Source organism: Nelumbo nucifera, chromosome 5, assembly GCF_055504915.1.
Source record: "Nelumbo nucifera cultivar China Antique chromosome 5, China Antique-T2T, whole genome shotgun sequence".
Classification (NCBI taxonomy): domain Eukaryota; kingdom Viridiplantae; phylum Streptophyta; class Magnoliopsida; order Proteales; family Nelumbonaceae; genus Nelumbo; species Nelumbo nucifera.
The window spans coordinates 54699748-54771836 of NC_142653.1; the positions used below are offsets into that span (position 1 = coordinate 54699748).

The following is a 72089-nucleotide window of genomic DNA, read 5'->3' on the forward strand; positions in this document are numbered from 1 at the left end:
ACTTCGAAAGCTCCCCTATCCTTTCTGTAATAGGCCCTGAAAGATTATTTCCGCTGAGATCAAGTAAAATAAGGTTTTTGTAAACCATGAGTTCTTCAGGGATTGGACCACTAAACACATTGATTGAGAGCTCCAGTTCTTCCAAAACCGTTGAGTTACCAAGGTTGGTAGGAACAAAACCAGCAAAATTGTTTCTGCTCAGGTTCAAGCTTCTAAGTCCAACCAACCTTTCTAGTTGAGAACTAATACTTCCGCGCAATGAATTATAGGACAAATCCAAGGACTGCAACCCAGCAAAACCAACAAAGGTAGGCAAAACATCAGACAACAAATTATGGCTGAAGTTCAAGGCCCTTAAGCCATTAAGCTTTCCACAATTTTTGAGAAACTCTTCAGGGATAGAGCTTAGAGAATTGCTGGAAACATCAAGAGACTGTAGTGAATCAATCTGACATGTACTATTCAGAATATCAGAAGTAGAGAGACCCAAACCAGAGAGCGAAATACTGATTACGGTGCTATTGTTCTTGTCGCAAGTGACTCGTTGCCATGAACAAGGATTTGGGTTTGCTTCCTTAAAAAGAGTGTTGTTGAGATTGGCCATGATTTTCATCTGGTTTTGAGGGAGTAGAGACAACACCACAGGCAAGTAAGAGAAAAAGAAAAGGAGAAGAGAAGACCCACGAACATACCTGCTCATCTTAGCAGGTCAATCACTTGCTCAGATGTGCTTGATTTTGTTTTCCAGATTCAAGTTTCGGAGTCCAAACGTAGTTTGCTGAGCTCTACCTCATCCTTTGTAGAGAAGAAGAGAATAGCAGAGCAGAGCAGGGGAGGAGGAAGGAGGGAAACCAGAGAGAAGGAATTTTGTGGCGTTTGTTGGATACTGTGAGCTTGTGGAAAACTGCAAAAAAACGGAGAATGGGTGTCGTTGACTGGACCCTAAAGAGTTGACTGACTGACTTACAAACGCTTCTTTTCCTTCTTTTTTTTTTTCCCTGCCAGAATGACTTCGACGGTCATTGCGGCCTTTTTTTTCCATTAGTCCTTGTGGGCCCCCACTGCCACCAGCCCAGTATATATTTCAAGGAAACTCTCGGTGTGGGTCCCCCATTTAAATGTATGTCCTCATTATTGTTGAGAAAACGCGGTTGAAGCTTCAAAGTCCAAACCACCAAGGTACCTTACCTTGATTCGTTGAACGCGGGGTACGCTAGAAATATCTGCTATGCCAATGGATGTAGCATTGGGCTAAAACCGTTAATCACGTCACTCGATGTATTGCTAGAGATGTAAATCTGGCCATGTCGCTTATGGCCCGGTATGAACTTAGACCGGTCTAGCACGATCTGGTACGATGGTCCATATACCATACTAGGCTCGGCTTAATCATACGAGTCATACTGGGCTTGGGGTTTTAGGTCCATAGGCCAATGTAACCTAGCCCGCACCTCGGCCTATGGCACAATCCGTATATATTATTTATATATTTATATAATAATTATATAATATATAATATATTAATAAAATAAATAATTTTTTTAATTTATTATATAATTCAACTTAGCCTAAGTCTTGGCCCAGGTCAACCCCCAAATATTTCATTGGAGAAGGCAACACGACCGTCTTTAATCGAATGAAATGACGTTACGTGCGCCATACAAAGCCGTAATATCATGGTTTTAGCGCAATCCTACGTCAAAGGAAGTAGCGGATTTCACGCGGTGCCCTGTTATTAAAAGTCTTGTATTTGTGATTGGTTTGGTAGGTATTCCGGTTTATCGGCTGAAGAATCCTTAAAAAATGTTTATCGGTGAAGAAACACTGTTTACTTCTTTGTTGGGTTGGAGAATTAACTCTGTCAGCAAGATTTATATTTTAGAATCAAAGTTTTAAGATCCGAGTAAGAACCCTTCGGGTCAATGGGTCAGCAGTTCAATTTTCCGGGTCAATCCATGATGTTATTAATATAGAAAGTTACTAAACAATATGATATAATAAGAAAAAAGTTGTCCATTGAATGGGTTAGATGGTCAATAATTTAAGCATCCGGGTTGATGAGTTAACGACTAAGTCAACATTTTTTTTTTTTTTTGATAATGTAGTGGATCAGACTTCAGTGGTTGACACGGATTGTGACTAGGTCACAATCTGAAAATATTGTTTAAAAGTAATTAATATTTATTTAAAAATTTTAAAAATTGAGTGATTTTCCATAAATTACACAATAAATATAATAACCCTACAACACTCATAATTCATTGGCTTTAAATTTTGACAATAAAAAATTGCTTTCTTGCTTTTTTTTTTCCATCAAATGAATGATAAAAATTCATGGGCTGATAAAAATGACTATGCAAGTGTTCTTTATAACGTTATTCAAAAGATACATCAGTTTTTCTCTTGCCTGATTTACTTTATCAAAAGCTACTTTATGGATGGGAAGTGGGGAACGAAAGTTACTTTTTTACTTTGATCATAGAGAATGACAGCATTGGCCCTTATGGGAGATATCCTTCACCGTTATCAAGAGAACTACCTCTATATTCTCCACGACCCGAATCTCCATATAAAGTGTCAATTGTTTTTACATTGGATACGTTGTTCTTTTTTTAATAGATTCTCTTGGAGTACTCATTCTTCAGTTGTGCCATAGACAAAGAAAACCCAAATTTCAAGTGGTAGAATAAAATGGTCTACATAACAAGGTTGTCTTAAAATGGAATTCATGTCAATATAAGGTAGGGTAAAGGATGAAACTAGATTCTAAGGCTATCTTTGGTTTGCTGCCATAGGTTTCATTTTTTCTATTCATATTCAAGTTGAAATCAGCCCCCCACAACGTCTCATAGCACATTTTTGCCATGTATTGGGAACATATCTCGATGATAATATCTGGAATGATGATGTTATCATTGGGAGATGTTCCTAATTACAGCGGAGATGTGCTGTGAAACATTGTGGGGGAAAGATTCGGTCTCTTCTTATTCATTTTGGCTAAGAATGAATTACATTAGGAAGTTTGGTTACAAATTTTTACCCTGGATCTCATTCATTTTAGAATAAAAAACTGAGTCTATGACACAAAAAATGAACTTGCAGCAATATGTAAAATAATTGTGCTCCACGTTATTCATTTTTCATTCTTCAAACAAACTCCATGTTGACCGTCATGAACCACTGACCTAGGTCTCAAAAATCGCCATTATAGATTTCCACTACCCCATCGTTGTTGTGAAAACTTATGCCAATAGACAATAACTGTCGGTCATCCATTGGTAAAAATCTATGCTAGCAATTTTCTATGAAATTATTAGACATCTTGTACTTCTTATTATTAATTTTATTTTTAATTTTACAATTTTTAAATTCCATTTCTATTTAGAAGTTCCAATCTCTTTTCTTCATTTGCACAACTAAGCAACATCCCTCCTAGAATCCAACATCCCTTGCCACAGTAGGGAATATGACTTTCTCTGCTCAATAGTCCAAAAGGAATTTTGAGTGCAATGTATTTATGGAAGGGCATTTATGCCCAAAATCTATCTTGTTCTGTTAGAAATGGTTACATCTTGACTGAATCCTCCATTTTCTTTACTCATTAAGAATTTGTCCGACCTCTGTAAATAGATATGATGAGCTCTAAGCAGAGAATCCCCACCAAAAGTTCCTAGCAACTGAGTTGATTTTTTAGCATGTGGATTTTAGGTTTATTTGGGTTGCCATGAAGTAAGAGGGTATGACTGTGATCATGGATTTTACCAAAATTTCTCTCCCTGCATGAGAGAGCCAGTGGGGCTTCCAAGATTTGAGTTTATTTTTACATTTTTGTACAACCAAATTCCAGATGGGGATGCCTTACCATGATTAAGGAGTAAAGGTGCACCCAAGTAGTTGTCCTTACCTTGCATGATCCATACCCCCATAAGGGTGGCAAGCTCCTTCCTTCTCCTGCGATGTGTATTAGGACTACAATGTATAGAAAACTTAGAAAGGTTTAGTTCCTGACTTGACCAGACTCCAAATTGCAGAATACTATTCCTTACAGTATTGGTTTCCTCTTCAGAGCTTCAATCAAAACTTCAGATGTCATCAACAAACAACAAGTTGTTTATTTTTCGGCAGTAACAAGCTAATTTAGCACCAAACAAGGAAGCCGGTTTCCAAGTGTTTGTGGAGGCAACGAGAGAGGAGATCCATATAGAGAATGAAGAGATATGGGGAGAGGGGGCAGCCCTGTCTTATTCCTCTCTCGGGTTTAAAATCAGTTTCTAGTTCTCCATTCAACAGAATTGAGTACAATGTTGTAGATATGCAAGCCTTAATAAGACCATGGAATTGAGTGGAGAAACCCCTACACTGAATGCTCCTTAATAGAAAATTCCATTCCACCCTGTTGTAAGCCTTGGATAAATCCACTTTGAGCATAAAATTGCCAACTTTGTTCCTTGCTTTCTTTGTTGAAGGCAAAACCTCTGAGGCTATCACTCTGTTGCCATGAATTTGTCTATCGGGTGAGAAGGCATTTTGGAATGGGGTAATGAGGGAATCCATGTACTGTTATAGCCAGAGGGATACAACCTTATAAGCCACATTTGTAAGGCCAATAGGTCTAAGATCATTCACCAATTCCACCCCATCCTTCTTGGGAATTAAGATTAAGGTAGAGTACACCATCACATTGAACTATTGTTGTGTGGGCAAATAATTTACTATTAAAACCCAATGTTGATGAACAATTCACACATCATTGCCATTGTGATTTGAGATTGGCACACAACTTGGTTATTTTCTTGGAAGGGGTCTTTATAAGGATGATAGCATCTAAGATCTAGTAGAATCTTTGATATATGGGGTTACGTGCACATATACAGTTTATGTCTGTATCTATACATCGAAGCCGCATTCATTTGGTATTACTTGGACACATTATTATTGGTATTTTCTTACTATTTTCAGTTTTCCTAGTTAAAATTTATAACTCATTTATCCATTATGCTTGCATGCCTGAATTTTTGTTAATAGATATTAGTTAAACAAGTAGAATAGTTGGGTAAGTAGTTAATAATGTGTTGGCACTGAGTTCATCACTAGGGCAATAGAAGCTAAAACACTATATTTTTTGAAATGTTGCTAATATCTCTCAATGTTTATTCCTATTTCCTCATATATAAAAATCTATTGTGGGAAGATTCAATTGTAGGAAGAAAAGGAATGGGAGAACTAGGAAGAGAGGAAGACTCAATTGCAATAATAGAAAGCTATAGAGGACTCAACACAAGGTTCAATAGCAGATGGTAAGGGAAGGGGTAAAGCAAATATCTTGAAGGAACACTCGTCCTCAAAAGAATGAATATAAAATATGGAATGGGCCCTGTAAAAGTGACATTCATAGAAACAAACTAAGTACTACTCATAGGATCAAAACAATAGTAACCATTTTGTATGGAGGTATAACCAAGGAAAATACACTTTTGAGCCTTGGGTTCAAATTTGGGTCTTTGAGAGATAAGAATGTGTACATAACAGGTGCAACCAAATACTCGTAGAGGAATACAAAAGATATCACGTTTGGAAAAAAGACACCAAAGGGAGACTTGAGCCCCAAGACCTAAGTATACAATTATTAAGATATGTGGTTGTCGTGACAGCATCATCCCAAAATCTCGCAAGGACATAGGTGGAAAAAAGGATGCTCCTAGAAACTTTCATTAGGGGTGCAAATGGATAAGATCATGATTCAATCTAATCCAAGATTCAATCCTATTTGGTCAAATTCAGATCACCCCTAGTCGGATCTTCGTATTGGATCGGATCCTATGATCCGATTAGAAATCGGATCAGATTTGGATCACCCCTATCCAATCCAATGTGTTCTATATTTATAAATATACATAAATATATATAATAAAAATATATGTTATTATTTATTTATAAATATATTATTTATATTGTATTTTTGTAAATTTGTTATATTATTTATTTTTTTATAAAAACATGTATTTATATGAAGAAATTAATTAAAAAATATTTGTATTTTTTGTTTTTTCTTTATTTAAATTGGTATATTTATTTTTTCTTTTAATAATTTATTATTTTGTAAAGAAAACAAGTCGGATCAAATCAGATTAGAAGATCCGATAGGACTAAAATTCAAATCGAGTCCTATCAAATCCGATCGGATCCGACATGAACAATGTCAAATCAAATTAGAATATACCCAGATTTGAATCCAATCCAATCCGTTTGCATCCCTAACTTCCATAATGTGTCGCTTTTTCCTAAAAGCTACCCCATTTGTTTTGTGGAATACAAATATAGGATCTTTGATGAAAAACCACAAACTTCTCAAAATAAGAGGTAAGATCTTTCTTAAAATATTCATTAGGCATTTTAGCACGAGAACACCTAAAATAAAGCTAGGTATACTATGAGAAATTTGAAGGAAGGGGAAATCCATCATATGGATGGTTGAACCATGCTAGATGACTGGATGGAATTTTAAAACTTTTCTTTCACCCTTCCGGAAATCATATTCCCAATTTTAGAAAAATTGTATTTTTCTAAAATCGTTCTTGCACCAAAATCGAACTAGATTTGAAACCAATACAAAGGGAGAAGTATACCTGATACGGATTCCACAAATGTAGCTCCCAAAGTGGTAGTTCACGCCCAAAGAGAGTACCAAAACCAGCTTCCACTAAAAATGGAGCAGCTTGAATTGAAGCTAGTTCAGCAACACAGTTTTCAACAAAACTGTGATCCAACACCTTGGATCGAACAAGGGAGGTGAGCACAAAATTGTTCTGATGTTTTCTTGCAAAAATCAGAAATCAAGACTAATCAAAATCAGCCACAAGGCGGAGAATGAACTAGGGTTTCTAGAGCAACAAGAACAGAGAGAGAGATCTGGGAGAAGAGTGATCTAAAGCAAATTTCGATCTCCTCTTTTCTTAGCCTTAAGGATCACCACTCCTAATTGAATTAGGAGGTTCCTAATCCAAATCTTTATTTGGATTTGGACTCTTTAAGTGTATAAGACTTATCCTCTTATCCTAATGGTTGATCCATACCCTTATCCAAACCCATATTCGCCTAAGTCACATGACCGCTTAAGTTGTCATGTGACCACTTAATTAATCCAATTAATCTTAGGCTTTAGGCCCCTTAAGCAAGTGGCTCACGTCCCTATGTAGTTGCTGGCCCATTTGGTTCACTTTGTATGGCATGGGACCCCAACAATGACCCTACATAAGCCAATATGGGATCGACCTAACATTTATGAAAAGGCCTGGCTGAGTTCATTGTCAAGCATAGTAAACCCCTAAGTCCATCAGTATGGGTTCTTAATGGGCCCAACATTTACATTCAATGATCCTTGAGTCCAGCCATCTTATGAAGGCTCAAGGATAATGGACTTAAGTAGGATATAGCCCATCAGGTAAATAGCCCTAAATGGTCTCTTACACTTAACCTCTCAGCCTTTAATGATCAAACACTGCCTGACAGGGAAGACCTCTCCCTTACCTCTCGGAAATTAAAACCATTTGCAAACATTTTATATATATATATATATATATATATATATATATATATATATATATTATCATATAAATATATTTTGCAAAACAAATCTCAAGCACAGTTGAAATCAATTGCCAACAGTTTTGGTTTCCATCAAAGAGCGCAGTCCCGATCATTCACTTTGTCTGACAAAGGGAATGATCCTGTCACTATGATCATCCACTCGAATGAATTCTTAGACTGTCCTAATATACTCAGGTTTTGACCCCTAAAGGATTTCATTGATTGGCATATCAAAGATAACCCAATCTGACACCCAATGCAGTACCATAATCGAGTCTAGGGGTTAGGTGTAACTTTTCAGTTTTGCCCACCAGTCTCAAGGTCTAGGGCATAACTGGAAAATGGTTCGAGTTCAGTGTTTCGAACAAACACACACTACATGTGCTTTGGGTCCAATCATGTCAGTTGAGACAAGCCGCCCCAACCTTCTTGGCAGCACATCAGTGTCAGCCTTGGAAGGATAAACTTCCCTAAGTCTATCCAATGGCTAAGAATGTTCTAAACTAACATGAGACTCACAAGTGTCTAGTTTAAGGGAAATTAAACAAATAAATCAATTATAGCATGAAATAATTATGCACTTTTATTCATTTACAATAAATGTATCAATACATCAATCTAATTGGAGCTAAGTGCATACACTGTCTAACAGCTCCCACTTGCACTTAGGTCCAATCTGGTACAAGCCTGAATCTCATACTGTCCATGTGTTTCTCAAACACTTTCTGTATAAGTGGCTTAGTCAATGGGTCTGCCACATTCTCCGCTGATGCTACCTTCTGAATCTGAACATCTCCTCTACCAATAATCTCTTGAAGTACATGATACTTCCTCTCGATGTGCTTTGATTTTGAGTGGGCTCTTGCTTCCTTGCCTGAGCAATGGCTCTAGTGTTGTCACACAACAGTGGAATGAGTGATGTGATAGATGGAACTACTCATAATTCATGAATGAATTTTTTCATCCACACAGCTTCTTTGGCAGTTTCACTTGCAGCAATGTATTCGACCTTGGTTGTAGAATTTGTTGTGGACCCTTGTTTGTTGCTTTTCCAGCTAACTGCATAGGACCCCATTATAAAGATGTAACCAAATGTAGACTTTCTATCATCTGGGTCTGACTAGAAGTCGACATCAGTATACACGATGATCTGTAATGAACTACCATCGAAGACAAGACAAAACTTTTTTATCCTTCGAAGGTATTTGAGTATGTTTTTCATAATAGTCCAATGCTCCTGTCCTGGGTTAAACGGATATCTACTTACTACACTCATAACCTGAGCAATGTCTAGCCAAGTGCACAACATGGCATACATGATACTCCCTACGGCAGAGGCATAGGGAACCCTCTCATGCCCTCAATCTCCTTGTGAGTTTTAGGAGACATACCCTTGGAGAAAGTGACTCCGTGTTTGAAAGGGATAAATCCTTTCTTAGAGTTCTCCATGTTGTATCTATTGACAATCTTGTCAATGTAAGTAGAATGGGATAATCTTATTATCATCTTCGATCTATCTCTATAGAGTCAAAGTCCCAAGATGTAGGAGACTTTTCCAGGGTCTTTCATGGAAAATTGCTGCGAAAGCCATATCTTCACCATAGTCAACATTCGTACATCATTCCTAATGAACAGAATGTCGTCTACGTACAGAACAAGGAACGTAACCTTATCTCCCACCGATTTCCTATAAACACAGGGTTCATCCAGTATTCTGCTCAAAGTTAAACTATTTGACCATAGAGTCAAATTGGATGTTCCAACTTCTAGAAGTTTGCTTTAATCCATAGATGGATCTGTTCAGTTTACACATCATGTGTTCTTGATCAACTACAATAAATCCTTGCAACTGTTGCATATAGATATATCTTCAGTAAGATCTTCATTCAGGAACACGGTTTTGACATCCATATTCAAAATCTCATAATCATAGTGTGTTGCTACAACTAGCAGGATTCGTATGGATTTAAGCATGGCCACAAGCGAAAAGGTTTCCTCATAATCGACTTCCTCTTTCTAAGTGTACCATTTCGCTGCAAGACAAGCTTTATAGGTCTCAACCTTTCCATCAGGGCCCTTCTTCCTCTTATAGATTCATTTGCAACCAATTGCTTTCACCCCAAAGAGTGGGTCTACGAGAGTCCAGACTCTGTTGGTTTTCATTGATTTCATCTCAACTTTCATGGCATCTACCCACTTCAAGGAATCTATGTCCAACATAACTTCCGCATAAGTCACAGGATCTTCCTCATTGTTCATGGCTTCCATCAATTAACTTTCTTGATCAAAGTCGTAACAAACTAGAGGCCTAGAAACCCGAGTAGATCTTCTAAGTTGGGCATTATCTAGAACTTATGGGACATCTCCGACTACTCCTAAGCTCTCCTTATCAAGAATAATTTCCTGACGATGATCATTCAAAATGTAATCTTCTTCTAAGAAGTAGGTATTTGGACTACAAAACATTTTTTGCTTTCTTGGGTCATAGAAAATGTATTTGGTTTGAACCCAGTTCAGCACATATATAGCTCATAGGTAGCCTTTGGAATGGATTTGGTTTGAACCCGGTTCAGCACGTATATAGCAGTCTCCAATGCGTGTCTCCAAAATGATATAGGTAGTTCTGAATGGACGAGAAGTGATTGGACCATATCTAATAGAGTCTGGTTTCTCCTCTCTAACACAACATTTAATTGTGGTGTAGTAGGAGGAGACAACTATGATATAATCCCATTGTCCTTAAGGTAGTCCCTGAATTTTTCAGAGAGATATTCACCTCCTCAATTTGATCGAAGGATTTTGATGTGTCTCCCCAACTATTTCTCGACTTTTTGTCTAAACTCCTTAAAATTTTCAAAGGATTCAGACTTATGTCTCATTAGGTACATGTAGTCATACTAAGAATAATCATCAGTGAAAGTTATGAAATAACAGTGTTGGTTGTATGTCCTAACATTCATGGAACCACATACATCAGTATGTATCAGGTCAAGTGTTCTTGTAGATCTTTCAGGCTTACCTATAAATGGTCGTTTCATCATCTTACCCTAAAGGCAAGGCTCACAAGTTGGAAGATCTTCTATAGTTAGAAAATCTAAAAGACTATCATTCACCAATCTTGTGATACAATCTATGTTAATATAACTAAGTCGATAATGCCATAGGCACATGGGATTAACCGTATCACGTGATCTTTTCTTGGGGATTATTTCCAACGTAGTTTTGGTTATGTTCATTTCTAGAGACAGACAGGGGACATAGAGACCATTCCCAAGTTCTCTATAAGTAAGGAATTTGTTTTTCAATTTAATAGTAATCTTATCACTAAATAAAACAAAATAACCATCCTTACACAATTTTGAAACTGAAATCAAATTTCTTCTTAGTAACGGTACATAAAGACAATCTTTAAGAGTTACAATTCCTTCTCTGAAAATTAGATCTATAGTTCCTATAGATGTAGCTGCAACTGTTGCAAAAGTCCCTAAGTAAAGAATCACCTTGTCGTCATTCAACCTTTTGCTTTCTCTAAACCCCCGCAATGTATTACATGCATGAATAGAAGCCCCAGAGTCAATACACCAAGATGCAAAAGTGACAAACAAATTGATCACTATGACAAGAGATTCAAATTACCTTCTTTGTTCTTGGGTTCCATATATTGAGGCCAGTTCCTCTTCTAGTGTCCAGTCTGCTTGCAGAAGTGACACTCATCAAATGATTTGTCTTTCTTCTGCCTTTTCGACTTGCCTGCTTTCTTCTGAGGCCTCTTCTTGCCCTTCCTCTTTCTTTTGCCCGATTTGCTACCTTCAACAAGCATGTCTACCGGCTTATCCTTATTGATCAATTTTTTAGCCATTTGCAACATATTGCTGAGTTCTTGAAAGTTAACTTTTATCTTGTTCATATTGTAATTCATGACAAACTGATTGAAAGAGGGAGACAGAGAGTTTAGGATGTGGCATCAGTTTTTGTGTCATCGTCGAGCTGGGACCCAAGTGCCTATAGTTCGTTAATGTACCCCATCATCTGCATGACGTGGTCATGAATTGGTTGACTCTCAGTCATCCTCATGGTCATCAACAGTTTGAGGACATTCTATTTGGCAAAACGATTATGCTCTTCATACATAGTCTTTAGACTATCCAGAATGTCTTTACAAACTTCAATATTATCGAATTGTCTCTGGATAGCATTATCTAAAGATGCTACAATGTAACAACGAGCCAAAGAATTCTTCTCTTCTCATTCCTGATATTCTCTCCTACGTGCTTCAGAAGCCCTGTCATCCGAACGTTCCGGAGTTGGGTTCTTGGCAACCTTGTCCAATTTCTCGAACGTAAGGACCAGATTAAGGTTACGGTACCCGTCAACATAATTAGGTTTCTTAAGTTTGTTATCGTCCAACAATTTAGCGAATTATCGATGTACCATTTCTGATAAAAGGCAACAGATATTAGTTTACGACCTAAAATTGTTTCATGTTATCTAAAATAAAATAGTATTTTATCTATGTTCCATCTTATATAAATGAGATTCATTGATTTAAACATTGGAGCAACCACAACGGATCAGCCACCCCAGATCCTCTGAGCATCTCTTCTTTTGCGGTTCAACCCGCCAATTAAGTGACCGACGTCCAAACTGCCCTGCAGGTAGGAGCATCTAAATTGCACATTATCATTAATAAATGGTCAAAATCGCTCACAAGTCATTGGCTTTGCAATTTTGACAACAAAAAATCGTTGACGTCTTGCTTTTTGCATCAAATGAATGATAATAATTCATGGGCCAGTACACCCAATTAGAAATAAACACGTAAGCAGTAGTCCATACATGACTATACATGTAAGTGTTCTTTGTGAAAATAGCATTACTCAAAGGATAAAAGTGGATGTATCATATTTATATTAAAGTTTAGTGATTATTTGCTAATTGGATAACTTTATTCACTAGGCTCTTGGCTGATTTACTTTATCAAAAGCTACTTTATGAATGGGAAATGGGAAAACTAAGTTACTTTTTTTTTTTTCTTGTTTATTTTTCTTACTGATAATCAGTTGAAAGTTACTAATACCAAATGCTCCCTAAAGGACAAGACTAACATCTATGAGTGAAGCTTTCCGAATTCCAAGAGAATGACAACACCGAACTAGCATTCGAAAGTTTCTAGGCTTCAAGCCTTCAACGTTCAAACTTCAAACAAAAATGAACAAGTCAATGGGATCGTTCGAAATTTTGGCCTTGTCGACTTTCGATTCATTCTATGAATGGATGATTCATGTTCGGACTGGTCCGCGTCCATATCAATTTGATCGTCCAATTCCGTCCATAACACTTTTGATTAGACGGAGTCCAATCCGAAACCAGTCCATTGACACTCCTACTTGCTACCATGCAACGTGCATTGACCATTGGTGTTTTCAGTGATCACGTTCAATCAAGTGTGATCAAGAGACACTATTCAAAGTTAACAGTCATTAACTGTTAATTACCTTTTAATAGACACAATGTCTGAAATTATAACTATTCAAAGAGTATTTTCTAAACTAGTACATTCTTCTTCTCCATGACTCTTTAGAAATTATTTAAGGAGCGTGAATCAAGCAATTACACACAAGCTTTTCGAAAATCACTCTTGCCTCTCTCTCTGTTCGATCTAATACCGTCTCACAAAAGGTTTCTTCAAAGTCTCTTTAACTTTGCTGGTTGCAGACTCTCACTCAAGATTCTGTTGTATACTAGAAATGGATTTGCCTATAATCCAACAACAATAAGAAATGATCAAAGAAGACTAATCCCGCATAACAAGTAAAGAAGAATGACAGAAATTTCAATAAGAGCAATAATAAGAAAGAATCCTACTATGTTTGTGGAAAGAAAGGGTACTATGCCCAAGTCTACTAACATCAGAAAGGTGGAATCAAATCTGCAAATATGGCGGAAGACAATCTAGTAGCCAAGATCACTGAATTAAATATGGTGGAGTCATCTTCTAGATGTTGATTTGATTTAGGTACCACAGTCCAATTCTGCAAGGACAAGCCTTTGTTCAAAATGAATGAATAAGTGATTGATGGCCAGAAGGTACAAATAGAAAACAAAGCATGTGGCAAAGTTGTTGGAAGAAACAACATGGAATTGAACTTCACCTCTGAAAAAACACTGATTCTCTTGAATGTTCTCCAAGTTCCTAACATTAGAAAGAATTTGGTCTCAACAAATCTTGTCTATAAGAGAGGATTCAAAGTTGTCTTTGAATCCGATAAACTCATTTTGTTTAAAAATGCGATGTTTGTTGGAAAGGAATTTGATTGTAATGGTATGTTCAAATTGAGTATTAATGAAGAAAGAGGTTCTACTTATATTGTTGATTCTTTCTCTTTATGGCAAGATATATTAGCACATTTGAATTTTATATATTCATAAAGAAATGAGTAAATTTGGTTTAATTACTTATAGTAATGAATTAAATGATAAATGTGAGATATGTGTAAAATCTAAAATGGCTAAGAAACATTTTCCAAGTGTTAAAAGAAATTCCCAACTTCTAAAACTAATTCATTTTAACATTTGTGAACACAATGGTGTATTAACTAGACGATGTTAAAAGATATTTCATAACTTTTATTTATGATTTTTCAAAATACACCTATGACTAATTTATGAGAACTAAGGATGAAGCCTTTGACATGTTTAAGCTATACAAAATTGAAGTTGAAAATCAATTAGAAAAAAAAATAAAATACTTAGAAGTGATAGGGGTGTTGAGTACTTTAAGAATGAGTTTAATTTCATCTAATGGACTATGGTAAACTGAAGATGCAAATGGAATAAAAAAGGCAACGGTTACCATGCGTGTACCATATGATCAAAAACAAACTGAGTATCTAATAATTGAGATGGTCAATCGGCATCCCTCGAAAAATAGAAATACAAAATCAAACCTGTGAAATTGTAGGTTGTTCTTGACCAATGGACCTCCCTAAGAGTTTCCTGCCTTGTTTAATCTGTATTAGTGGGGCCTCGTGCAATGCACGGGAAAACCCAACATTCAATATCTATACTACTTTAAAATGTACGAATGGCCTCAAGAATATTTCTGAAATTTTCTAAGGACAATATTTACCCTCTATATTTAAATTTAATCATAAAAAAATGAGGGCAAATAGGGTAATTGGTTCTTGATATTAAATGAGTTAAAAAGAGGTAATTTAAAGATACTCAATGCATTCAATCATCTCTCATTAAATCCAACATTTAAGTTATTAATTTACATTCATGTTTATTGAATCATATATTTAAGTCATTTTTATTTCTTCTCATCATTAAGTTCTATTAATTAAATTCATACATAATAAATTAATAATTCCAATAACATAAAAGCTTATACCTGTAAGATCTACCTAGCAAAAATAGTGTTTTCATCTAAGTAGTGGTAAGAAATTAAATCATTTCGGATCAAATGGGTTAATCCATGTTGCCATGATTAAATAATAAAATTAGATAAAATAAAAAAACTAGAAATTAAAGAAATTGGGAACATTTTTAACATACATATTAAACAATAATAAGTATGTTAAATAAGAAATGTTTTTATTAATGATGAAAATGGAATGTAAAATTTAAAACCAAATGGAAATAAAAATATTTTCATATTCTCTCTCATTAAATCCTATATTTAAAATATATTTTTCTCATCATTAAATTCTTGTAATTAAATCCACAACATTAATTTTAATAGTATAAAAATAAATATTTTGAAAAGTAATTTGAAAACAAAACCATTTTCTTCCCTCCCGGTGGTGGGCAAGCAATTTGACCATTTGGGGTCAAATGGATCAATAAATATTGTCATAATTAAATAATAAAAATTAAAATAAATAACTATGAAATGTAAGAAGTATTTTTATTAACCATGAAAATAGAAAGAAATTTTCAAAATCTACCTAAAAATTAAATGATGTCATAGTCAAATAAAAAAATTTTTAATAATAGAACATACAAAGAATCACAAAAATAAAATAAAAAAAAAAAGATAAGAGAAAATTTTTGGCACATAAGTAATGTTATATATTTATAAAAAGTAAAATATTTGGTACATCTCTAATATTGTATATTCATTATATTGAACATAAATAAGTTTTTATACATAAGAAATAATTTTATCAATGATGAAAATGTAATAAAAAATTTAATTTCAACCTAGAAATCAAACATTTTTTATTTTTAGATGGTGGGTTAGTGGTTTGAGTAGAATGATACCATAGACAAACAAAAATTAAGTGTGGTAAATAAAAAATATTTTATATAATGTAAATGAAATATATAATTTAAAGGAAAAATTATAGTCAAAGTTGATTATACATTTAAAATTAGGTTACAGGTTGGTCCAGAAACCAACCAAACTCTGAAAATCGGCTCTATATTTCAAATTATAAAAACCCCCGCCATGTCATCAAAGGCTTATGTGGCTATTGCCAACATGGGACTCTTATTCAATGTTGGACACAATAGAAAACCTATATCGGAAATAGGTTTCCAGTTTCTCTCTCACTCCCTCTGTCTCTCGATCTCCCTCCCTTCTCTCTCACTCTCATAGTCGTCTCTCGATCTCCCGCTCCCTCTATCTCTCCCACTCCCTCTACTTTGGTCTGTAGCCAAATCAAAACCTCAGTCTCTCTATTGTTCTCCCTCAATCTTTCTCATTCTTCTCCCTCACTATCCCTCTCGGTCAAAATCTCCTTCTCCCTCAATCTCTATTATTCTCCAATTGGTGTAAATTTTATAGCCAAGAGTTTATTGTGAATTTTATTAATTTGGTCGAATAAATTTTGAATCATACCAAGTTAGTCTCATGTTCTTTTATACGATTTGATTAATACTATATAAGTGTGTAAGAAAATAAAAAACGAGAGAGGGAGAGGGAGAGAAACTGAGGGAGAAGGAGAAATCGACCGAGAAAGAGAATGAGAGAGATTGAGGGATAATGAAAGGTAGAGAGAGAGAATGAGATAAATTGATATAAAGAACGTAAATACAGAAACCAAAAACCATTTTTATTTATTTTCAAAATCACATAATTGTTGAGTAGATAAAGATGACTGTGAGTGAAAGAGGGTGAGGGGGATTGAGAGAAGAGAGAAACTAAAAATTCTTTTTTTATTTTCTAATCACCCAACATTAAAGGGCAATTTCAGTATAAGCTTTTTATTGTGTCCAATATGGATTAAGAGTCCCATGTTGGCAATAGCCACATAACCCTCCGATGACATGGCGAGGGTTTTTATAACTTGAAATGTAAAGTCGTTTGTTAGAGTTTTGTTGGTTTATGGACCAACTTGTAACCAAATTTTAAATGTACAGCTGGCTCCGACTATAATTTTTCTTAATTTAAAACTAATCCAAAAGTAATGCTATTTCTTTTCTAGATGGTGGGTCAATGATCCATCTTTTCAAAAGAACGCATGATGTCATAATTGAATAATAAATATTTAAGCTTATTTTTAATCATATTGTTACTTTTTTTAATTTTCAATTTCTATCTTAACTATGATATATCTAAAATTCAAGTAATTGATATAACGAAAAAATCTCACATGCAACGCATGTGCTTAGTTACTAGTGATAACAAAGAGATTGAATTAATGGAAATGTAAACCCTTACGTCATTTGCTAAAGCCCAATTTGGGAAGAGTATAAATGCAAATGTATAGAATGCAAAAATATACAAAATAATATAAAATACAAGGTTTTGCACTCTACATATTTGTATTTGTACTCCTTCCAAACCTAGCCTTAGTCTTAATTTGGAAGGAGTACAAATACAAATATGTACTATGCAAATACATACAAAATATTGCATTCTACAAATTTGTATTTGTACTCCTTCCAAACTGAGCTTAAGGGAAAATAAAATTAGAGAGAGTTCAACCCATTATATATGAAAAATGAAAAATAAGGAAATTTTTCTTTAAATTGTAATGTATAAAAATAAACCAACTTAATTAATATATCTTTTTTTTGGTATTTTTTTATGATATGCCAAAATCCCCCATAGGGAGTAATGTAATTAATATATCAAAATTTAAAACAAATAACTGAATCATGTATGTTTATTTAAAACAAAGCCATGTAGTTTTAATTTTCCATGAGTCGTAAATTACTATCCATAATTAAATTAAAATTATCATTGATAGTGATTTTTAAATTATAATTATTGCTACTTTATTTTTTTTAATTAGAGTACTTTTATCCACTTAATTTTTGAAATTATAATAATTTAATTATCCATAATTAAATTTAAAAATTTATCATTGTTAATTTAAATTAGTGAATTTTAAATTACAGTAATTAAATTATAATTATTGTTACTTTATTTTAATTACAGAGATTTTTAAACTTAAATTATCAAATTACAATTTACAGTGATTATTAATAGTAATTTCTATTAACTATAATTAATAGTATTTTTGTTAACTATAAATAACAATAATTGTTAGATATTTTATAAATACCAATAATTTGGTTAATTGTTATTCATTTTCTCTTAGGTGATGTTTGGCATCGATGTTGATTCTTCTTTACTGATTTTTTAAAAATCGGTGATTTTTGAAATCAATGTTTTTTTTCTCAAAACCGGTAAATTTTGTTATTTGGTATCATTTCTACCATGTAAGCCAATTTTTGAGTCTGTTTGATACTAATTCTCAAGGACCAATTATTTTTGTATTAGAGTTATTATTCAATGCAATGTCGGATACTATTCATCCTCAAAAAATAAAAAAAATAAAAAATCAGCTAGAAATTAGGAAATCACCAAAAAAGGTGATCCCTCAAAAAGGGCTGATTTCAAGAATTGATTTTTGGTCGATTTTCTGAAAGTCACCAAAATTGGCCAATCAAAAAGAAATTTCAACACCGATTCCTCTAACTCTGGCATGGCTCCATGCGGTAATGATTTTCAAGAAATTATCATCAATGCCAAACATCACCTTAATTTTCTGTTTTTTTATTTTACTTCTCTATAACTTTTCTTTTAATAGGAAATTAAAACAATAGTCTTAATTAACTGAAAAATATAAATAGAACGTTGATAATTAACTATTAAATAACAACCAATGAAATGTTGATAATTATTAAATTCTTAAATATTAGCTAATGAAAGTTAATATTTCCGGCATATAAATTTTTCCTAATTAAATAGGAATCCATCTCACTTCAAATAGGTGGGCCCTACTTTGTTAAAATGCAGTTCATGGGCTGATAGTATATTCTCTCAAGCTGATCCTACTTCAATGGTCAAGTTTAATTGTCCCACTGTCTAGACTCTAGAGTATTGGGTCTGGTTTGTGTTCATATTAAACCTATTCAAGGTTTATCCTTGAACCCATGCATCCTACTTTAATGGGTATGCTTCCTACGGCTAAAACGGTTAAATTATTATCAATTTTAAACCCATCGAGACATGGACAGCAGGGCCAAAACATTTTTCATAATACCATATTTTAATGGGCTTAAGTTGTTGTTGAAACCTTTTCCCTGTTCAGTTGGTTTAATTTTGTAAATTAATATATAAATATTATAATTTACTAATAATAGAAATAAATTAATGTCTATGTTAATATATTATTTAAATTAACTTACCATTTGTTCCAATTTAATTACAAATTAATTCATTTTCACTAATTAGTTTAAGTAAATTAATCCAGTTATAATTGACTAATTAATTCATTTATATTATTAGACGCCGTTATTTTTTTGGTAAAAAAGACCTCGTTATCAATGCCCATTGATAATTGGCTTCCAAAAAAAAAAATGACCATTAATTAACATTAATTCATAATGAACATCATGAAGGCGTCATTTTCACCTCGTTAAACATTAATCACAGGTTCCATTAATGCATGGGTTGCAATATCGAATTTGGATGACCCTCGAACACAAATGATGAAATGAGTATTTCAACTCTTAACCCAGGGTAACCCGACCCGATTACCCATTTTCATCTCTTTGACCTGTGTAATACATCATTGTCGTTCGCTCAACAGAGCAACAATAGTAACACGGCTCAGGAAGGTTATTTTTCGGCTCAAAAGGGTCATTCTTCAACCCAAAATCGATTCAAATTTGTGGGTTTGGTTTGAGAATTCTTTTGTCATGCGGCCTATTGAGAGGCTTGGGAATGGAAAGGAAAGGAAAGAAAGAGAGTGAATGAGAAAATTGAGAAGGGGTAAGGAGAAAAGAGAATGAAGAATGGAAGAAGAAGAAGAAGAAGAAAATGGCTATTGATGTGGGACTTAATCGGTATATAATATAATATAGATAGATAGATTACTCAAAATATAAACACAAAATGCTCCATTTGCACCTAGGCTCTACTTCTATTTTAGCTCCTTAAATTTAGGATGCAAGCTTGTTAAAGCTTTCAATTGTATTCACACAATCGCTTTGAACCTCAACTCGAGAAAAATACTCAATAAGTTAATTTATTTTTCTTTTATTGGACCCTAAGAGTCCCCATGGCTCTTTACATAGCACTCCTTATACCAACCTCACAACACATCTCAGTTGCACGTCAAGAACATCCCCTTGCACTTGTAAATTGTTATTTATAAGGAGATATTCTCAATACATAGTGGAATGTGATATGAAGTTAGCGTGAAATGCACTTATAAAGAATAAATCCCAATTTGAACCCTAAACCAGGGAATCTGGCCACACATAGCGAATATCTCTTATACATTGATAGGTGCCCATTTTTGGAGATCGTATGTTCAGGAAATCCCATTTCTGCGGACTGGTCTTGTTAGGGTTCCTTACTGCTCAATTTATTACATCATGGTGGGGGCTGGACATAAACGTGTGGTTGGAATTTTCAACGGCGTGAAAGTTGGGGTTAGGACCTAGGATTCATGCCACTCGTTAGCATTTTTCAAAGAAGAAAATGACCAAACGACAATTACCATTTATATCAATTTGATTTGATATAAAATAGGTGGAAATTTTTCATCTTTTTACATATTTACCCTGTTAGAATACCCATAAACCCTGATCTTTTAGACTACTGCTGCCTCAATGATTTTAGGCCTCGAGGCGAGTGGCCTACGCCTCACAAAAACTGAGGCTACCACCCTACAACATCTTCAAGAGACTACCGAAGCTAGGCGTTTTTTTGCCACCTTGCCTTGAGGCATACGCCTCTCGCCTTGTCTCAGACGTCTTTTAAAACCATCATTCTAAACAGGCTAATGAATGAGCGAGTTTCAGGATACATTGCCCTGATTTTCTTTTCAAAAAAAAAATAAAAATAAAAATCAATTTTCTTCTTCATAGACCGTTAGGTGGGTGTTGAGGAGTAATGCATCCATCGAATTATGCACTTCAGTGGTCTGACATGGCCCGGTCACTGTAGCAAGCGGGCAATGCTAACACGGCATGACACTTAACAATTGAGCAAGCACGGAATGACCCACATGTATAATATAAATGTTTATTTTCAATTTTATTATACTTTTTTTTTTCAATTTTTTTCTATCTTATTAATTTATTTTAACTTTTTTTCATTTTTTCTAAAAAAACAGATTGTGCCACCAGTGATTCACTTGGCCTGGGCCTTAGGCCGGACTTGGGGATTCATGCCAAATAGGCATGACCTGCTACTACAGTGTGGGTGGCCCGCAAAGGACCCACATTACATCTACATCTCTACATCTCTAGACTCTAGATGCAGTGACATCTTTGTGGGGCCACTACAATGCATCAAAAGGCCATGATTCTCAATTTTTACCCTGTACTACGACACTATAGTAAAAGTGAACTCTCTAATTCTTTACCATCTACACTAGTAAGTAGTAACTAATAACGATGTTTGTGTCGTATTTAGTCCTAAAAACTCGCTTTCAGCTTTTTATTTTATTTTTTTTTTTTTTTTTTGTAAGGCTAGTCACAGATTCGGTGGCGTTCCTTCCACAATATTTTATTTTTTCTTAATTAAGATAGTTATGGCAGTTCAAGCTTCTTTCAGACTGGTTATTAATTAAATTAGAACAAATGTATAACTAATCAGAGTGGCGCAGCGGAAGCGTGGTGGGCCCATAACCCACAGGTCCCAGGATCGAAACCTGGCTCTGATACATATTGTATAAGGAGAAAGGCTTCTGGTTGTGTACCGTCACACACCCTTTTTTTTAACCCATTCGAATGGGCATTATGATCTATATTACAAAGAGCCTCGATAATATTTTTAAAATTTTTTATAAGAAAATATATCTTTCATATTTAAATTTATTGATAAAAAAGATGACAAATAGGGTAGTTGGTTATTGATATTAAATGACTTTAAAAGAGGCAATTTTAAGACATTCAATTCCTTTTCATTAAATCCAACATTTAAGGTATAAGTTTGCATTCGCCTTCATTGAATCATATTTTTAGGGCATTTTTATTTATGCTCATCATTAAACTCTATTAATTTAATCCAAATATAATTAACACAAAAAACTTATACTTTTAAAATATACCTTGAAAAAAGTGTTTTCATCTAGGTTGTGGTAAGAAATTAAATCATTTTGGGTCAAATGAAACAATCCATATTGTTACAATTAAATAATAAAATTCAAAAATGGATAAAATATAAAATAATATAGAAATTAAAAAAAAAAAACAAAAACATTTTTAACATCATATATGCAACATATTAAACAAGAATAAGTATGATAAATAAGAAATGATTTTATTAATGATAAAAATAGAATGTAAAATTCAAAACTAATTGGAAACAAAACTATTTTCCTATTTTTACTAATTAAATCTCATATCTAAGGTATATTCTCTTATTAAATCATATATTTAAGATATATTTTTCTCATAATTAAATTCTACTAATTAAATCGACAACATTAACTTTAATAGTATAAAAGTAAATATTTTAAAAAAAGGCATTTAAAAACAAAACCATTTTCTTCCTCCCGGTGGTGGGTAAGCGTCAAATGGGTTAATAAATAATGTCATAATTAAATTAAATATATAATACAAATAAAAATAAAAAGAATTGGACATATCTCTAATATTGTATATTCATTACATTAAATAAAAATAAGTATTAAATGTAAGAAGTATTCTTATTAATGTTAAAAATGAAATGCTAAACTCAAAATCAACCTAGAAATGAAATGATACCATAGACAAATAATAAAATTTTTAAAAATAAAAAGAATCGCGAAAATAAAAAAACAATAGAGAAACATTTTGGCACATATCTAAAGTTACATATTTATAAGAAGTAAAATATTGGATGCATATCTAATATTTTACATTCATTATATTGAACAAAAATAAGTATTACACATAAGAAATAATTTTATCAATGATGGAAATGTAATACAAAATTTAATGTTAACATAGAAATCAAACTATTTTTCTTTTTGGGCGATGGGTTAGTGCTTTTGGTCAAATGGATTAATCGATGATATGATAGCTAAATAGTAAGTCTTTAAAAATAAAAATAAAAAGTTAAATTAATAAATAAAATATATAAAAAATTATATATTAATTATGTCAAACAAAAATTAAGTATAATAAGTAAAAATTATTTATATAATGTAGATGAAATATATAACTTAAAACTAATACGAAGGCAAAGCTATTTTCCTATTTAGATTGTGGGTCAGTGATCCAACTTTTCAAAAAAAATCATGATGTCATAATTGAATAATAAACATTTAGAAAAAGATAGAACACAAAAAATGAAAAAGTGCAGAATTTGTCAAAAACATTTGGAGACATTTCTAACGTTCTATATTCATCATATTAAATAAACATAATTTTTAAAATAAAATTTATTTTTTTATGATAGAAATAATGCAAAAAGTTAATAATAATAATAATAATAATAATAATAATAATAATAATAATAATAATAATAATAATAAAATAAGTATTATTATAATTTAAAATTTCCATGTGCAATGCATGTGCACATTTATAACTAGCATTTAAGTTTAGTAAATATAAAATATGTTTTACAAAGAAAACATATGCTTAATTATTAGTAGATATAGATGTATATAAAATTCAAGTAATTAATACGAACAAAATTTCTCGAGTACAACGTATATGCTTAATTATTAGTAAATATAAAATATGTTTTTCACATTTTATACCATGAATTGAAGCTGCATATCATTGGACTCTCCTACACTATCCATATCTACTGACATTCCGATCATCCCAAGATTCTCAATTCGATGTCTCACATTATTATTTCCAACTTGGATGGTTAGTTTACATAATCCGGTTGAATTTAGATTTAACTCCATCCAATCTAATTCAAATTTGAGTCTAATTAAATTTTATAAGATAAATTCAATATTTTATATTTATATAAATTTGTTATTATTATATATAAGTTTAAAAGTAATTAAGAAATCGATATTTCATACTTTTTTCCCAATATTATTATATATTCAAGGCCCACAAAACTTTGGTCCATATCGCATTGTAAGCTCGCTGTACTAGTGATGTTGTTTGGTTTTTTGGTAATATCCACATATTGGGTTGGATTGGATTGAAATCCACCATGCAATTCGTAGCCAGCGAGATGGGGATTAGGCCAGAACTTGAACCAGGACAGAAACCGTGTCATTTTTCACTTCACAGTAATACAGTTTGGATTGGGCTACCCATCAATGATCCTAATCTGGTAAGGGTCTGGTTGCGGCGTTGGTCCTAATTAGGGGTGTCAATTAGACAGATTTGGTCTAATCCGATTTAGTCCAATATGAGTTTATTATAAATAAATCATGTCTAATCCAATTTAATGAATATTTTGGATTATTCCAATTCAATGTCTGAACCATCCAATTTGTTTAAATTTGTTTTAATTTAGATTGGTTTCAACCCAAATTGCTCCATTGACACCTATATTCTTAATTTTTTATCTTATATTAATGGACCAGATATTGGCTTAATCCAACCCAATTCAATATAAATTTATTACGGATGGACTAAGTCCAATCCAATCTAATAAATATTTTGGACGAATTGGTCCAATCCAATATGTCTTATTGGTCTCTCCAATTCATCCAAATTAATTTTGAACTGAACGGAATCCGATCCAAAACCGTTCCATTGACACCCTTACTCCCAATCTCCTCATTTGCATTTTTATCATTTGCACCTTATACTAAATCTAAAGCAGTAAAACTAATGAAATTGCACTCCAAACAAACAAAACAAAGGGACTAGTAGAATATATTATTATTCCTTGTTTAAAATTAAAAGATATCGAATTACATGTCCTGTAAAAAAAAAACGAAAAAAAAAAGAAGAAGAAAGCTCAGTATTGGATTCTTCAATCTCAATTCATTGAAGCATACCCTGTCCACATCATCCCTATATCCTACCATGAATTGGAGACTTTGAGCTTTGCTCCTAAAATACAAGCTATGGAAATTTGTTAGATGGATTTCAATATAGTTGTTATACCATTAGTTCTATATAAGGTTTAAAGTATAGAAATAGTGAGTATTGAAAAGACAATTTTAAAAGTTACATGATAATATAAATATTATACTTTTTTTGGTAAAAATATAAATAATATACTTTGATTATACATAGATACAATAGAAAATTAAGATGTGTATAAATACATTAGAAGACTTAAATAAATCCCAAGAAATTTATTAATAACAATAAATATAAGTTTTAGATGATTATAATTAAGTTATTTACACTAAAAAACCTTGCTTTTAATGGCCACTTCTTGTTTGGGTGTGCTGTTCCTTTTGAAGCCCAGTTAACTTTCATTGCCAAGACACAAGATGTTTGTAGAGGTGTTTTGATGTTTATCTAATGTTTTGTAAACTGATCTGGAATGGGAACCGCTTTGACAGGTCAGCGGTTCAATTCTCCTGTTCGAACTAATGACCTGTTTCAATTTTAAAAGTTAAAATAAAAATAGGCAAAACTATTGTTCAGGTTGAACAGATCAATGATTCAACCATCCGGGTCAATGAATACCAAATCAATGGTTTTTAGTCAATAAACGAGTTAAGGGTGAAATGAAACCAATTGTTTGAATGATTCTCAGGCCAAATGGTTTGACCATCGAGATCAACGACGATTTAAAAACAGTATTTATTTCAATTGGGCTTATTTGATGTAGTATCTATAGTAGAACTTCTATGGGAGGATCATTCCCAACCTCTTTTGGAGCGTGCTAACTCTCAAGGCTCATCTCTGATTGCGGAAGTATTTTCTCTCGCCTTCCGAATTGCTAGTTTACCCTCATGTACCTAGGCCTTGTAATCAGGCTGCTTGTGTGTGAGCCATTTTTCTACTCTCTACATCCACTAAGACCTGGTCAGCTCCCCCATTTCTTGAAAATATTTGAGGGGGATGTTTTAACCATTTAATTTAGCCTTTGGCTCATTGTTTTGAAAACAGGATCGGATCAGATGGTTGAACCATTTGACCTGGGAAATGGTCATATTTCCGGTTTTGATCAAGTAAATCGTTTTTTCCGAAAAAAAAATTAACTTATTGAATTAGTCAGAAAACCATTGGACTTAGGCAGCAGTTCATGGTTTAATAAAATATTTGTTATTCAATTTTTTTTATTTTTCAAAGAGAGCATGTATAGACAGGGGATCCAGAGATCTGTTATATCGATATGTATAGAGAGGAGATCTAAGATTTCAGATCTGAAATCACTGCTCTGAGAGAGAGAGAGAAAGAGGAATTCGGCTTCACTCAGTGTAAAGCCCGTTTGAACAGCCTTTATCACATTGCATTGGGAATATCTTCCCATGAAGTAAAGTACATAAGTATTTAGATATTTCCGGTGTAAGGCTAAAAAGGATGTTCAAATGGGCCTTGCATGGTTTTTAAAACCGAACCGGTCAGGGGTTCAGTTACCGGTTCGAACGGTCTGACCATTCGACCCGAACGGCCAGTCCATTCTGACAAAAATAAATTAAAAATTTTGAAAAATGGTCAAAAAACCATTCGAACGGTTTGGACAGTTCAAACAGTTAATCGGCCAGTTCAGCGATTTGCTGACCAAAATCTACGGTTTTGGGGAAAAAAGCGGGTTTGGGGAAAAACGAAACCGGTCAGATTCCCGATTTTTTCGGTCTGGTCTGGTTTTGAAAACCATGGGGCCTTGCACTGACTGAAGCCAATCAAAAGAGAGAGAGAGAGAGAGAGAGAGAGAGAGAGAGAGAGAGAGAGAGAGAAACTGAGACTAGGAGATCTGCAAGATCTGAGATCAGATCTGTGGTTGCCACTGCTCTGTTACCGTTGCCGGTGAACCGCCTCCTCCTCCTCCTCCTTTTTTTTCCTTCCTTTTCTTCCCTTTCCTTTCTTTCTTTTTTTCCATTTTCCAACCAACAGCAACTCCTCTCTTTTCTCATAAAATGAGCATTGAAACATATATATAGGTATCATACTCTTACCCTAATAGATCAAATAAATCAATCTACCCAAACTGTTTAACCGGACGGTCAAACCACTGGCCTGAAAATCAGTCAAAGCGATTTTATTTCTGTATCGGTTTTTAAAACCCTACTTTAGCTGTTAAAAAACTGACCACACTAGTTGAGGTTTAAAATATCATAAGGTATTAAGATATACCCAATATACAGAATAATATATCAATTCTCATAAAAGCTGACATGTGGTATATAAGTGCCGATTAGTATGAGAGATCTTATCTGCAAAACTGGTTCGACAATGGTATTGGAAACATATTATATAATGGTTTCATAATTGTGTTAATCAATTGGTGGAATTTATTAAAATTTACGAGTGGGTTTTGATTGATCAAAACTCTTCCGATACCACATCTTTCTGGCATCATAAATTTTTCCAATTGAAATCTTGCATTAAAATGGAAGAAAATTCATTGGAATGGAATTGAGTCTGGTTGTTCTAGACTGGTTATGGCCTATTTCTCTTTCATCCAAAGAAGAAGAAAAAAAAAAGGGTAAATAATTAATTGACCAAGTGTACCTTTGCTGTTTGAAAATTGGCTAGGCTACCCCTATTGTTTCTTACAATTGACTAAGTCTATCCTTACCTTAAATTTCCGTGACATACGATATCATGTGATTAATATATTGATCAAAAATTCCAAAAATACCATTTCCACCTCCATTCCTAAAAATACCCTTTGACCTTTGTCTTTGCCGGTTCACCCCAATAACCATCAACAGTCTTGGACGTGAGCGAGTTCTTGTCGACATCCATGTGGTTATCATTGATTTCATGGACATGATGTCAAGGTCTTTATAATGGTGGACACACGGGCAAGGACTTCATAGAGAGAAATGGTGTATTCCCCGGATGAACAATTATCTTTGATTTCAGAAACCTGGGCCAGAAAGCGAGGGATGGCATTTGAATCAAGGTCTTTCACGTACGACTTCAGTGCTTTCATTGCTGATCTTCGACTCTCTGAATCCTTGTCTAGGTTCTGTAGCTAGCTATTGTTGGAGTACTGAACTCAGGTTTCTGCCCACCTTTGCAGCTGAAACAATAGAGAAGCTTCTAATTTAATTGAAATTTCAAAGCATAGATGCAGTTTGTGGCATAAAGAACTGAAAGAATGAGATGGGTTTGTATAGAAATCAATTGTGGAGCTTTTGGAGAAAAAAAAATTGAGAAAATTAAGTGGATGGATTCTTTAAGAAATCCAATTACAGAATCTCCATTCATCTCACTAATTGTTTCTTTTCAAAGATTTTTCCCAGATGGTTTTGCCTCAATGATGAAAACACGAGATGAGTTTGTAGTTCTATCAATTGGAGAGATCCCACGACTTCTATTAAAAAAAGAAGATAATTGCTTTATTTAGATGGCAGAATGAAAGACGACTTTCACTCTGTAACTGATAATCATTTGTTCGTTGACGTGAGCGAGTTCTTATTGACGAAGCTGAGACTTTGAAAAGAGGTGGTGCAATTGATTCCGCCAGTGGGTGCGAAGATGCAGATGATGTCGTGGCCGAAGAGTTGGCTGTTGTTTGGAGCAACGGAGAAGATGAAGGATCGCAGACACGTTGGGGGCCCTCGTGGGTGTCCTAGAATTTTAAAGTGCTCGACCAAAGGTAAAGGCAGCAACTTGCAGCGGAAGGAGAAGTACCAAATCCACCGCTGCAAGTTGCAGCGGTGGTGACGGAACAGAGATAGTGAAAGAGGAGGGAAGAGAGAAAGAGAGGAGAGAGAAATAGAGAGAAGAGAGAGAGAATAAGAGATACGAAGATGAGAGGGAAAGAAAGGTGGCGAGAGAGAAAAGTACCAAATCTGCCGCTGCAACTTGCAGCGGCATTGGTGAAACAGAGGAAGTGATGAAAGAGGAGGAGAGACAGGAGAGAGAGAAATAGCGGGAAGAGAGAATGAGAGATAGGGAGACGAGAGAGAAAGAGAGGTGATGGAAGAGAGAAATACCAAATCCGCCACTGCAACTTGCAACGACGGTGGTGAAACAGAGGAAGTGAAACAAAGTAAGTGAGAGAACCCCCGACATGGCCTTCTGCATTAGCTCGTTCATCTCTGGCTTGTCTCAGTAGTATGAGGACACCGGCTCACCATTCGCCTTCATGAATGGCTCCTCTTTCGGATCCACCTCCGCCTAATGCAGATGGGCCACACCTTTGTCAGCACGTCCTAGTGGTGCTGCAAAACATACATGGAGTAGGATAGACCCTCGTCAGTCACCAAGGTTTTCCCAATCTCCATCAAGGAATATTTGTGCTCTGTGGAGCCGTCCGCAATTTGCTGGAGGTTTTTGGGATCACCAGTAGTTATGGCAGTTCCGGCGAAGTGAATGAGAGGGAGATGGAGAGATTCAAATAGGAGGGTATAGTAGTCTTTTTCATATCTATGTTGACACACGTTAATGACTAAGAAGGATTAATCAATTGTCAGAAACAGGGGTAGTGTTAGTCAATTTTTAAACAGTAAAGATATACTTAATCAATTTTAACTAAACTATAAAGTAGTTTAAGAAATTTACACCAAAAAAAAAAAAAATTCTCATGATATACTTGTTCCTATTAATTTTAATCTGCTCTATATTAACCCGATTAAAATACATCACCTGTCCCTACCCATGTTACAGAAAGATTTAGCCTTCCAACAACCCACTAAACCTTAACCTCCATTACATACTACTTTTTACAAACTAAATATCTATTTTTTTATGCATAAATATTTAAAAAATAAATAAATTTATATTTTTTCAGTTACCCACAAAATACTCCCTCTCTCTCTCTCACACACACTAAGGAGGAGTTTCCAGAAATGGCAAATTTCAGACCAAGTTATCTACCATCCTGCATCTTAAAACTTATAGGTGTTAAACATAACATAATCTGTTTTCAACTTCTTCACTTTTGGATTCTCAAGGTAAAAATTATCCATTGAAGATACAACTTCCAGTTGATTGAATTTGATATTCTTCCCAAGTTTCTAATAATGTTCTACAAGAAACTATTATAGATGCCTAACTGAACTCTCTGCAATATATAAATCCATTTGGCCCGGATTTTCTGAGGAATTTACTCCCTACTTCCATTTCTCAACCCAAAAACTGATAAATTTAATAACATAGCATGATAAACAATCAGAATGGTTCATCTTTGTTGATGATGCTAACTGCAATGTTCAAAATAAGCCCTGTGACATTCCAGTTTGAGGCTCCTCAAACCTATAACAGTGACAAAGTTCAATGTTCTTATTTCAAACAAAGATGAACAGGTTCCTTCTTGTGCTAATTAATATGCACCTTTCTGTTCAATTGAAAGTCTTTTAGGAATACCAATAATAAATTTCCTCTTTAACCAAGCAGTCTTCCCTTAATTGGCAAATAATAACTTCATTATTTGGTGAATATATATATAACTTGGCTAGAATTTGCATTTATGAAAACTTGTCTTTAATCAACAAGAGAGAAAGGGGAAGAAATGTTGTGGGTTAGGATTTATTTTAATGGAGGTTAAAGTTTGGTGAGTTGTTGGAAGGTTAAATCTCTGGCAAAATGGGTAGGGAGGGACTGGTGGTGTATTTTAATTGAGTTAGTAGAGAGGAGAGTTAATAGGAAATCCGAGTTCAATGTCATCATGCTAATACCTCAGAATGTGTCGATTTATGGAATAAGTAGGTTTATTATTGAATTACGAGTTTTCTTGTCTATTTTTGTTTGTTATTGGTTAGACCCAAACCAGTTCTGCATATTTACTTTTTGAGTGGGGTCCAGGTGTACCTTAACTCATACCGACAACACTTTTTCTAAGTTAAGATTATTTGTTTCTATAAATTATTAATTAATAATTTAATTCACAATAAATAATGATATATATATATATATATTATTTACAAAAATAAAAATATTATTTATAAAATCAAATTAATTTTTTTTTTTTTTAATTTTCATGTCAATCTTCTATACTTTGGGGGCTGGGGCTGTGTCAAGTCAGTCCCTGAACTTCAATGGCTATTAATCAATACAGTTACGAGACATCAGGTGCACATTAAATATTTTCAAAATAACAAAACTACCCTTTGTAATATTTTTCAAACCATTTTGCCCATTTCACTTATGGGTTAAAAGAAAGGGAGAAAAGGGGTTTTCGGCTCAACTGGACGAAGAAGGCTCCCTTGTTCAAACTCCCCTGTGCAACGAGCAACAACCGGACGAAGAAGGTGGACTCAAATGGATGTCTTCTCAGTTAACTACCAATCAACATGCTAGGTACCTTAAATACAGTCTAATGGTGGATTGTAAATGTGGTAAGAGGGTTGTGATTTGAGTTTCATAAACAAACTATAATCCGAATAGGATTTTCTACAGCTGCCTGATTAGTTAGGTAAGCAAATAAGTTTCCTAGTGTTGTATGATATTTAGTACACTGAAGGGATGCTGACCTCAATTGCATTGCATTTGAATGTATTCAAAGCAGCGTATTTCCACCATGCAATTTTTTTTGTGGGCAATTCCTACGAATTTTTCTAATGAAGACATCTCAGCAATGTTTTACCTGGAAAACCGTATCAGAGAACTTAAGGAATTAGTAGCTGATTTGGACCTTCGTATGAAGGCTATGGAATCCATCCAACATGCAGTTATTGAAGGATGGAAGACCATGAGAATCTTACTTATTGTGTTCATCGTTGCCTTTATTGGCATATACATTTACAAGAGATAGGATTATCTGTATCTTTGTTTTATTTTGATCATGTGAAGAATTTGGTTGTTAATGAACCTCCCTTGTTATATGAGAATGGTTACGTTGATGATGGAGACCTTATTGTGGGGTAATGAAGAGTTCACATTCTGGAAATTGAGCTTTCTTCTAATCAAGAGTTTACATTCAGGATCTTTTTCAGATGCAATCTGATAAGGCCCTAAAACCTTTTACTTCCAGTAAAAAAAAAAAAAGAAGACACTACCAATAAAACAAGTAGATAGCACTCCAAATTGATTAATGGACTAATCAAATTGAGATGCAAATTAACATTTGGTAGATGATTTCTACATGTGGTCAAGTGGTTCTATCATGTTCAATATTTAAAAGGGAAAAAATGTTAGAAGTAAAAGTAAAAACGTGTGTTCACCTTAATCTATTAACATCCCATCAGATTAATCTTAATGGAAGATGAGGAAAAGTCAATAATTCCTCAGTGTGATGAAACCTACTAGCATCCTCTCATATCACTAAATAACCTCCCTTATTGTTCACCCTAATTTGCATCTTAATGCATAGTGTGATCCAATGTAATTGGAATGATAAAAATCTTGGGTTGACAGTTTGGCTTTAAGTCTTAGAATGGTCATAGAATGTGCAGGAACTTAGATGTTGCCCACCTTTCCATCTTTGATACCAATCAAGAAACTCCAACCTGCAATCTCCCTAGATTCATTTAGAAATTGAGCCAACCTGCAAGAACCACTCATTAGACTCTCATTCCAACTCATTTTGTTCAGACTTCTACAGGAACACCTAGCACTGGTAAATTTTGACTGATAAAAATCCAATTAAAATTCTGGAATTCATCAGGAGTTTTGATTGCTAAAAAGAAAAAAAAATCCAATTAAAGATATGGATTTCACCAAGAGTCATGACTGCCACAAAACTCCAGTTAAAAAGTGGCATTCATCAAGAGTTTTGACTCTAAAAAATTCCAGTTAAAAACTGGTATCCATCATGAGTTTGCACTGTAAAAAAAAAAGAAATCTAGTTAAATCTGGATTTCATCAGGAGTTTTGACTGCAGCAAAAATCTAGTTAAACATTAGTATTCAACATGAGCTTTGACTTGAAAAATCTAGTGGCAACAGGATTTTATCCCAAGTCTCTATTACGAGTCAGAAATTTATTTATTTGATAATATATAAAATCGAAAATTTGTGTCTTGATTATAGATCCTCTACAATCTCATGGATCAAATATTTTTAAATTTAATTATATGATTTTATAATTATTAATTAATAATTTAACTCAAATAATGATATTTAGCTAGTGACTTCATATTAGTAATTTGAAAAGCTATATAGTATATATCTTGCACTCTTATATCGATATGACTACATTTGATACAACAATATCCAAGGGTTGTACATGGCATGGGTGGAATGGTCCAATATTAAAAGCATTCCTCTTATAGCCCATATTATTGTTAGTATTGGTTGGTATGGTACATACACAATACACAGGGTACCTATCTGTCCGCATGGGCTTGTATAGATATTAACCAATACAAACCATAGTATTTGAAATTCATATTAAATACTTATTAATTGTGCCATACAAACCATTAAATCCCACTTACTCATTAATTGTTCCTTTACTCACATTTTGTGCCCCATTAATTGTAGTCCTTTTAGATTTTAAATTTATAAATTTACATATGATATATATCTTACAAATTCTAATGGATTTAATATATTTTTATAAAATAAGGTTATATATCTTTATAAATTGTTAATTAATGTTTTAGTTTACAATAAATAGCATGTTTATTATATACAGAAAATAACAATATTATTTACAAAATATTTAAGAATTTAAGATTTAGTTAACTTATTTTTTGTTGATATATAAAACAATATTAAAATAGAAAAAAAAATGATTTTGTAATTAAAACATAGAAGCTGCATGTGATTCGTGTATTGGATCATCCATAATCTCATTATTCCAATATGTTTTTTAGATTATATAATTATTAATTAATAATTTAACTTAAATAGATAATAACATATTAATGGTTTTATGCTTGTAGTAACTTATAAAAATCAAGAAGTTATGTGTTTTGGACTCTTAGTTAACATCAACACATTGTCAATAAAGTTGTACGATATCTATATATCCCACAATATAGATTGTTATGTATTTCTATATAAACTATTAAAGCATGTGTTTCTTATATATTCATAGTTTTTATTTTAATTTTCCTTTCTTATAGATGAAGTAAAGTATCGACACGTATCAGCCAATACATATCATGCCAGTGGTTCAGAGGGGCCCGGCTATCCTCTGAACCAATTTCAAAAAAACTAAGTGAAACATAAAAAAAAGCACCGACACAGGCCGATACGCTCTACCAGCATATCGGCCCGTGTCGATATTTAGAACCTTCTTGCTATCAAAATGTAGGACTATAATAACTTGGGCCCCAACCTTAACTCAATCCAAAATTAAGTCAAATTCATACTTTTCAACCTTAACCCAAACTTTTAACTGGACCCCAGTTTTTCCGGTTGGTTTGAGATAACCCAACCCAAGTTGCAGCCTTAATTTCCAAGTTTATTGATACAATACCTGAAATGAATATTTTGAACATTGCCCCGACGCAAATTTCGTTCAACCAAAATTAAATATTATACCCTGGCATGTTGCTTGTGATATTTCTTCATATAATATAAATTATTAAAGCATGTGTTTTTTCTTTGACAAAAAAAAAAATACATGCTTTATATGTTTACCTTATTCACGATTAATTAACCTTGGATTCAATGTCAATAATGTACAATGTATTTATGAAATTTGTAAGAATTTACTTAATGAATCCAGATGTCTCCAGATTTTTTTCACTGTATCCATGTGTAGCATCTCGCATTGTCCATCCATTTCTTACCTTAACAATACATTTCGCTATACAATGATCTTGAAGCTTGCTCATTTCACAAGCTATGTATAGCACGGAGTTAACATGGAGTTACGTTTTTTTTATTTTTTGGTAGAAAACATGGAATTAAAGAATTTAAAACCAGGTGGATGATGAATTACAGAAAACATGCTAGAAATCTACCTAACAAAGAAAAATCCATGTGCCCATGAGAAGGAAAAAAAAAACTGAGTCCACCATAGAGGGGTTTGATCATTGAACAGATTGAACTAAATCAACTCTTCAATATTAGTCATTAAACATTTTCAGTTTCTTTAGAACCTAATCTGTTCTTTCAAAGCTAACCCTGGACCTCTATCCGATGTATAAATGACAAATGAACAGAAATGGAACAAAGCCACTGGTTAAAATGATAAGTCCTTTGGAAACCAAATGCCTGGAAATTTTGATTTACTCCTCAGTCTTTTGAAGTTACTACCAGCAATCCTAGGGCACCAATGAGTAGGTACTGCAAGAAACAACATCAAATGTCATAGTTCATATAGTGAGCGAGCAAGAAGTTTCTAAGGAAAGAGTACCATTTCAAAACAATTCTTGCTTGCAAGCTCTTTTAATGAGAAATTTGTTAATGATAACCAAGAGAATGGGCATCAAGTAACATCTTGAAACTTGAATATTGTAAAATTGTAGAATCAGAATCGTAACAGTATGCTATAAATACTGGTTTCCACCACTGGACATTGTTCTATTAACCAGTAATATCAGTTCCAAGAACATTCATGATAAACACCAAAGAGAAAGAAAATGGGGAAAAAAGACAACCGTGCTTTCCCACTGATGCAAGGAGCAGATCCAGGAAAAATCATAGAAGCGCACACAAAAGGAAAAATAAAAGAAAGAAAACCACTGGTTTCCCACTAGAGAAACAGTTAATTATAAATAAGAAACTAAAAAAGCAGTAATTAATTTATTAACCGCTATTAGCAGCAGTATCACCAAATATAAGATATTCAAATGCAACGAAAACAAACCTTAATAATGGGTTTTTCGGTCATGATAATAGTGACCCATCCAACATATGGTAAGAACCTGCAAAAAAAAGTGAACAAAGTGAGCAATACATATGGGAAATAAAGCAGGTCTAAAGCCTCCTTTTATCCTTAGACGGTTTTCTTTTTAATTTTAGTCATGTGCACTATGTTTTCATGTGAAATTTAGTTGGACACAATGTAATACATAAGCAAGAAAGAAGAAAATCATCTCATCAGGACAAATCAAACCATATAGAAAATTATATCAAGCAATGGCATGTAAAGGAGTGAATGGATCAAAAGAGTGAGAAAAAAGGCGTAAGGCAGTTACTGATAGATGGGGAAGAGAGGATGCCAATCCACTCCATAATACAGGCATATCTCACAGTACAAAAACAGATAACATTTGTTTGGATGATACGCCATACAACTACAAATGCTAATTGCAATTGACCATATGAAGAAAGTTGAAACTATAGCATTATGGTTATCTCTTAAAGTGCACATAACGTTTGCAAGTACAAGTTGGCCCCCAAATAACTAATAATCATGGTAGAAATAGATCCTACTAGTTACTAGGGGTTATTAGATGGTGTACAATACCATGCCGTTTTAAGCTGAAGATGATTATCTCCTGCATGCACAGTATGCACATAACAATTGCAAGTACAAGTTGGCCCCCTAATACCTAATATATAGTAATCATCATAGAAATAGATTCTACTAGTTACTAGAGATTATTAGATAGTGCATGGTACCATGGTATTTTAAGCTGAAACAATGCAGCTTGAACTGACATTTTCAAGCTACACCGAGAACCAAGACATTTTGGCATGAAACAGAGTACAATATTTTATTATTGTTAGAATTATGTAGGCACCATTAGCCACCATCATCATCATCATCCAAGCCTTACCCCAACTTCATGGGGTTGATTACATGAATCCTGTTTCACCATTCCATCTTGTTTATTGGGGTCCAGTTTTCTTGGAGGAGACTCGTTAATCTGGTTCCATGGTATTTTAAGCTGAAAAAATGCAGCTTGAACTGCAATTTTCAAACTACACCGAGAACCAAGACATTTTGACATGAAACAGAGTACAATATTTTATTATTGTTAGAATTATGTAGGCACCATTAGCCACCATCATCATCATCATCCAAGCCTTACCCCAACTCCATGGGGTTGATTACATGAATCCTGTTTCACCATTCCATCCTGTTTATTGGGGTCCAGTTTTCTTGAAGGGAGACTCATTAATCTGGTTCAAGGGTTTTCTGGATGTGGCTGTAAATGCAGTGAAAATTCCAGATTGGAGGAACATTCTTCAAATGGAAGGCAAGGAATATGGTGAAATAATGAAGAGGAATCACAAGTGATGATTCTTGACCTTAACAGAAAGGTATGAGAACAGAGGACACAAGAGGTTGTGTTTCCCAAAAGGTAAACAGAGGCACGTGTGGACTGTGACTACTGAGGCATTTCAGGAGTTTTAACTGAAAAGAAAAAAGCAAAAGGTGCAGAAAAAGGGGCGAGGAGAGTGTATTTGAATTGATGGAAGATGAAGAAGAAGAAATGAGTATTACCTTGCTTTTGGTTCAACCAACATTGGCCCCAAAGATGGTTTTAAATGGCAAAAAGAAAACTGAAAGAAAAAATTGGTTCTAACAGTAAAAGACGAGGTTTTTTTTTTATTGAAAACCAATTGTAGATGCGATTAGAATTACTTTTGACCTTGGTGCTTCAGTCTTCCTCATGCCTTTTGACAGTAGGTGATTGCTGACATGGGCAAAGAAATTGTTGATTTTTTTTTTTTTTGAGAGAAAAATTTGTTGATGCTCAGACAATTGAGACAAGCAAAGGGTCGGTTTAGATGGAAAAATGGTATCCAACTTGGCAATGATAAGAGTTTCAGAGAAAACTGTTACCACTTACTGATCTCTTGCTCCTTTGCTACAGCTTTATGGAATTGGATTCTTACGTTGTTTGAGTGTAGGTGGAACCTGCCATCTGATACTAGTTTGTTGTTTAGTCCGTCTATTTTTGAATGGAACACAAAGAGAGGGAGAATTATGTGGAAGTGCATAAGAGCAGCTTTGTGGACAGTTTGGGAAGAAAGGAACACCAAAATCTTTTGTGAAAAAGAAAGGAGCTTCTCGGAAGTTAAAGAATGTATTTTGATAAGGGCAATTCAGTGGCTGAAAACTTTAAAGATCTTTGATGCATACTCTTTTGATGACCTATAGAGAAGTTGGTTAGCAGTGGCTAACTTCTACCAGGAAGGACAGACATGGGATTGAATGGATGCCACCAGGGGAGGAGTTTATTAAGCTTAACTTTGATGGAAGTAGCCAAGGAAATCCAGGACCTTCAGGCATAGGAGAGTGCTGAGAAACAAAGATAGTAACGTGATATCTTTGTACTCAGGTCCTGCGGGTGTGGGAGACTCTTTAAAGGCAGAATTACTGGCTGCTGTACAAGGAATCCGGCTTGCAAATCAGCTAGGCATAGAGCATCTGATTATTGAAGAGGATGGATTCCCAGGTGATAGTGGGTTGGCTGAAGGATCCAGACACTGTTATTTGGGCTTTTAGAGATCTTCTCAAAAAGGTTAAATGATTAACAAGGAATATGACAATCAGAGTTCAGTGGGTAGGCAGATACTTTATTTTGGGCTTAAGTGTAATTTCTTTTGTACTTATAATTCTGTAATTAGTTTTAAAGGAAATGTCGCATCTCGTGCCTTTCCACGGGTTGCATGTAACTCTTATTTGCTGGTTTAATAAAATTTCACTCATTTATCAAAAAAAATGATAAGAGTTCCAGAGATGATATTTTCACTATCAAGCTATTGGGTCTTCTTTTAATCACTGGGTTGGAAAGTTTCTGAAATCATTGTGACAGCCATTGGAGGTGTGCTTGTCAAGTATGATAACCATGATCTCCATGCTGTAAAGATTGGCATAACTGGGGTGAAACCAGAAGCCAAACCCTTCTCTGGAGTTGCAGGTGGATAGTCTTTGGTGTAAGGTTTGGATTGCGTTGGAAGCTGAAGCAACATTATGGAGGAACAAGAGAGAGGTTGAAGACAATGCTGGCATTGAGGATGGAGTGCAACGTGGAAGATGTGGAGAGGGAGAGGGAGGTGGGCGGGAGAAAGGAAGAAGGAACGACCAAGAGATTGAAAGACTAGTGTTTTAAAAAGGCATGGGAGGCATATGGCACCCCAAAAACGCCCTGAGGCACATGCCAAAGGCTCTCCTTTGAATGAGGTTGGATCAAGTCAAACCTGCGAAGGTGGAAGCTGAAGGAACGGGGGGGAGCTGGTGGCAGATTTGTAATTTGTGGAGATTTGAAGGGTATGGAGGGAGGAGCTATTAATTTTGATCCAGCAAGTGTCATAAATTTGAGAGCAGATGGGTCAAGTGGGCCAAGATATTCAAGTTGTGGATTTGGGCTGATGTCCTTAGGTGATGAAGGTTTTACGAGCAATAAGACAGCTGAGTTGGAGATTGGGGATGGGAGAGGGACAAAACAATTGATTGAGGGGAGCGAGGAAAGAAGGTAGGATGAAAATGTGGTGAAAGTTACCAGCTACTAATCAAATCTTTCTAGGTATGGATACATTTGGTGCATCACCAGGTACTGGTACATCTACAATGACAAGGTTGCTGACTTAAACCAAAGCTCAAAATATTGGGGTTTAGGTAGGGCCAATACAACTGGAGAGAGATTTGAGGGGGAAGAGGTTTTTGCTCTTCCCAGTTTCATGTGTTTAAAGGCTATGGTGGAATTCTCAGAAATTAGGATTCTTAACAAGATACTTGTTCATAGTACAAAGAGGGTGTAGTTGCAAGGAGGGGGGATTTGCAGAGTTGAAGGAACATGTCAAGTGGAGGTTAGTAGGGAGGTAGACACCCCACCATGCAGGGAATATAATGAAAGAATCACTCATGAGGAGGATGTAAGAGAAAAGATAGAGGAGATGTTTACAGAGGAAAAAAGAGAGATTGCTTCTGGCCGTGCTTGGTCTGGTGGAAAGGAAGAAGGGATTGGAAGAGATGAAGATAATGGTAGGAACTGCGATGAGGAGGCTCAACGTGAGATGATGCGGAAAGATTCTGGAGAGAACGAGATGGTCATGACAATCAGAGAAGAGCTTTCTACAGCAGGGGTGGTCGAAGAGAGCAAGGAGGTAGGTAGTCTCAAGGTGTTTAATAGAAATCAAATGTACAGAACAAGACCTTTGAGTCAAAGGGAAGAAGATGAATCTGGAAATGAAGGGGAAGAAAATCAAGAAAATGAAATTATGATGATTCAACACATTTAGTGGAGATCAGTTGATTTGGACTTGGTGATGAACAAGGAAGTGGAAGTGAGTAAAACTTTAGGTTTATTCTTTCAAGGGGGAGAAGAATTTGCAAGGAAGATATTTAAAGAGATGAGGGAATGGGATAGACTGGAAAAGATGTCGGACTATGATGGGGATGGGTTCAATTTAGGGGTAAATCTGTAAAGGAGAGCATAGTTAAATCGGGATTTTGGGGCTTGATGGGGTGGTTCCGTGGTTGACAAGAAAGGAGGTGAGGGAGTGGAATTCTTAACTTTTGAAAAGAATGCTGAGCTGGATTGGAAAGAATTAACAAAAATGACAGTGCAGTTGAAAATTTTAAGAAGAAATGTAACACAGTAAAGCATCTCAGAAAATTAAAGTGTTGACGGATGTTTCCGGTTTCGAAAGCTTTTGCAAGATTGAGGGGAAAAATGTTTGGAGCGGGGCCTGTAGAAAAGGTGAATAAATTCAAAAGGTTTAACAAGAGAGGGAGTAAACTTGCTGCAGTCGATTTTAAAAATGTAAAGTAACTAATATCAAGATTGTTTTGGGGGTGGGACGTGGGAGTGGCTGAAAGTTGCAGGGGTAGTTCAGATTTTTGGAGTGTTTTTTTTTTTTTGGTTCTTTTTTCTTCTTGGCTTGGGTAGCCTTTTTTTGGTTTTTGGGATGGTGTTGTATTGAGGATTGGGTTCGAAGTTTTTCTTTTCTGATTGGAAAGGGTAACTTCGTTAATACAATATTAAGTACAACTGTCAACCCCTAAACAGGTATCGAGTCCCCAGTGATCTTTATTACAAACTACCCAGAACATACTCTCCCTCACAGTCCCTTGTTTAGCCAACGTATCAGCTAAGCCATTAGCTGATCTCCTTGTCCATTTGAAGCACACACCAATCTCCCTTGTCCATTTGAAGTTCGGTTCTCATTGTTTCCTTCTCTAGGTTTGGGGAGATTGGTGGTTCGTGTGTTCACCGAATGGGTTTGGTCTTTTAGAAGTTTTTGTTATGCTCTCCTCTCGGGTGACTTCTTGATGTCACCTTTTTTATTTTCTTTTTTCCTTAATAAATTTTATTTTATATTCAAAAAAATTCCATCCTGCTTAATGCCATATCCATTGTTAAATCGTTGGCATTTAAATCTTTTCTTACTACTTCTATCCAAGTCCTTTTTGGTCTACAACTAGCCCTTCTAGCCCCTCACTTGCAACAAACCACTTCTTACAGGTGCTGTTGATGGTCTTCTATGCACATGTCCAAATCATCTTAGACTGCATTTGGCATTCCTTATTTTAAGAACTTGTCTCCTTTTTGCAGTAAAAATACCCCTATGATCAATGAGATTTTAACTGCAAAAAGGAGACAAGTCCTTAAAATAAGGAATGCCAAATGCGGCTTTAGTCTACTTTCTCTCATTTTATCACCTATTGGAGATACTCCTAGGTTCCTTCTAATAACTTCAGTTTTTATCCTTTCCTTTCTAGTTTTTCCACTCATCCATCTCAGCATACACATTTCTGCCACGCTCTTCTTTTGGACATGTTGTTTCTTGACTGCCCAACACTCTATTCCATACAGCATTGGTAGAGCCTTACAACTGTTATATAGAATTTTCCTTTTAAGTGGTATTCACCAAATCACATAAAACTTTGGATGATCCTCCATTTTGCCCATCCTATTCTAATTCTATGGGTGGCATCCTCCTCAATCTCTTCTTTGTTATGAATTATCAAATCAAGGTGCAGGAAAAGATCACCTTGAGTTATCTCTTGGTCTCCAATCCTAAGTGTACCCTGATTTGCACTCCTATTATTATTAAAGTACATAAAATATATTCTGTTTTAGTCCTTATTTTAGAAAACCTCTTTCTTCTAAGGCATTTATCCAAAATCTTGACTTTGCATTTAAAGGCACCATTAGGCACCACATACAATAAATGAAGTAGGAATGCCCTCTAGATTCAAGAAACACCATTATTGATGTTTCTTTTAGTGTCCCCCTATGTAAGAAGCAAGCAAAATGCGGTGTTCCCAACTTCCCATTTCCAGTTGAATCTACTCTGCCAAATGTGTCTTTTGAACAATTAAAGTTGAACCACCTATTTTGTGCTGATGCAGCAGTGTTTCAACCTGAAACAGGAATGGTACCAAAATGCATTACAATCCATTTTGTAATGCAGCTTCTATTTGTAAGTATACATGTATTAGGTTAACCTTTAAAAAGTTTTGCTTTTTGCATGCTTTGTCATTCACAATTAAAATAAAAGTAGCTTGTTTTGTTTACCATAATACAAGTATTAATTTCAATATAGAAAATACAGCAAAGAAAAGCAAAATGGAAAAAAGAAAAATGTTAACTCAGGATTTGCCTATTAAATGTCACAATGAATTAAAACTTGTTAAAATAAAACTCTAAAAATATAAATTAATGGCAGAAACAAACCGAATTGATTGAAGACCAAAAGGTAGGGATAAGTAATAAGAAATGGTTTAATTAGTTGGCTTCAAAGTAGAAAAGACGGATTGTCCTTTCAACTTATTTTATTATTTTATAATATCAATATCCCAAAAAAGAAAGCCTTAAAGCATATAATAGCCAACATAATGTTTCTTAAGGAACTTATTTTTTTTAGACTGAGCCGCCAATATTGCACTCGTTCTAATATTTAAGAGTATATAGAAATGCCCTTAAAAATTATCTATTTGTAGACATTATAGTAATTATAAACCATGAATCAAGTTGGTTCCCCAAAATTTTATTAAATTATAGGAGTTATTTATTTATAAAATATTACTTATAAGGGGGCCTACTTTAGTACATAAGTAATGACTAAACTAGGGCTGCAAATAGTATCCATTTGTCTGAATTTGAATTAGAATTTGATATGGTTGAGGGTGATCTGAACTGAATTCGGTCCTCTTATAAATGGATCAAATATGGTTCCATTCCTATCTGGTCTGACATAATCTGATTCAGTTCAGTTTAAATATATATTCGTAAAATTTATACAGAACTCATTTTATGCTGTAGTTCTATTAAAGAGTCATACATTCATGTTTAATACAAGTCAATTTAAATGATTTTGTTCATGATTTACAATATCAGTCACTATCAGTTCATTTTATTAATAACATATAATTTTTTTTTATCAATAACACTATTAATAACATATAATATTTTGATCATTTTCAATTCAATTTATTAATTCTGTTCAATATCCAATTGCAATCTGAGTTCAATTTGAACCTGATAATAAATCTGATGGATAAGATTCAATTCAAATCTAATCATTAAGAAATCAAATTTGGATCTAGGCATGTCCAATTTGATCCAACCTATTTACAGCTCCAGATTAAACAAGAAAAGAATAATGAAGTAAACCAGAGATCAGGTCTACCAGATAAAGAAACAAAATGCTCAAGGTCTTTACCCTACGGCTCTCCCCATGATATGGTGCCGGTGAAGCCAGAGCTGACCATGAGCATACAAAAGTCTGTCATCACCAAAATTATTATCCCCTAAAAAGAAAAAAGAACAGAAGGATGATGGTAATCAGTTTACAATTAGAGCTATCATAAGGTAGAATTAAGGAATAAACAAATTAAAATCAGAAAAAATATATATTTTTTTAAAATCCATAAACTTCGTCGGATATGATATACAGGTACCTTTGGTGAGTACATCTACTTCTCCTGTATCTTGTCGTTCATGAACCTACCAAATACGACGTAACCAAAGATAAAATCATTAACATAAAAGAAAATAGTAAGACCATTTTGAAACATTAATAAAGAATCAGAACATGAAGTGCTTATCTGACATTGACATAACCTCATAAAGCAGCAAGCCACTAAGGAGTAAGGACATTTTGTTTCAGGATTTAACCTTCTTTTATTCTTTTATATATGATACACAAAATGGCTTCACATTTTACTGCACAGCCCTTTATTCATGGTTGGTGCAGACCATTGATTCCATATTAATAAACATATCTGTGTTAAGTACATGGTAGCATTTAGAATGAATGCTCAGAAAAGATAAAATGCAGCTCCATCTGAAAAATTTAAGACAGATAGAAAGCTCACCACAAGAAGTACCCATCCCACAGCTGACATGGCTAAGCCATCTACAGTCGAGTTTAATTTCCTAATCAAGCGGATTTGGACATGTAAACTAGAAAGGCTATCACTGATATCATTGGGATATTGTACAAACCTCAATGGCACACTATTAATCCTTCGATTCTTGATGGTATTTGTTGAATCTTCATGGATAGCCAAGGAAGTCTCTTGAGTAACCTAGTTAACTTAGCAGTGGAAGAGAGTATACAAGAGTTGTATACGAGGTAGTTAAATTCAGAAACCCTGAGAAGTTTAAGAAACGTAAAGCATTGACTACTTTATGAAGCTAGCAAGAAAAAGGTGAGTGAAACAAGGACGAGAGAGAGTTTAAATGTAAGAGAAGATTGAAAGACTGTCAAATTAAAAACGGATATGCCTCTGCATAGTCCTTGTAGATCCTCGAAACAAGTAACTCCTAGACTATGTGATCCCTCTCACTTGACTCTCCCTTATCAATTCTGGATTCATGAACTTTTCCAATGAACATAACCTCAAGAACTGGATATCCAACTCTCTAACTGCACCATTAGTAGGGTAAATGAAATTCAATACAGAATGTTTTAAATCATAAATGAAATATAACATAGTAACAACTTTTGTCTAATTATACATTTAATGCTAAAAATGAAACCAGTGAACTGACACACATTATAGAAACATAAGACACCAAGCTCATAATCTTTCCACTGCAAGATCATTGGGGAGCCCAATATGAGAGGCAATGTTACATTTCTCAAGACAGACAAAGTTGAGAAGATATATCAATATTAGATTGAAAGTTATTCAGTAGTTCCTAAATCAAAGGGATATACCAATGCAATACCCTGAATAAACTCAAAATAAAAATTAAAAAATAGAATGAGAAAAGAATTAGGTGCAAAGGTCTTTCAAAGACATCCATAAGGACTAAAATAATTCCCAAAAGATATTAAAAAAAGTAATGCCAGAAAAATTTATATCTTCACCATTTCTTGCATGACAGGCAAATAAATGGAAGGAAAATCAAATCTTCCACATAGTAGTTACCTTAATTACTCGATGGACAATTGGAATTTCACGACCCTGAAAACAAAAGTATGTGCAACTTATATATTAGCAAAGTATACAAATACAAGGTGCACCTAGATGTCTGGATGGAAGTCATATATACGATAGAAGGAAAGATAAGAGAATCGCCAAAAGAAAAATATAAGAAAGATAAGAAAACAATTCTATTCAACCACAAAGAATGATCAAACACTACTAAACATCCAGAGCACAAAGAAGATAAAATCATAATATACATACAAAATTAAGGTAAAGAGCACAATTTGCTGTAACCAAATAATACCAACAACAAAGAGGGACTTCTAAGAGTTCTCATCATCATCAACATCCAAGCCTTGTCGCAACGATATGGGGTCAGCTACACAAATCCTGTTTTGACTATTCACCAAAAAATGCCAAATTAAGCATGTCCCTTTAATCATACATTTCATATATTTTCTTTACAGGTTTTACACGGTTACATTTTTTGAGTTCTTAGTTCCCACCTACCAAGATCATTATGGAATAAGTTCTGGTTCTTCTACTATGCCCCCATGGAGCAGGTGCATGTTTTTCAATTCTCTTCTTTCATTCATAAAGTTCTAGCATTGGTTGGAGAAAAAGTGAATTCATTATGGCACTCTTTTGTTTATAATGTTCTCTCTGCTGGAACTAATATATAGGGATGTCATTGGGTCACTTTAGTGGTAAACTCACCTTTAACCCATCCTTTTCGGCCAGGTTCAGGTTGCTCGTAATTGGGCTTGATTTGAAGCTGGCCCACACCAAACCTGACAAGTTGGTATAGTAATATTAAAAAATGTAAATACAGCCTTCAATAAGAATAGGGGTACTGTTCGCAGGGTGGGTTGAGACAGGTTCCATAGTCCTATTCTTTTTTGTAGGTTGAAGTTTGGGTTGGACCGTTGGAGTTGCTTGGGGAATGGTTCAGGTTGAGCCAAAGCCAACACATTGATGTCCCATCAAATATAGAATGGTACCCAGTTTTTCATGGGCAGATGGTCATACAAGTCAAAATCTGATGTGCACCCAAAAATCTGACTTGGCAAGACAAGAAAAGCATGGACTGACATAAACATCTAGAGAAAGAGATATACTATTAAAATAGTTTGATTTCTAACATCTGCACACCTACCTATTAAAATAATGTCTATGATATTTTCTTCATTTGTAAACAATGTTTTATAGGAAAAAATTATCCTGTACATTAGATGCATAGTTGTCAAGGTGCTGCTAGGCAACTTTTAGAGGTCACCTTGCCCAATGCCAAGATGGTTTTCATATTACCCATACATATTACATCATTTTTTGAATGCCCATATATATTATATCATTTTATTGGTTGGTTTTATTTTATTAAAATACTGTTTTATTAAGATAATTCTTCTTTTATTAAAACTATGAGCATATTACAAGATTCTTTGGATTTGAGTTCTAAACCAAGACTGAGAAGAGAAGACAGAGGACTAAGAAGTTTACATTAATTCACTTGAAGTCGTCCAGGACCTCCAGAACGACTAAGAACTTTAAGTCGTTCTGTGCTCCTGTATTTTTAGAAACGAAACAGGGGCTCCGCCTCCTCTTCCTCCTTCAAATGGTCCTATTACTCTTTTATTTAATGAAACTGGGGCTCCACCCCTTAAACACAGTCCAAGTCATCCTCTTATTCATGTATCTTTATTCTTTTTTTTAAGTTTTTTTTTTTTGCAACGAAACAGAGCCCCCTTATTTTATGCTTTCAGATTCCATCGCCTAGGCGTCGCCAAGGCGCCTGGGTGCCCTGTGGTTGCCTAGGCGGCTTGACAACTATGATTAGATGTTAATTTGTGTCAATAAGCTAGGAAAAAAACACGTGTCCCTGAAGACCCAATGGAGTGTCAGAATCCAAAGTGTGTCCAACACAGACACTTCATCCATTTAACCCATACAACAGATGGTAGTACACTAGTACTCTTGCTTACAACAAAAGAAAGAATATTAATCAAGTCAAATTGCATTCATGAACCAGTGCCTAGTAGATAGATCCATCTTATCTATGACATATGACACGTCTTTCGCAATTCAAGTCCTTTTATTAAATTGGATAACAGATATATTTCTGCCAGAACATGAATTCTATATTTGATGAAGTCAAGGTTCAAGCTATCGAAACACCCCAATATGGTGGAAGGGGTGTACCATTACTTTGTACCGCATGCTTTAAAAAAAAAAATTGGCTTGAGGGGTACCTTTAAGCATGGATTAACATATAAAAAAGAGCTTGAGGATTAACCTTAAAAATGCCATATTGGCACCCTGCTAATACGATACAATACAATACACCTGATACAGGGCGTACCGTGTCAATACTTTGAACCTTAGATGAAGTCTAACCCTATCAAGTAGTAGTCCCTTTAGCCTTTCACAAAACCAAGAAGCCCCCATCTCTTCCTGCCTTTCTTCCCCTGTATCCCTTACCTGGAAGGCTGGAACATTAAGAAAGGTTAACTTTTCCCCAGTGCTGATCTCCTCCAGTCCTTAAGAAAGGTTTACTTTTCCCCTCTTCCCCTGACCAATGCATTTGGGAATTCCACCCTTCCTGCAAGTTCTCTACCAAGTCCTATTTTTAAGACTCTGGTTGCAGCCAAGAAAACCTCATACTTCCTGGCCAAGAAGGTTTGGAGTCCCAACATTCCAGCTAGGGATTGTTTCATTGTATGAGAAGCTGACTTGAAGAGAATTAACACCTGTGACATCAGCCAGAAGAAGAATAGGGGTAGGTTATGCATTTGCCCCTATGTTTTTTGGTTATGCCTTAAAGATAGGGAATCAGCTGAACATCTTCTTAAGTGACCAGAAAAATTGGTATAATTTCTTAAATCTTATTGGCTGCAGATGGGTTGCTTCTAAGAATATTATGGACTTTTTTGGCAATGCAAGGCAGAGGTCTCAGTAGGAAAGGTAAAATTTATTGGAATATAGTAGCCCATGCAGTAATGTGGGGGTGTGGGAAGAAAGACAAAATCAAATCTTCACCAATAAGGCTCAATCTGCTAAAATCTAATTTCTCACATTTCCTACTTCTGTAATGAGTGGGCCATAAACTCTGAGGCTTTCAAAGGAATCTCCCTGACTAACCTATAAAGAAATGTTTAGAACTTTCTTCACTCCTCTCCAATGAGCCCATGGTTTAAAATGTCCCTAATTTCCCTAATATTTCCACAACATATTTCCATTTCCATGGGTAGTGACACGAAATTTTACTGGAATCAACATATTGCCCAATGAACACTACCAACACTATGTGGAGTACAAGTTATAACTTCAACAACATATTTCCATCTCCACTTCCTTGGATAGCAACATGAAATTTTACTAGAATTGACATACTCCTCAGTGAACACTACCAGCATTACGTGGAGTACAAGAGATAGTATTATAACATAAGTTGGTGACAATATTGTATATATGTGGAGTAACAACGCCTGACTTACATGATTACCACTTGGAGCTAGCTCAATATTCATTTTAAACATGAAACATGAAGTGAAATATTAGTTTTTGTTCGAGTAATAGATTTTTTTTTTTTTGATAAATGTTTGAGTAATAGATTATTGATTGGTCTATTACAACCATTTACATTTTCTATGAGTTTAAAATTTTCTTTAACTCATTCTATCATGAAGATTTGAATCTTAAGGTTTACAGGACAACTTCAGAATGTATTCATTTTTCTATAACCTTAGTTTCTTAGGTTTGTTTAATGATTTGGAACAAGATAATAATTTAAAAAGGCATGCCTATGCTTCTTTTGTCATTTTATAAAATATCATTCTATATATTTGCATATTTTACAATGTTTACACCATGTCTATAATTTTTACAATATTTTCCCACGATATTTCCGACATGTTTCCTATATTTGGATGACTGAGATTTCCACCAACACTGGCATGTTAAACCTTGAATGAGCCTAACCCTCCTCTGAGGTATCAGAACAAGATTAGAGGGGATAATGAAATTAAAGTTTAAGGAAGTGCTTCAGCTAACTTGAATAGGAGGTGTAATCAGAGGAGATATGGTAATTTGTGCTGGGCTTTTATTGGAATTGCAGATTCTACAAAGGCTGAGGTCATGGCAGCTCTCCCCAGGATTTAAATAGATAGAGATCTTGGCATCCCAATCTTAGCCATTGAAGGTGATTCTGTAAATACAATCAAATGGTAAAGAGTAAAGGACAGTGGTCCATGGTAGCTGGCTCACTATCTAGCAGAGGCCAGAGATAACCTTTCTACCATGTCTGCTATCCTGTTTTGGATTCCTAGAGATCTAAACATAATATCAGATGATCAAGAAAAATTTGGTGTTCATTTGGATACTTTGTATAGTGATCAGATCATGCCTTTGTAATCTCCAGGGTGCTTGTTTTTTCTGCTGTACATCATCTCATGTACTCCTCTTTATTTTTCTAATAGAAGTTATCTTTTCTCAAAATAGTAGCTTGCTTGGTATAAGTGATGGGTTCAGTGGAGAGATAGAAAGAGAGAGGAGTTTTTTTATGAACAGATAGATAGATATGAATGTAACAACAAGCCTGTAATACATAAATCTCAATAACAAAAGCTATGACAAAAAGAAATCAATTGATTAGTATCATGAATAAGCACATACATCAACATTAAACACAACAATTTCCCCCACACGAATAGGATCCTTGCTCATGTGCAAAAACAAGATATCACCCTGCAAGGAAAAGTTACCACTGCTTAAGTTAAAAACTGAGCCATATGAAGTACAAATACTGAAATAGTTTCAGTACAAAAAAAAAAAAATCATAAATACATTTAGGCAAATATCAGCACGTGAAACATTGATCTTATCATGTTGGCATCACAAGAATTAGAGATCATCTACATAAGTGAATGCCTAAAAAAATAGTTGACATCGGATCAATGATTTACATTTGCATCAAGCATGGCAATGATAACCAGCATATAACAGTGCTTCTTCTTAGTATTTAAATAGCCATTTCCACTAAACTGCAAAACATAGTCGTAGAACAAGCTCCCATACCAAACTGATATAGCACAAACAAAGGCTATAAGAGTACATAGAACTAAATAGGAAGACTGACAAAATGTGGTCATAAATGGAAACTATGGAATGGCAGAGAACTCACAGAAGCAAAGAATAGAGTACTGAGTCACAAAACCTTGAACTGGAATGCTTGGCATCCCATCCTAGTATTCTGATGTAATATTGGATAAAACCAAATAATTGATAAAAGATCTCAGAATTTTGGAATTGGAACAGCTTTGAGAAAAGTATGATAGTTATGCCATCAAAGCACAAAGGGCTAAAGAGAGTACTATTTAGTTCACCAAATGCCTTCTTAAAAGAAACAAACAGATATGTATGTGTATGTGTATGTGTAGCGAAAGTTTTCTTGCTAGCAAAGAATATTTAAAACTTCCAAGAAAGGAAAATGATCATTAATAGCGAAAGTTTTCTCATGCATTTCTTCAGATTCCTAGACCATTATTTAAAATGCTTTAGTATTTCTTATTGGAAAACTGTACACATTTTCATGGATTTCCAATTCAAAGGATCATTGATAGCAGAGAATTGCCATGTAGCCACTGACATTTAAAGATATTCATGGTTACTAAACAGATTACATGATGTTTGAACGTGGGGCATGGGTATATAATACAAGTTAGAGCTTGAAATATGAACTTGATCTAAGTACAGATTGGGCTTTTGACTTTTGATATAGACCTGGCTATGTGCTTGAGGTTGGCCGTGGGTTTAATGGGCTAGGACTGGACTTTGAACCCATCTAGAGGACCAACAAAGGCCCACTCAGAGAATAGCTTGGAAGTCTGGAAGTAGCTGAAGTGCTTCTCTGCTCCACCATCATCGAAGCACTAGTGCCTATAAACTTCTTGAAAAATAACAAGAATCAACTTATCCATTACCTTTAAAATATATAAAAAGGAGAGATCCACTCCCTCTTTTAGCTGTCCAGAACATTCTTATCCTCACTATGTCTTTTTTTTTGTTAATTAAAAGTGACAGTATTACAATTTACAAGTAGTAAAGTATATGCAACCCTAAGGCCCCGTTTGGTTTGTGGGAAGATTTGGGTGGGATGGGATGGAATGGGATGGGAAAGTGTAAAAATTTAAGTTTCCATTGTTTGGTTTTATTGGGATGGGATGGGATGGGAAAGTGTAAAAGGGGACCGAAATGACACTGTTCACCTTCCTCCTTCGTTCGAGACGAACAGAGGCGACGGCTACCCCCTTCATCTCCCACTCTCTTTCTCCTCTCTTCTTCTCGTTTCAACCTCTCTGTTTCCTCGACCTACACATCGACAGCCTATGCTTAAACTCGGGGTCGAAAATTCTTCCACCTCATCTAACTTCAGTCTCGGTAATGGTGTCTGGCCTTCCCTCAAACCGTCAACGGCCAGCACCGGCGTGACCCGCGCATCCCCGTTGCCGGCCTTGGACACGATGCGCACCGCCCCAGTATTCGAAGCCCGGTTGGCAGCCCCGTTCACACTTATAAACAAGGCTCCATGTTTGCTGCTTTGATAACAGAATCGACTATTGCAAACAGACACAGATAGAAGAAGTTGCTTTCAGCGTCGACTTGCTAGAGAAGATGCATATGGGACTCTCAGCATCGACTTCTTCTATCCAAACGGGGAAGTTGCTTTGGATTTTGGCCGTTGCGAGGGATTTTTGCCATTGTGTCGATTCCCCTACGCTGGTGGTGGCATTGGTGTCGGACACCTACGCTAGTGCCGTTGAATAGCACTGTGTTGTCAGATTTCTATGTTAGTGCGCGTGGGACCTTTGGCATGGTCATTTTGGGATCTCGCATCCCACTTTTTTCTCATCCCATCCCACTCTTTCCCTCAAAACAAAGATGAGAAAAGGGAATATTTTTCGAATATTCCCTTTTTCTCATCCCCATCCCACAAAGCAAACAGAGCCTAAGAGAATTTCAAGATACGACCTCTCCCTTTATAAAGAGAAAAAAATTACAAATGCACCGAAAACAAATGAACCCTATTCACCCCTTGTTTTGTGAGAGTATCAGCAAAAGCATTGGCTGCCCTCACCCAATGTATTTCCATATTCATGTTTCTTGTTAGCTCTGTAACCCCAAACTATAGACTTCAGCTCCTTCAACCACCACATTAGAATCATTTTCAATTAACAAACTTTCCCTCTCATTTGAAATTTTAACACTCTGCAACACTGCAAGCAAGTTAGCTTTAGTAGAGTCCCCCCAGACACCAACTCCCACTTATTCTGAGAAAAAAGCAATAACATTTCCGTCCTTATTTCTCAGAACTCCCCCTACTCCAAATGGATCCAAATTACCTTGGTTGTTCCCATCAAAATTCAGTTTGACAAAACCTTCTAAAGGGGGCTTCCCTACTGATATTACTTTTTCTTTCCTGGAAGATTCCAAGTTGACAATCAATGCTGTAAAAACAATGTGTTTAATCAAAGAAAAATAAGAGAAAACAAATCTGAAACAGAAGGGACAAAGAAGAGAGGAAAAAAAGAAAAAGAAGAGAGAAGAAGAAAGAGAAAGTTTGGAAGAAGAGATCATAGCTGACTCCCAGTAGTAGGGCGGCTATCGGCTGCTAGAGTAAACCAATAAAAAAAATAAAAGGGGCCTTAAGCCCATAACAACTGAAGCCCAACAAAAATAAAAAATAAAATAAAAGAGGGGACAACTAAAGAGCTGTCCAACCCAATATCTCAACAGACATTTTTTACCCAACTAAAGAGTGTTATAATATATATATATATATAAAAGAAGGAAGTCTAGGAATTTTCTCCTTTTTTGATTTTTTTATTTTTTATTCCATGTCATTTTTTTAAAATAACCAATGAGATGCTCTCCTTCCCCATAAAAAAAATTATCTAAAATCTCTCTCTCACTCACCCACACATTCCCAACAATCTCCTCTCCTAAACCACCTCCCCCACTTTCTCCTAAATCATCTCCAATTCCTATTTATCTCTTAACTTATCTCTAATTAACTAGAGAGTTTCTCTCCAAATTATCTCTAATTCCAATTTATCCTCTTCCCCGCTTTTTATCTATCTATCTATCTGTATATATATATATATATATATATATATATATATTAAATATATAAAGAAAGTTTAAATTAAAAAACTTAAGAATTATTTAAATATATAAATATTTAAAGTTATTAAATATATAAATAACTAAATATTTGAATAAGTTTATTTTAAATAGATAAAATAACGAAATTAAGCAATAAAATAAAAAAAATCTTAAAAATAAAAAATAATCACAATTATGTATAGTAATAGTATAAATTATAATTTTATAGATTATTAAATTCAATAAATAATTAAAATTATAAAATTATTTAAATAACTAAATAATATTTTAAATATCCAATTTCACTTGTATCAATTAATAGTTCTAGATAAATAACTTTCAAAATAATAATATCCATTAATAATGATTTTAAACTCTTAATCAATATTTATTATATATTTATATATACTAAAATTAATATTTTTGTATTTTCAGCAATTATTTATAGTTTTTTGTGATAAATATATTTTCAATAATTATGTATAAATCTATATTTGTTTTGTTATTTAACAGAAAATTTTTAATAATTATTGGATATTAAACTACTGTTGTTTAACTTTCTAAATTTAAGTTATTGTACTTATTGTATTTATTATATTTTTGTTATAATTTATTCATTGATATTTATTAGAGATTAAACTATTATTTGAGATTAGAATATTTATTGACTAATTTAATATAATTTTTAGTATTTATTGTATTTTTGTAACTATTGTATTTTTATTAGTTAATTATTGTATTTTCATTATCAATATATTTTCAATAATTGTGTATTTTCTCTATAAATTTTTAATAATTATTGGAGATTAAACTACTTTTATTTATTAGAGATTGGACTATTAATTTAGCTGAAATTAGGTGTTGATCACGGTCCGGTATAGTTCGGTTGTAGGATATTTGGCCAACCAAATTGATATGGTCAAGTTGGGGAATTGGTTACCTGAAATCTACTGACCATTAGTGAAAACCAACTAAATCGGGTTGTATTGGTTTGGGTTGATTTTCGGTTTGGTCGGTTGGTTCAAAAGATTTAAACTTAAAAGATTAAATTTAAAACTTAATTTTAAATTTTAAAAATTACATTGGCATTATTAAAAAATAAATTTTAAAAAATTATATTTATAATATAAAATATTTGAGACTAAGATATATGGGAATTTCCCCACTTTTCTGTATTAAAAAAATTATATTTAAAATATAAAATATTAATATATATGTGATCGTGTCATTTGATTTTGGTCAATTTACAAATGGCCACATCAAAACTGATCCAAAGTCGATAGAAAATATTAGAAACTGACCAATTCGGGTCAAGTTGATTGGGTTGGTTGGTTTCATCAATTCGATGAACAAGCTTAGTTGAACTAAATTATTTGTTATTTTTGTATTGTAAAAAGTATTAAAAGTATTACAAAATTTAAATAATTATATTAATTATTTAAAAAGTTAGAAATATAAAACAATTGTATACTCTTATGTATTGTTTAGCTTTCCTTAACAAATCCCGTGCACCGCACGGGTCCCCACTAGTAATACTAATAAAATCCACCTTTCGAACCTCCTTGTTTATTTCCTATCCATTTTTTCTTATTTGTAACAATTGAGTTTTATTGAACCTATTAAACAGAATTTACTAATTTACAAAAGATGGTAGACTAGCATACATGTACGCTACTCTAAGAAATCTTACATTAGGTTCCCTTTGGAACCTCTCCCCAAGACAGATATCCGATTTCCCTTAGAATGTATATATGCATATCAATGTTCCCAATGTTTTTCTCCTTAGCCATCCCACTACCACCTTGGAATCCCCCCTACTATTTCCTATCCATGTTTAAAGTATCAAGGAAAGTAATAAAGCTTAAATAGAATTGAGAAAACAATATGAGGTTTTTCGTGGGAAACAGATCAAGAAAGAAAATATCATCCTAAAAGTAGGAAAAAGTGATCAAAGATAAGTAGGAAGGTTGTCTTGGAATTGAAAGATTGAAAGATAAAATACATAGAACTTTTGAGGAAATAGTTACGGAAATTCCCCAAGGAAGATAGGGCATTGTGGCACTTGGTGATAAAAGGTATAGTCTTCCCTTTTACCTTTTTCTAATGAGTTCTCCTTTTACCCTAGTTATACAATATGATATGGTTTAATTGGCACTACACCTAAAAATATTGCACCGCATATACAGAAACACCAATCCAAGCCACAAGGCAATCCCATAAAGCACCTACAGATTTGAAACACCTGCCCTTCTGGACCACTAGTGTCACATCCAGTAAATGAGAAAAGCCATTCCTTAACAAGTTTCTGGAGGAGAAAAACCCTGTCCAACCATTATTTTGGTATTATTGATTAAACATTTTGGAAAGGGATAAAAGAAAGGAGACAGTAGAACATAATTGACAAATGCAGAAATACTGCTTACAATGTTGTACCAGTGGTAATGATGATATTATTACTTCAAAAGGCAATAATGACTAGGTTGAAGTAATCATTTGATCTGGTTTAGTATATATCACATCATATCTTCAACTTTGCAACATGCATGACTAAACTTTTTTTATTGGTAACATACATGACAAAAACAATATGATAACATTGCAATAAAAAGAGTCCATTACCCAATGTTGCAAATTGCAATACAATTCATTAATATGCAAATGATATTAATAATTTAGCATACAAATTTCGCTTTTCAAAGAGGAATAATATTTTCAGGCTCTAAGCTCTCAATAAAGCATCAGCAGTAATTAGTTGATAATGATGTTGTTTAAGAAGACTCAAGTGGTGTAGTATCCAGAAATTAGTTGATAGAGAGGTTATGATTGGAAAAGGCTTGGGTCTGTTTTTTTTGGGGGTGGTGAGGAATTTGATAGGAGGGCTTTTGAGGAATTTGAAAGAAGAAAAAAGGAAGAGAAAGTGAAAAACAAAGCTCATCCACAAGGGAGCAAGGCATGGTACGAGGATTACTCAGCCCAAGAGGATATGCTCACAGATGAAGACTGATGTGGGCTTCAGGAGGGGGATCTTTGTTTTTGTTTAGTGTTGTGTTAGTGGTCCTTGTTTTAATGGGGATTTGCATTGGGTCTGTTCATCAATATTCATTTGGATTTGATTGGGTAATTTTCATGTTTGTAAGCTGTGGTTTTCTTGGGTCTTTTTGGGTTTCCTGAGATTGCACCCATGCTTTTGGCGATATCTTATCACCTTCTGCTGACTGCTGTACTTATTCCTTTTTTATTTATTTTTAATGAAAATTTTCTCTTTATCCTTCAAAAAAAAAAAAGACAGCATCAGCAGTAATCATAAAGAAGTTGTTTAATAATAATAATAATAATACACTAATTAGACTAACCCTCTTGAAGCCAGGTTCCATGCTTCCAGAGAGGACAACAACAACAGGTGATTCACTGCCAGTGATGCACATTAATCCCTTCCATATTATCAATGCTGATGTAACAATCATACCTGAAATAGATTATGGAATCGGACATTATTAGATTCATACATGCACAGACCCTTAAAGAAAACAAAAGACATCCATTATGCACATGTACCAAAAATTTCCTTCAAACTAAAGCACTTTTTCTAAAGGATTGTAAGCACTTCTAGTCTACATTTTGAGGGAATTTTCCAAATGGAATCACATATCAACATGGTTTAAATGAAAACTCCAGACCATGAATTACATTGCCAAGAAAATGGTACTCTATTCAAAAGGCACAAACTTGTGGACCTTATCTTTGCCTTATTTTAAGCTCAAAGCATGGTCATGTTTTTCGCTTTGCACACAGAGGTAAACAGAAACCACACCACCATAGCTTCTTGAAACAACCACCTAATTTTCAAAAGAATCCATTACTTCTTTCTTTTTTTTCTTTTTTTTGTCAGGGTGGGGTTATTTAAAGTCCACTTAGAGTGGAAATCCTCTATGCCTGTAATGGTTATACCTTTGCAGTTTCAAATTTATCCAAGGATTTCATACCAGATAATCTGAATCCTATTTAATTCTATTGATAAATAGAGCATAACCTAAACCATGGTTGCCTCTAATTAACATTAATGTTAGTATAATACACAACCTAAGAAAAAACTCCAAGACCAATACTGCTTCAAGATAGAATACTGTCAAATATGGGCATAAAACGTCTTATACCAAATTATTGATGGAAACGCGATTCACATTCCATGTCCAGATAATTTGATGCTAAGGGGAAAAAAAAGAAAGAAAATAAATGAAAAAAAAAAAACAAAACTCAATAATGTAAAGATGAAACAGAAATAGTTAAATACCAAAACCATACTGACAAGATCACTGCACACTGGAAGGACCTAAGGTCATGTTAAATTGACTCGTGGTAGCTTTCAACTTGTATGAATAAAAAATTCAAACAGCGCCATATATAACAATTTTTCCTTACAATGCTCTCGCAGGCGGTTCCATGCTCATGAAAACCACCAGATTAAGGTAGCCTCCACGACCATGAATTCTTTCATAGTAAAAAAAAAACATTAAAGCAATTAGGACCAATTTTTTGTTTCGGGTGAAGGCAATTAAAGGCATTGAAATATCGATCTTCTTCTACAAAAAGCAATAATCAGTAAGTAAACCATAAAACCCTACTCCGTATCAACAATTCAACAGATCAAAGACAACCAGTTCATTAAGAGAGAGAGGGGGTGAGAGAGAGAGTTTTACGAACCAAGACTGACGGCCTGAGAGAGAACATGTCTGATCTGAAGAGATTTGATGGAGTCGATGGTCTCTCCTATCCAGCCCATTTCCTTCTCCTTTTAGCTTCTGTTCTCTTTTTCTTCTCCCCTTCGTTTCCACCTGCTTTGTCGCTGTCGCAGTACAAAGGACCTTTTATACTGTCCGATGTACGCTGTTGAGTCGAATTAACTCGCAACCCGGACGAGTTGTCCACGTCCACTATGAGGTTTATTGTATCCGAGGCTAGCCTTGTCATTCATTGCGAGATGTTCTCAATCCACAGCGTTGATGTTAGGGAGCTCGCGTTGGACGAGTGAAACCCGCATATCACTTTCGTTCACGTCGACAGGAACGCGTAACGTTAACATTCAAAGTCCCGTTAAGACGGGTTCGGCGGTTCAACCGGCCATAAAATGACAAAATGAAAATCGAAAGGAATGAGAAAACCTTATTTTGCATTTCCTCGGGACTCGGGAGACCGAACCCTACCCACACACAGGCGACGTAGACGAAAGTGATTCGTGTCTCACTACCTCCACTCTCGACCACTGCAGCAAATCCCAACTCAATTCAATCGAAGATCATCTAACCGTTGAACTTAATCTGGATTTTCAATTATTTTCCCACCTTATGAAACCTCAATTCTCTTTCTTCCTGCCAGAGTTTTCTTTGATGCTATATACTGTTTTAATCTGAAATCAGAATCGCATTTTGGCTCTCAAATTTTAATCCGAAATCACCTGGTTTTCTTACTTTAGCTTTCACGGAAATAAAATTTCAGTATTTTTTCGGGGGTGGGGGGAAGGAGGGGGTTCTGTACATTTCTTACAAATGAGCCTGAAAACTCGTGCATCTGGCTCAATTTTCTTTGAAGCGAGAGTATTTGTTGTTTTCTTTGTTCGCATTACAGACTTCGCAATTGCCGATAAATTGCAATATATATTTGCTTTTCTACATTTTCTGATACACAACTGAAATTTTCCGGCAAGGAATAAATTTTTTGAATGGTTTTTTTATTTATGTTCATTTAACCAATTCTTACATTCTAGCCCCTCAAGAAAGAAATAACCGATTTGCGATAAGAGTAAAGGAAAATTTTTTTTTTTCCGTTGCGTGTGCGTTATCTTAAAGCTGATGTTGTTTTCTTATTCTAGATGTTAGAAGAGTAATGTCATAAATACATTTAAAGCTTTCTATCATATTTAATGAAAGAAAAATCCAATCAGATAATTGGCAAATTCCATACTTTTATCTTAATTTAATGTCCTTGCCGAATTCGATTCAATCTTACTTCCGGCTTCTCTGTACACATTGATTTATTCTCAAATTAAACTCTCGTTGAAGAAGAAGAAGAACCAACTATTGGAGATTCCTTTATTTCTTTTCTTGTTTCTGACCTCGTCCTGGAAGCTGAGTCCTCGCCGTCACTGATCAATACGAAAATGAAATCATGCGAAACCAAAACCAGCATCTTCGCCAAATACATTATCTTGTTAACATGTACGCCCTAGATTGTTTACTCGGTGCCGGAGAAGTGCCTTCTCCGACACATGACCTTCATTCCTTACGCAAAAGCTCATGGCACAGGCAAGACTTCGGCGGAAATTACTCAAAGCTTTCGGTTTTTCTTTTGTTTTTTCCATTTCCTTCTTCTTTTTCCTGCAACTTTAATCTAATCGGCGGATCTAGATTTCATTTTACCAACTTTGGACCATCTCTCACTCTCTCTTACTTTTCTGCTTCAGTTTGTCTGGACAGAAGTTTGCCTGCATATTATCAATAGAATCCCACCTCTGGCTCTGGCGCTGCTGGAACAATAGTTTAACTGTTAGTGTCTGGTTGAACCGCTCAACTTGTCCAAACGGGACTCTGACTGTTAACGTTACGTGTTCCTTCTCCTGGTCGGCGTGGACGAAAGTGATTCGCGGGTTCACTAGTTCAGTGCACCCATGGGTGCACAGAACGCGAGCTCGGTGTTAGGGATGCAACTTGGATGGGCCCAATCCGAGCCTGGACCTTCCCAACGGCCTGGGCTTAAATTTTTGGTCATCAACCAGGCCTAGGCCTAAAAATTTGGATTTTTAAATTTTTTGGGCCTAGCCCGACCTTATCCCAACCTGACATCAGCTCAATTATATACATGTAGAAGTGCATATATAAATATATATTTAAATGCATAAATAATTTAATAAAAAATTGCATATATGCACATTTTTTTAATAAAGTATACATATATGAATGCATGCATACAAATATATGCATATGTATATCAATTTTTAGTATGGGGAAATTAACCAACCTGATTCTAGCCCGCCTAAGCCCAATTAGAATGCATCAAATTTTAGTACAGGTTGGGTTTAAGCTAAATAATTCAGACTTAACCTCGGGCTTAAGCTTTAATCCTAATGCTTAGAGTTGGGCTTAAATTGAGCTAAAACCTGGCCTAACCCGCCCAACTTGCACCCCTAAGTGCCTAAGTGGTGTTCTCGTGGGTAAAGATGTGGGAAACATTGTGGGTAGCAGATCCGGATCCGGTGTGTCAAACCAGTTGAAAACAATACATTCATGGGTTCAAATCTGGCACCAACACGATGGCTACCAACGTTGTCCCAACATACCACGAAAGTGTCGCATGTCCAAGAACATGGGTGCAGGCTTCCATGTAAAAGACCAACCTCTCCCCTTTCCGATCAGTCGATTACTATTTGCATTTCTTTTCATTTCTATTCTTGATTATCATCAGAATAGAGTTCGACCCTCTAAGCCCTAGCTTCCTACTACGACCATATTCCGATGAACAATTTCCACCAATAACTAATCCCATCCCATCCGACCCAATAATGGTTACATTCACCGATGATCAATCCCATCCAACTAGGTGGTCACATTCATCAACAGTTAATGCACAATAGAGGAGACGGGATCTCCTAAAAACAAAAATTGTGAGCTCAAGTTCTTTGCTAATATTCTCTTCATGTACTTTTAATTTAGTTATTTTTCTTCCTTACAAATGATTTTTCCAATCTAATCTACTACTGGTTTAGGGAGTTGCAAGAGGGGGTTGTAAGCCGGCTTTAGATTATTTTGAATATGGTTCTGGTTCAATAATTCAAAGTAACCCATGTAGTATGGTGGCATTGCACAAATACATTGAGTCGGATGACTTGGGCTGAACCGAGTCAAATCGATCTAATTTAACATAATTTCATGAAAGGTTTGCTAGACATTTCAACACAATGTAAAATCAACATGTCTTATTGGGTAATGAACGTTCTAGAAGGGCAAATGCATGTAAGTTGTGAATATTATAGAAAGGTAAATAAACATGTGCATTAAATGAGTGAATAAGGAACATTCTAGATTAAAGGGTAAAATTAGATAAGATAAATAACATGAAAGATTTGGAATGAGAAACTTCTAGATTTCAACCCACCAAAACTCTATAGCATGGTTTTCAAAATCAGATCAGACCAGAAAAACCAGAACCGGTCCATTTTCCACAAAAACTGGATTTACCCCTAAAACCGTTGATTTTGGTCAATGAACCTCTGAACCGGGCAGTTAATCATTCAAACGGTTTTGGCCATTTTTTTTTTTTTGTCAGAATGCAAAAACGAAGATGAGGAGGTGGAATGCAAACAAAAAAAGAAGGGTGGGAAACAAAAAGAAAAAGAACAAGATGAGGAAAACAAGGTGATGAAAATTCAAGAACTAGCCAAGACAAACCCCAAAAACATTTGAAAACCCAAGCTCTAAAGATGAAGAGGTAAACGGTGTTCAATATAGGTGATCTTGGAGTCATCGGATTTTGAATTTTGGGTTCTACGTGCCAATGGTGTTGAATTTCTAATTTGACTTGAGATAACATTCAAGATCAAAATGATCCTGATCGGATGATTGGATTCGATTCCAATTTCCAGTCTTAAGCTAAAGGGGTAAACATGGTTAGATTTGGGAGATCTTGGTGTCGTCATATTTGGAAATTTGGGCTTCATGTGCCTATAGTGTTTGATTTCAGACTTAATGTGAGATGTGTTTCAAGAACAAAATAACTTCAATCAGACGGTCGGGATTGGTTTTGACTTTGGGTCTTAAGAAGGGGTAACCGATGTTAGATTTGGGTGATCTTTGTGTCGTTGGATTTGGAATTTTGGGCTTTACATAACTATGGTGTTCAATTTCTAATTTGATGTGAGATGAGTATAGGACCAAAATGATGATAATCAATTTTGTTTTTGAGTCTTAAGATGAAGGGATAAACGATGTCGATTTTGGGTGATCTTCATATTTTCATATTTGGAATTTTGGGCTTTACATACCTATGGTGTTAAATCATAGAGGTCCCAACTTTTGTAAAATTCTAATAATCCCCCCATGTTGATTGAGAGATTAGTTGAATAATGCTTGGAGCTCAAAGTGCTACAGGAAAATTGGGGTGTCTACACACTTTATTATCTGTCACTATAATAACCCATTATAATAACTAGTAAGTGTGCACATGGCAATTTCATGATGGTGATGATAGTAAATAATGTTACCAAAATTTTCTATAATTTTTTTTTATATTTCTATATTAATAAAAGTTATTCTTATTTGTTAGACTTATTTTTGTTTAATATGATGAATATGCAATATTAAAGATGTGCTTAAATGTTTTTATAATCTTTTTTTTTTGTATTTTGTATACTTTTGTATGTTAACATTTTTTTTAATTTTTATTATTATTTAATTATGCATTAAAGGTTGATACATTTTGACCCAAAAGGTTGAATTGTTGACTTGCCACCAAATAGGAAAATAACTCAATCTTTTGGTTTGTTTTAAATTTGTATTTTATTTATGATGAGGGGTGATTTGGCCCAACCTATTAGCATGCGAACACGTGGATCGACCTGATGATTGGATGACGACTCAGCGTTCCCTACCACCTCAGCAGGCCAAGTCAGCTCGAATACCTCGGGCACCTCGACCAAGACCGAGGTCCGAGCAACTGATGATGGCCCGACCTGCTTAGGTGACACATAGCCAACTTCTAGAAGCTAGCAAGCCGTATCCAACGCACCCAGGATCACACCACACGACCACAAGCCTTATCCTTATCCCGTCCAGATTGGACAGACTTGATAAGCCTTATCAGCTTACATAGCCAGCAATACAACCAGCACCAGCATAGTCGTCAGAACGACCAGCATCACCAACAACAATATGACCAGCAGCCTAGTGGCCAACATCCCGGTGTCAGGAGCAGGGACATAGCTCGGGATCCCTCCTACCACCTCGACAACTGGAACCCGGTCCCTGTACAGGAAAATACTAGGGTCGTGACCCCAATGAACACAGAGGACAATAGTAGTAATGAAGTGTCCAAGAAGCAACGCCGTTGACGCACACGTCACACCGTCAGAAAGAGCAGTGCCATCCCAATAGTGGAGGCCGAGAAGGAGAAGAAAGAGGAAGTCAGCTCGGTTGTTGTGTAGTCGAACTCGTTGTCACTGAGTCGGCCTTCCCCATAAGCCCTTGAGATCCTTGCAGCTCCACGACCAAAACACTTCAAAGTGCCCAACCTGGAAACATATGATGGGATGACTGACCAAAATGACCATAGCAACAGTTTCCAATCTTTGATGCTGCTCCATGGAGCAGATGATGCTTGCATCTGTATGACCTTATCTACAACCTTCAGAGGTACGACAAGATTATGGTACTGGGGACTACCCCCCAGTTCAATAAAGAATTAGAGTCGATTCGTGGAGCTCTTCACCACGCATTTTTCTATGAGCAAGAGGTGTCTGAAGTCGGCCACCAGTCTACTGAACGTGATCTAGAAAGAAAACGAGTCCCTCAAGGACTACATCAAAAGGTTCAACCTTGCAAGGCTCCAAGTACCAAACCTCGACCCGGCTATGCAGCTCATCGCGGCGGTGAAGGGAGTCCGCCACCCCGATCTTCATTGGCAACTCGAGTTGAACCCATCAACTACCATGGAGGCATTCCTAATAGAAGCTGACAAGTTCACAAAGGTGGAGGAGGCTTTCGGATCCCGGTTAGAGCTGCAGTTGGATGGAAAGAGGAAGAGAATGGAAGAAGAAGGAAGCAGCAAAGAGCACCAATGGCGAAAAAGTAAATCGTCGAAGAGAAGTAGGTCACCCAAAAAGGGCCGATCACCGCATCGGGGTTCTAGGTCAAGTCAACAATCTTGAACCCCCCAGTCCAAAACCGTAGTTACATGGCCCTAAATGCCAAGCGAGACGAGATCCTAATGCAGACAAAAGAGGCGAACTACGTCAATGAGTCGCCCTGAATGAGAGGAGACCCTGCCAACCGCAACCCAAACCAATATTGTCACATCCACCGTGACATCAATCATGATACAGAGAGCTGTCAAAACATGAAGGACTAGATCGAGGAGCTAATCCGTCGCAATTACCTTAGATAGTGCATAAAGTATGACAACAGAAACAACTGGTCTGCCGAGACAGTGCATAAAGTATGCACCAAAGTCGAGCAAGAAGCAGGGTCATGATCAGCCAGCTGGAGTCTTGGAAGTGTTATGTCGCGGCGTTGAAGGGAAAAGTGAAGATGGCAGACGACATCGAGTTGGAGCAAGAAGCAGGGTCATGATCAGCCAGCTGCACCGATGGAGGATACAGTTCAAGTACCGGTCTCAGACACTGAGCCCACGAAGACTATCCAGGTCGGCGTTCACCTGAATGAGCCACTTCAATCTACTTTAGTAAGTTTTTTACTTAAAATTTTAGATGTTTTTGCATGCTCACGATAGAAAAGCCCGACATAAACCCAAGTGTGATTACTCACAAACTTAATGTGGACCAATTAGTCAGGCCAGTCAGGCAAAAGTAAAGAAACCGTCCCAGAGAGGTGGAGGATAGTAGATGAGGAGGTCAAGAAGCTCCTCGCAGCAGACTTCATTATAGAGGTCTAGTACCGGAGCTGGGTAGACAATCCTACACTTGTGAAAAAAGCCAACGGCAAGTGGCGCATGTGCTTCGATTACACCGACCTCAACAAAGCCTGTCCAAATGACAGCTCCCCCCTTCCCATAATAGACCGCCTGCCCGCCTAGTAGACGCGGCCTCGAGGCACAAGTTACTAAGCTTCATGGATGCCAACTCCGGCTACAATCAGATCCAAATGGACTTAGCCGACCAAGAAAATACTACTTTTCTAACTGAGTTAGGTTGTACTATTATAAAGTCTTTAGGGTTACGTTGGGCAAATTCCTCGGTTACATAGTAAATCGACATGGCATCGAAACCAACCTGAACAAAATCTAGGCAATGCTGGATATGAGACCACCTAGGTCAATAAAAGAAATACAACGGTTAACTAAACGAATTACCGCTCTTAACCGATTTATGTCTAAGTTGGTTAGTTAGTGTTTACCTTTTTTCAAGGCCATAAAAAAGAATGAGAACTTTGAGTGGTCCGAAAGTGCCTGCTCGTATTCAATGAGCTCAAGAAATACCTAAGCTCACCACCGGTATTCACCCGACCTGAACTCAGAGATGAGCTAAAACTCTACCTCTCTATAAGTGATAAAGTAGTAAGCTCGGTACTAAAAAGGGAAGTAGGCCAGGTCTAAAGACATGTCTACTACATCAGTAGGGGTGTTCACATTAAATGTTAAACCGACTAAACCGGCCCGACTTAACCTGAGTTGGTTGGTTTTCTTAAACCACTAGTTAGTATTGGTTTGTATGAAAAATAAACAAACAACTCGGTTTGGTTTCGGTTTTCATGTACCGAACCAAACCGATCCTATATGTTTAACAGTTTAAGTAATTATTAATTAGTCCCTACCCTATATGTTAAAGGTTGATATATTTTATTTATGTTTGTTTAACTTTGAAAAAAAAGGGTTATTTATGATAACAACTAAAAACGTAAAACCAATACAAATATAATACAATGGTACAATATTTAATTTAGTATTGTATAAATTTAAATATATATTGACAAAAATATTAGTTTTGCATAAAAAACTAATAGATTTAAATATATATTTTGATTTTGCATAAAAACTAAAAAGAAATAAACTTAAATATAAATAGATATTTTAGTTTAAAATATATATATAAGATGACAAAACCGATAAACTGACCTAAACCGACCTTCATTGTTTGGGTCGATTTTGCTTCAATGTCAATCGGTTTCAGTTTAGTTAATAAGTAAATTGACTAGGTCATGTCGGTTGAAGAAAATGACTCAAATTGACCCAACCCAACTCGTGAACACCCCTATACATCAGTAAGGTTTTGCAAGCAACTGAGACCAGGTACCCCGACATCGAGAAGCTGGCCTTTGCACTAGTCACAGTAGCTCAAAAGCTACGTCCCTACTTACAAGCCCACACCATTGTCATCCTAACTGATAGACCTTGAAGCACGTTCTTCAAAAACCTGAGGTCTTATGGCGGTGGACAAAGTGGGTCATCGAGTTGAGCAAGTATGACATCCGATTTGAGCTACATCCAGCGATTAAGGCATAGGTCATGGCTGACTTCGTCGCCGAATGTACGTTTAGCATGCTATCCCTTGAGATGACTGAGCCAACAAGCACATTGGAGTCATCAACCAATGCGACACCCGTTCTGACCAGGGAGACCCCAGCCTGGGATGAGGAGCCCTGGATCCTCCACGTTGACAACTCGTCTAATCGGCGATGAAGCAAAGCCGGACTCATACTCTACGGACCAAGCGAGGTGAAGCTAGAGTACGCTCTCCGAGTTCGCATTCAAAGCATCGAACAATCAAGCGGAGTATCAAACACTAATAGCTGGGCTGACGTTGGCAAAGGAGGTCAGCGCGAAGCACGTCGTGGTCTACAGTGATTCTTAGATGATTGTAAACCAGGTGAATGGTGAGTACGAGGCTCGAGAACCCGCCATGGTGGATTATCTTGCCAAAGTGAGGGAGCTCCTGCTTGGCTTCAACTCTTGGTTCATCCAGAAAGTACCAAGAACAAAAATTGCAAAGGCCAATGTGCTTTCGAAACTAGATAGCACAAGCGACATCCCAATGAGGATGGTGTACATTGAAGACCCGCCATGGCCTAGCAATATAAGAGCGGCAGAAGAGGTCACTCCCATGTTGATAGCAGAACCGAGCTGGATTAATCTACAAGTTGATTATCTACTCAATAGGACCTTACCAGTAGATCGTAATGAAGCCCAGAGGGTAGAGCATCAGTCAACTTGCTATGTCCTTATTGGTGAGCGGTTGTATAGGAGATCCTTTACGCTCCCCTACATGCGGTGCTTGCAACCATCAGAGGTAAGCCAAGTTCTATACGAGATCCATAAAGGTCTTTGTGGAGGACCCCTGGGGGTAGGTGCTCGCCCAAAAAGCGCTAAGGCAAGTATTTTACTAGCCTACGATGAAGGCGGATGCACTCCAGCTCATTTAGAAATGTGATAACTGCCAGAGGCACGCCAACAGACTTCACCAACTCACTGCCAACCTGAAGTATCAGACCAGCCCATGGCCCTTCACCCGGGGGAATAGACACCATCGGTCTGTTCCCACTGGCAACTGGGCCAAGAAGATTCCTAGTCTCAGCCTTTGACTATTTCACGAAGTGGGTAGAAGCTGAGCCATTGGTGATCATCACAGCCCAGAATTTACAAAACTTCTTCTAGAAGAGTATAGTAAGCATATTTGGACTCCCAAAAGTGTTGATGTCTAACAACGAGAAGCAATTCGAGGACATAAAGTTCTAGAAATGGTGTATGGAGATGGGGATCCAACAGAATTTCACTTCAATGGCACATCCACAAGCAAATGGTCATGCCGAGGTAACGAACAAGGCGATCCTCCACAAACTCAAAGCTCAGCTTTCTTGAGCTAAGGGTTTGTGGGTAGACGAGTTGTCCAATGTCCTATGGGCCCACCAAACTACCATCAAGACTACAATTGGAGAGACCCCATTCAATTTGATGTATACGGAGGCCATCATCCCTGCTGAGATCGAAGTACTAACCTTGCGGTAAGAAGTAGGGTTGTTCATAACAAGAACCAAACTGACCAACCCGATCCGATCCAACCTGAATTGGCCAATTTTTTTTCAGCACCAGTCGGTTTTGGGTTACAAAAAAGCATAAACTGATGGTTCGATTCATGAAAACTAAAATCGAATTGACCCGAACCGACTTAGATATATATTATATATAATATATATCAGATATTATATATATATATATATATATATATATATATATATATATATATATATTTCAGCTTTATTCTGGAAATATACATATTATATATAAAATTTCTAATATATAAAATTTTAGCTTTAACCCATCAAATCATTTTTAATTTCCAGGCATCCAACCTTCGCTTCTTAGACTTGAACCCTCTACCATTCACACCGAGAGAATCATTCACAAAACCGAGTCAAACCAACCAGGTTGGTTTTACTTCGTACTGGGTCAGTTTCGGTTTCATTTCTAGGTAAACCAACCAGGTCGGGTCGGTTGGAAAAACGCCAGTAAACCGAACCAACCTGACTCAAACTGACCAAGTCGGTTTTACTTAGTACTAAGTCAGTTTCAGTTTCATTTCTAGGTAAACCGACCAGGTCAGGTCGGTTGGAAAAATGCTTGTAAACCAACTCAACCCGCCCCGTAAATAGCCCTAGTAAGAAGCGTACGACGAGGAGACCAATGACGATGAGCTACAGACCAACCTCGACCTGATCGAAGAAGTGCGTGACCTGGCCTATTTCTAGACTGCAGTTTACCAACAACAAGTAGCTTGGTACTTGAATGCCCGAGTTAAGCGACGCCACTTTCGAGTCAGTGACCTTGTACTTTGAAAAGTTATGGTACTTGAGCACAGAGTAGGTAAGCTAGGACCGAACTAGGAAGGTCCTTATAGAATACGACAGGTGTTCAGTGAAGGCACATACGAGCTCGAGACATTGGAAGGGAGGCAGGTACCCCGCGCTTGGAACGTTGATAACTTAAGGAAGTTCCATTTATGAGCTCGGGAGTCAAGCGTCAACCACATCAATGAATTGTTCTAAGTATGGACCACCCGCTTCGGCAACCTAGTCAAGCCGCACATCGCTAAATAATGTATTGAAGAGTGGACATCGAGTCACTCTAAGCCTAAGGGCCCCTTTGCTGAGTTGGTAATGACCTCGACACCTCGATAAAATAAGACCTAGTCGCTTTTAAGCATATGACAGTTTGGGTACATCTTTATTATGCCTTGTTGGTGTATAGACTGATCGGATTATATCCCATACTATGCCTAGTCGCCTCGGCACACAGTCAGCTCAGGTTACTCCCATACCGTGCCTAACCCTTTTGGAAGTTAGGCACCTCAGGCAAACCTACACTTAGAAAAAATTGGTGAAGTTGGATGTTTAGAGAATAAGTGTACACAAAACTACATTTCCATTACTTCAATGATTTTGTAGACTGAGCAAGGAGGCTCGGTGAGTAAATTTGTATAGGGGGGTCCAAGAAAAGAAGCAAAAGTTGTCAAACATTCTAGGAATCCTTGCCCCTATCCTCCTCAGCAAAAACGATGTCATGCTTGGCTTCTTCAGTTTCCATGGCTTCCTCGGTAGCTGCATCCAAGTCGTTCTTCCCTGCAGCTCCCGTGTCAAGAATGTCATCCTCCTCCTCCTCAAAGTTTGGCTCTTCTTCGGCCTTATCTAGCATTGCCAAAGTGACAACCGAAATGGTGATAGATCCAAGGTCGAGCTCGAGAAATACCAGCCTCATCATCATGTGATAGAGCTTAAAGACCTTGTGGAAAGCTACAGTATCGAGCTCCTGTCTATCCTCGCGATACTCCACCGAAGCCATGTATTTCTTGACGGCAAGGGCCTCAGCATCTTCAATCCCCTTAAGGAGAATGGATTCGCGCTCAATGGAAGTGGTCTTCTGCTCCTTGGCTTCCTTCTTTAGCCTTTCAATCTCGAGCTAATGCTCCTCGACGCACATATGTTTCGATAGTACCTCGCCTTTTAGCTGATTGATGATGCCAACAGCCTTCTCCACCCTAACCTGACATTCAGTCGTTGCCGCCTCAACATCCTTCACCCTCACAATCTGTTGTTCAGACTACTTCAGGAGGGCGCGAGTCATAGAATTGGCATACAAAAAGGAAAAAATTTCACTAAGTGCCAGAGATAACACCTTAGCAGCAGCACAGTAATGAGATTGGGACTTACCACCATGAGGTAGCGCAGTATGTCGGTATCTTTGCACCCACTTCGGTAGTCCGCTACTCAGCAAGTTAAGAGATCTCATCGGGAAAAGTAGCCTCCTTGCTCTTTTTTAGTTTAGTCCAGAAGTCCATAATGCTTCGGTTCTCCTCAAGGCCTTAACCTGAAGAGTCGGCCCTGGGATGATTGGACCGCATCTCAGAAGATCGGGCCACCTCGGGTTGGTGGGACGACGACCTTTTTTCTTGGTCCTCCTCGACCAAGTTAATGATAGGGACCTCCTCAGCCTTAGTAGGGGTGACGAGCTCAACTACGGGTTCCTAAGAAGAATCACCTTGGGATGCCATCCTCTTCCTCTTCTTCTGCTTCATGTCGGAGAAGAGCCCTTTCATTAAAAGATTAGTCATAATGCCTACAGAAGACGAGTAGAAAGTCAGTCAAGGCAACACAAAGGCGAAGTCATATGAAAAATGGTAACCGCACCCGAAGTGGCGACCTACCCAGAGGACTCAACCTGGCCTTAACTAGCTTCTCCTCAGTCAAGTAATCTTCTAATTTCAGGCCGAGCTCACTAGGTTGTGCATCTTGGCCAGTATTTTCTCACTCATTCGGTCCCTAGTGTCCGTAATGCCTTTCCTCTAGTGTGTTGGGAAAGGCCACCCCCATCATTTGCAAGAAGAAAATATCTCCTTTTCCAAGCCAAGACTTTCTAAGGGAACTCATGGAGGAGTTTGTGTCCAGGCCAGTAGGACATATAATAGCTAAATTTTCCCTTGACTATAGCACTAGAAGGATTCTATTTGATCTGACAAACCAAGCTAAAGGTATTTATGTCTAAAAGGAGACCGGGGTCAAAGAAAAGAGAGAATGTACCAACCAAGGTACGAATTGAGTTCGAGTGAAGCTGGTCGATGGTGACATCAAAAAAATTTAAAGCTTTAGGGATGAATGGGTGAAGTGGAAAGCAGAGCCCGGCCTTCAGGTGCTCCGCGAAGACAACAATTTCTTCCTCATCGTGGTCCCAGGGAAAACCCTACAAAGGAAGGCAATAACCATACCGTTCGGGGATCTTGTACCAAGAAACCAGAGCACTGACCTCCTCGGCAGACATTGTGGAAGGACCAAAGCGGTCTGGTTCTCTAGGACAAGCTATGCGGCGGGAAGATGAGGCTCTTTTATGAGAGACTCACTAGTCTTGAACCAAGGTACCCTCCTCATCCTGACCAAACTCCATTTCCTCTTCACTAAACACTTTACTACTAGACACGATTTAAAGCAAAAGAACGAACTTGAACAAAGAAAGATGACTTACATACGGGAAGAAAACCGAAGACCGACCTGGCGACACCAAAGATAGCGCACGACCTCCAAATAAGAGAACTCAAATAGGACAATGAAAAATGGGTTCCCAAGGGCCCTATTTGTAGCCAGTATGGCTGATTAAGGATGGTCCAGATTGATTTGATCCAACAGTTCCCAGGAGGATAGTCACTCAACTTTCAAGGTCTAATTCGGTTGAGCGCGTGTTTGACATCCATAGATTTTATAGTCCACATGACATCCACACATTCTGAGATGCGATCTAATTCTAAGGTCAAGCCAATTGGGTCAGTCAGGTTTGACCTATAGACCGGACGTCAACCAAGCCAAAGATCGAGCCAAATTCACCTAGACTCGTCATAAACTCCCACACTGAGTTGATCACCTCTAGCATAGGAGTGGGGGGCAATTGATGAGGGGTAATTTGGCCCAACCTATTAGCATGGAGACACGTGGAACGACCAAATGACTAAA

The 72089-nt window shown here is 35.9% G+C and overlaps 3 protein-coding genes and 1 non-coding gene across 4 annotated transcripts in view; 2 read left to right on the forward strand and 2 right to left on the reverse strand.

Moving 5' to 3' along the window:
• The window catches only part of LOC104596765 (leucine-rich repeat transmembrane protein kinase family protein), a 3319-nt gene extending 2433 nt beyond the window's left edge, over positions 1-886 (reverse strand). Inside the window, exon 1 of the mRNA XM_010258044.3 lies at positions 1-886. This exon is cut by the window's left edge and continues 1815 nt beyond it. Within this exon, the coding sequence (XP_010256346.1) occupies positions 1-700 (700 nt within the window). The 5' untranslated portion in view covers positions 701-886.
• A 20764-nt stretch (positions 887-21650) lies between these two features.
• TRNAM-CAU (transfer RNA methionine (anticodon CAU)) lies at positions 21651-21722 on the forward strand. Its single transcript has one exon. It is a non-coding gene; the product is annotated as a tRNA-Met (tRNA).
• A 13208-nt stretch (positions 21723-34930) lies between these two features.
• Positions 34931-58240, reverse strand: LOC104596766 (uncharacterized). The gene is made up of 8 exons (XM_010258046.3): positions 58084-58240; positions 56736-56848; positions 49894-49965; positions 45223-45258; positions 43744-43789; positions 43506-43593; positions 35746-35803; positions 34931-35222 (listed from the first exon to the last, which is right to left on the reverse strand). Exons 1-8 carry the CDS (start codon positions 58160-58162, stop codon positions 35172-35174), a joined length of 543 nt encoding a protein of 180 aa, XP_010256348.1. The 5' UTR covers positions 58163-58240; the 3' UTR covers positions 34931-35171.
• Positions 58241-66952: 8712 nt separating this feature from the next.
• Positions 66953-67528, forward strand: LOC148791625 (uncharacterized). Its single transcript, XM_088888266.1, has one exon. The coding sequence runs from the start codon at positions 66953-66955 to the stop codon at positions 67526-67528; it is 576 nt and encodes a 191-aa protein (XP_088744392.1).
• The last annotated feature ends 4561 nt before the right edge of the window (positions 67529-72089 follow it).

Excerpts from the sequence above, each read along its gene's own strand:
- LOC104596766 (XM_010258046.3), bottom strand. The coding sequence starts at position 58,162 with ATGGGCTGGATAGGAGAGACCATCGACTCCATCAAATCTCTTCAGATC. Across the intron at positions 49,966-56,735 it reads TGGAACCTGGCTTCAAGAGG|GGTGATATCTTGTTTTTGCA; the intron begins GTTAGTCTAATT and ends TTTTCCTTGCAG. Across the intron at positions 35,804-43,505 it reads ATCATGGGGAGAGCCGTAGG|GTTCTTACCATATGTTGGAT; the intron begins GTAAAGACCTTG and ends TTTTTTTTGCAG.
- LOC148791625 (XM_088888266.1), top strand. The coding sequence starts at position 66,953 with ATGATTGTAAACCAGGTGAATGGTGAGTACGAGGCTCGAGAACCCGCC.